The sequence below is a fragment of the Aotus nancymaae genome, unplaced genomic scaffold, assembly GCF_030222135.1.
Source record: "Aotus nancymaae isolate 86718 unplaced genomic scaffold, 86718_ANA_hifiasm-v0.15.2.pri h1tg000004l, whole genome shotgun sequence".
NCBI lineage: Eukaryota > Metazoa > Chordata > Mammalia > Primates > Aotidae > Aotus > Aotus nancymaae.
This window is the reverse complement of record NW_026988415.1, coordinates 14543776-14596662: the sequence shown is the minus strand read 5'-3', so window position 1 is coordinate 14596662 and position 52887 is coordinate 14543776. Positions and strand designations below refer to the sequence as shown.

General features: G+C 40.2%; 1 protein-coding gene across 9 annotated transcripts; it reads left to right on the top strand.

Annotated features, from left to right (window-relative positions):
• Nucleotides 1–937: 937 nt before the first annotated feature.
• PABIR3 (PABIR family member 3) lies at nt 938–52250 on the top strand. Of its 9 annotated transcripts, none has more exons than XM_064384298.1 (11): nt 938–1028; nt 1398–1509; nt 7885–7963; nt 26711–26767; nt 42078–42121; nt 42220–42274; nt 44231–44323; nt 44722–44810; nt 45687–45748; nt 50427–50523; nt 52019–52229. In XM_064384298.1, exons 2-11 carry the CDS (start codon nt 1400–1402, stop codon nt 52143–52145), a joined length of 813 nt encoding a protein of 270 aa, XP_064240368.1. In that variant the 5' UTR covers nt 938–1028; nt 1398–1399; the 3' UTR covers nt 52146–52229. The 9 variants fall into 9 exon arrangements, with proteins under 9 accessions (XP_064240368.1, XP_064240363.1, XP_064240402.1 ...); XM_064384293.1 differs by having other exon boundaries at nt 960–1028; nt 1339–1509; XM_064384332.1 differs by having other exon boundaries at nt 960–1111; nt 1339–1509.
• The last annotated feature ends 637 nt before the right edge of the window (nt 52251–52887 follow it).

The window sequence follows — 52887 nt, the reverse complement described above, 5'->3', positions numbered from 1 at the left end:
TGGGATTACAGGCTTGAGCCACCGTGTCTGGCCAATATTTGTTTTAAGAAAAGTCTTACTGCTTTAACTCAAATCTTGTAAATTAGCTGAGGTCTTTGTTTTTTATATGAATAGATGTGAGGAGCCAGATTATATATAATGTAAAAATACACACGGTGGCTGGTCACGGTGGCTCACGCCTGTAATCCCAGCACTTTGGGAGGCGGAGGTGGGCGGATCACCTGAGGTCAGGAGTTTGAGACCAGCCTGGCCAACATGGTGAAACCCTGTCTCTAATAAAAATACAAAAATTAGCTGGATGTGGTGGTGGGTGCCTGTGATCCCAGCTACTCGGGAGGCTGAGGCAAGAGAATCACGTGAGCCAAGACCACGGCCACTGCACTCCAGCCTGAGCAACAAGAGCGAAACTCCGTCTCAAAAAACAGCCCCCCAAAAACAAACAAAAAAACCCACACTGTACAATTATGGTTAAAAAAAAGAAAGAAACCACACTGAAAACAGTAATTAGTTTGCCAAATGAGCTCAATTAGGTTAGCACCTCACCTCTTTGGGACCAAGTGGCCTCTAAGCACCTAGGTAGTAGTATCTTTTCTTTTCCTTTTCAGACTTTTGCTTTTGTAAAATTACAAAGGTGTAGTGTGTCTGCTGTTACAGGATGGAAAAATGCATCATAGGAGGTTAGAAGCTTGTTGGCCTCCCTCATAAAGGGATGATGAGAAAACTGAGTCCCAGGCATAGAGCAAAAAGGAACTCACTCCTCCCAACGCTTTCATTTCTAAATAATGCTTAGGGAAACCATGCAAGGGTTAGCAAAAGAAAAGAGGCACAACCACGGCGGGTGGGCTTTGGGGAAAGAGGAAAGAGGGCGGGACATGGGGAAGAAAGCGACTTCTTTGCGCGTGCGCCACTGGGAAAGCCGGCAAAGGCGCGTAAAGTGACGTCATTGTGCGTCACAACCCTTGTGGTCTCGCTGGAAGAGTGGCGCCGGCTCCCAGGGGCGGGACCCAGCTGATTGTCAAAGGCGGCAGGTTGTAGTATTTGTTTTGTCCCGAAAGGCTTACCATGAATTGCCAGGGCTGAGAGAGTTGAGGAGGATTTCCGGCGGTGACAGGTTAAATTCCCCAATTACATTATAGAGTTGGAGGTGGGGGGCCTTCTCATTGTTAGAGACCCGGATCATGGGAGATAGGCGGTTCGGAGCCAGTCCTGCCTAACTTTGTGTTCACTGATATTAGGCATGCTAGAGCTGCAAAGGTGGGCACCCCTACTCATCTAAGAGCTTTCTCTCCTCTTCTCTTTTTCGCCTTTGCCTCTCTTCTTACATTATCTGCCACTAAGTCGGCTTTCCTTGTGTGAACTGGAGCCGGAAAACCTTGAGAACTTATTCTTCTACCCAGACATGGCGCAGGACAAAGTGGAACTAGATTTCGAGCCGCCGCCGACTTCCACCACCTCAGACAGCAACATTTTGAGAAGAGTCAGCAGTGTCCCTTTGATCAATGGACTTGGGTGAGCCGGGTTGGGATACTGGAGGAGGCAAGCGGGTGGGGAGGAGGTGCTCGGGAAAGTGATTTCCTATAGAATTCCCATCCCTTTATTTGTTGAGGTTCTGCAGGTATCTCCCTTGTTCCTGGTGTCCAGAAATCCCACCCTCAACCTTGGGTGGGGATAGTGGGATGGGCTGACCTGAGGGAGAGTTCGCACCCACCCTGAGGTTGACAAACATCTAAACCTGAATGCCCTCTCCTGGCAGTCCACCCGGACCCAAAAGCAGCAGCCAATTGGTGTGGAGCAGGACTTTTTTCTAACTTCACCCCATTTCTTACCCACTTCTTTGAAGAAATTTAGCATCCTCCCCCATTCACCTCCAGATCTGCCACGACTCTAATTTGTCATTTCAGCTGCTTTGTCACCTCTGACCTTCACCTCCAGCCTCTCGAATGAAAATGGTTGTCAAGCAAATAAGCTTTGGACTTTTTTACACACACACACACACACACACACACACACACACACACACATATATATATGTATATATATATATATTTATATGTATTTTGAGACAGAGTCTTGCTCTGTCACCTAGTCTGGAGTGCAGTGGCACGATCTCAGCTTACTGTAATCGCCACCTCCCAGGTTCAAGCAATTCTCGTGCCTCAGCCTCCCTAGTAGCTGGAATTACAGGAGCCCACCACCACACCTGGCTAATTTTTTGTATTTTTAGTAGAGACGGGGTTTTGTCATGTTGGCCGGGCTGGTCTGGAACTCCTGGCCTCAGGTGATCTGCCTGCCTCGGCCTCCCAAAATGCTGGGATTACAGATGTGAACCACCGGGCCCTGCCTACAGCTATTTTTTATTGGAGCAAAAAGTTTTGATAACACAGAAGCTTGATCTCCTAAATTACACATTCATGCTGGGTGGTAACTCCCCAAGGGGGGAGAAAATAGTTATTGGGGGAGTGTGAAAAATTTTTGCTCTTTTTATGTATACAGATATACATACAGTGCATACACATATATAGTACATATGCGTTATTAAAATTTGATGGGGGAGCAATTGGGGAAAATGTCTAAAGAGACTTTTTAGAGGGTCAATAATGGAAAAAGGATTTTAAAACACTGCACTAAGTGATGGTTAACTGTATTTCTGAAGGTCTAGCATTACTAAATCTTATTTCTTAAACTAGAGTTTTAAAATGGGATTTTGGATCTCACATTTCAGTATATAAGATTTTCTAGATATTGTAAAAATATCTGAAAAAATGCATTCATTACATACGTTACTAACTTTGCTCCTCACCTTTTGTGGCATCATACTAATTGATAGTTGTAATTCACAATACCATAGACTATCAGGAAGGGAGTCAGAGACCAGCTTTACCCTCCTCGTTTAACGTATGAGCAAACTGAGGCCCATAAAGCTCCAAAATGACATGTTTAGCGGCAGAGCCAGTATTAGGAACCTCTGTTTCCTTAGTCCTAAACGACTGTTCTGTCCACTGCTAACCAATATCTAAGCTGATTAACTCTAAATAAATGCTGCTTTTGGGTCATTTGAAGTAGGAGAAAATATATTGTTTACAAAGTGAAAAGCAAACGAAGATTGACCGAAGGAAAATACATTACCTTTTTAAAATAGGCTGGCAGAAAAACATAGAACGGGGACTCTGCATGTTGTGCTGAGAACAAGAACATTTTATACACTCAGGATTTTGCTGTAATCCTGTTGTGGCAATAAAGGAATTAAGGGACCCATTCTACTAGGAGAAGAGAGCAGTAGGGAGAATGCTGGCTTTATTGAAGACAATGTAAAAAGAAGAAATAGGTTGCAAATAGATGATGGAGGATGTTGACTTGAAAGAACCTTTAGATCCTATTTAATGTATTAAATACGCCAGAGGAGGCGTGGGCTGGGCCCCTTCCCTAATCCTCAAAGTCCTGGAAACAGATCTCAGTTATCCCTTCATACCTTGTTTTGTTCTGCAAGAGATTTGTTTTTTGTGTTTGGTTTTTTTTTTTTCTTTTATCATATTAGAGCATAGCTACAATGTTGGATTCCATAGCTTAAGATCCTAATGTGTGAAGTAAAATTTGTACAGAATGATGAGGGTCACTAGCATATTTCTTTACTAGGAGTTTAAAGATATAGAAGCCACAAAGTGCACAGAGTCCAGGGACTCTAGTCCATCAGAAAGAAGTAACATAGGAATGATGTGTGACGTGCCTGAGGTCAGGGAACTTGCCCAAGTGATCTAAGGGCATTTTTTGTGCTGTTGTAGAAAATAGTAGGGTGTGGTCAGAGAAGTTATTCTGAAGCAAGAAAAATTTAGGATTACACTGAGCCTTAGTTGAATTCATTTTTACCTCAGTTCTCATTTGCGTATGTATACTGCTCACTTTTCTCTTTTTTTTTCCTTCCTTGGCCCTCTAATACTTGTGTACTCCCTCTTTCTAATCTATACCTGGTAGTAAAGCATTATTTTCAGAAACGTGAGAGTCACTAGCATATTTCTTTAGTAGGAGTTAAAGATATAGAAACCGCAAAGTGGATGGAGTCCAGGGACTCTAGTCCATCAGAAAGAAGTAACAGGAATGATGTGGCATGCCTGAGGTCACCGAACTTACCCAAATAATCTGAGGGCACGTTTTGTGCTGTTGTAGAAAAGTTTAGCTTGCTAAACATTATTGCACCTCTTTCAAGTAGTTTTTGAACTTTGCTTGATGTTTCTTCTATATAAGGACCCTCTTGCACCAGTGTTTGCAGAATTAAATTCCTTAATTTGTTTCTTTCACGTCAACTCTTTTCAGTACAGTATTACTGTTTCGAAGAAGTTTCTGCACTGTTTTGTGTATATCTTGTACTAATAATTCCAATGTCAAAAGTTTTGAACCTCTTGGTTCTTTATACTCTTTATCTCTGTAGGTGACTGACTTTATTACTGGTGTGTAACTATATTTAAAGCTAGGAGTTTTTTTTTACTTCTCTTTCTCTGACCATTATTCAAAGACTCAGAGATCAGGTTCTTGTATTCCTGCCAGTGTCTCCCTACCTTAAAAACCTCTACCTTGACCCTGCATTTAAACTGTTACTTCCTCAATTCTTTTTTTTTTTTTTCTGAGATGGAGTCTTGTTCTGTTGCCCAGGCAGGAGTGCAGTGGCGCAATCTCGGCTCACTGCAACCTGTGCCTCCCGGGTTCAAGCAGTTCTGCCTGAGCCTCCCGAGTAGCTGGAACTACAGGTGTGCACCACCATGCCCAGCTAATTTTTATATTTTTATTAGAGACAGGTTTTCACCATGTTGGCCAGGCTGGTCTCGAACTCCTGACCTGGTGATCTGCCTGCCTTGGCCTCCCAAAGTGCTGGGAGTGTAGGCATGAGCCACCGCACCTGGCCCTCAATTCTATTTGAAAGGCAAATTACTGCCCCAAAGCCAAATCCAGCCCATCACCTGACTTTGCAAATAAAATTTTATTAGAATGGAACCATGCCCATTTATTTACTTATTATCTATGGCTACTTTCCCATTGCAGTGGCAGAACTGAGGAGTTGCAACAGATACTATATGGCCCGCAAAGCCTAAAATGTTTACTCTCTGGCCCTTTGCAGAAAAAGTTTGCCCATCCTCTGGTTTATTGAACTCCTAGGAACGTGGAAGAATAGCAGCCATGAAAAATTATTGCTTTGCGAATATTATGACATAAATCTATTATAGTTTAGACAGAGATGTTTATTGATTGTTTGCTGTGGAATGTTGAACATCCATCCAGTTATATACTACCTCTGCTTTTTCCAAGTTAGAAGTAGCACTTAGCTCAGTTCAGATGTCACCTATAAATTCATGTTGAATGATGCATACCAGTTGAAGTATATGCTGCCTGAATTCTTTCTTTCAGTTATAGTCTTACTAAAATTGGCAAACAAATTTAGGGGAGAATATATCATTGCCAGCCCTAAGAATTAGGCCCCCTACACACATACACAAAAGAGAGTGGAAAGAAATAGCCCATTACTGTCCCTCCAGTTTTCTTATAAGTGACTGCTAGAACATATTCCTATTCTCACAAAGAAAATGACTGGGAAAGAAGTAAAATTAGAAACATCCATATACCTTCTCATTCACAAAATATTGAATTATGATCTATTGTATGCAAATTATCATGTTGCAAAGATGTATCTCAGGGCTCAATAAGCTTTAATAGGGAATATAAATACTCAAAGGACTTAAATGTATGGTAGAGTCAGACAAGTGCTTAGGGAGCTAAAGAAAGTGCTAGGGGAATTCAAAGAAGGGAGGGAGAAGGAGAAGGTGGCATTTGAGATGGGCCTTCATGGATTGATAGGATACACCCTGGAAGAGAGGGGGCCAATGGTTGGGATAGCATTTTAAGTGTTACATATACAACAGACTTGAAGGCAGAAAAGCATAGATGTATTCCAGAGAACTGAATGGTCTACTTTGCCTGAACCCCTGACTCCCAAATGTTCATGTGCTGATCAGTGCTGATCTCAGATGAAGTTTTTACCAATCCATGCTTTTAGAGAAGTTAAGTACGGCATAATTAAAGATGTCATTAGGTAGTTGTTAATTGTCCTTCCTGGGCAGGGCTGTACTGTACTCTGAGACTGTTATTCTCTTATTTTTTAAATACCAAAATGTCCTTTTATGAATGAAATGATGCTGTTGGTCGTGGTGGGATTTTTTTTCTTTTTTCTTTTTTTTTTAAGACAGTCTCACTCTGTCACCCAGCTGGAGTCCAGTGGCACCATCTTTGCTCACTGCAACCTCCGCCTCCCAGGTTCAAGCGATTCTCCCGCCTCAGCCTCCTGAGTTGCTGGGATTACAGGCGCGTGCCACCACGCCCAGCTAATTTTTGTATTTTTAGTAGAGATGGGGTTTCACCATGTTGGCCAGGATGGTCTCAATCTCTTGACCTCGTGATCCACCTGCCTCAGCTTCCCAAAGTGTTGAGATTACAGCTGTGAGCCACTGCGCCCGGCCAATGGTGGAATTTTTTTTTTTTAAATGACGTGGCAAAAGAAAAAGGTGGCAGCTGTATGTTTCTGCCTACATTTTGTTTTGAAATTGTACTTGTCCATGAAATTGAAGAGTCTGGAGCCAAACTGTGTAGGGCTTTGGATGTCATAGTAAAGAACATGACTGAATTTGACAGGCACTGAAGAGAGTCACTGAAAGTTGTGAGCAAACTGTTCTTTAAGAAGGTGCCCCCGGTAGTCTGTTAGATAGCCTGGAGAAGGGAAAGAAGAGAGGCAAGGAGCCCAATTAGACTGTGGCAGTCTGCAGAAAAGGAAAAAGGCCTTGAATTGGTTTTTGGCAAGGAGCCTGAAAAGAATCAGGTGGATATCAGAGAGAGCGAGTATAGAGGTAAGATCTAAAATACTGGCAGTTGATTGGCTATAGGCAGCTAAAACAAAAAAGGGTTACAGATGATTTCTCATATAGGAGGAACCTGGATGCAGGGTGCATGCGAACCATCTGTATTCTTTTTACAACTTCTTGTGAGTCTCAAATCATTTCAAAATAAAAAGTTATAATAAAAAGGAAAAGATGCCAGGCACAGCTGGGATCTGTGGTCCTGGCTACTTGAGAGGCTGAGGCAGGAGCATTGTTGAGCCTAGGAGTTTGAGGGCAGCCTGGGGAATATATAGCAGGACCACGTCTCTGAAAAAAAAAAAAATGACATGATGATTTCCTCAGGATTACAAGGTCAAATAGGATTCACTTGGGTGGGCAACCATCAAATCTGAGGACACAGATCCATCTGCAGTGGGCTGCAGCTGCACAACTTCAGTCCATTGTTATCATGGGAATGCGGCCCAGTGTTGCAAAATCTTGCAACTTTTCAATGGAAGCCAGAAAGTTGGAATCTGGGTTTTTTCTTAATGTGAAATCTCACAGTGTACAAAACAAATTCAAAAACATTTTTAACACTGTGTAGGCCAAACAAAACACATCTGTGAAAAATCTCAGTTCCATCAACCCCTGCTATTGGTTATTCCTCTTTTTCATGTGACGCTTTGGGAGTTGAGGGAATTGGTATTTGCACATTGTTGCTCTGACCATAAATTTAAATCATTTACAGGTTTACACTGAAAATGATGTATTTCCAAGGTCACAATAAATTATACTTATTCTCTGTAGCATGATTAGAAGTAAAGTAGTGTGCTAGAGAATTCCTTACCTTATATGGAGACTTGTTTAGGCTCAGCCAACTAAGGCCGTGTGTGTGTGTGTGTGTGTGTGTGTGTGTGTGTGAATTTCTACCTTTGCACAGCTTGCCTTTACCCTTGCTGTTTAAGTATTTGAAATCTGCTTTAAAAGAATTTTGTAATGGATTTTATATAACAAATGTTTTTCTTTTTAGTTTTAATTCACAGGTGTTGCAAGCTGACACATTAAGAGTTAGGAGAAACAGAAAAACGTTTGGGAATCAACATTATCTGGTAAGAAAATGCTTATAGTGGCCTCCCTGTCCAAGACTGGTGCTTATTGGTCTTAACTAATGGTCTTCAAACATTAGCATTCACAGGGAGGGCTTACTAAAACACAGATGGCCAGCGGGAGTCTCACCCCCAGGGTTTCTGATTAAGTAGATCAGGGGTGGAGCTTGAGAATCTGCGTTTCTAACGAGTTCCCACTTTGAGAAACACTGCTCTAAACATTACTGAAGGAAAAGTAAACACACTGACTACAGTTATGATTGCTGCAGCTGCAACAGAATTAATTTTTAAATCCCATATGGATTTAACATTGAGATTTTATGTATAAGACCATCTGGTTTCCAATTTTTTTAAAGAAAATTCTAACTTTGAGAGGAAAATTTGCAGACTCTCCTAAAAGTAGTTTTCAGGCTTTTAGTTAGACTTTTATCTCACATTTATCTTGAATTGTAAATAAAATTTGCTTTTCATGGTGTTATAATGTAATCTCTAAATTATAACTCTTTTCTACTAATTATCCTGTAAACATAGGGAATATACTTGTAGATCAGTAAGCCAAAGTGAATACATGATTCATTATATGATTTTTTTTTTTGAGATGGAGTCTCTCTCTGTTGCCCAGGCTGGAGTGCAGTGGCTAGATCTTGGCTTGCTGCAACCTCTGCCTCCCAGGTTCAAGCAATTCTCCTGCCTCAGCCTTCTGAGTTGCTGGAATTACAGGTGCCCACCACCACACCTGGCTAATTTTTTGTATTTTTTTAGTAGACACGAGGTTTCACCATCTTGGCCCAGCTGGTCTTGAACTCCTGACCTCAGGTGATCCACCCACCTCAGCCTCCCAAAGTGCTGGGATTACAGGTGTGAGCCACTGCACCTGGCTGATTTTTTTTATTGAGATGAAATCCACATAACATTCAATTAACTATTTTAAAGTATACAATTCAATGGCATTTGGTGCATTCACAATGTTGTTCACCTACCACCTCTCTCTGGTTTCTAAAGCGCATATCCTTGTCTTGTTCCTCATCCAAGGGGGGAAGCTTTCAGTCCTTCACCATTGAATGTGATATTAGCTATGAGTTTTTAGTAACTGCCCTTTATCATGTTAAGGAAGTTTCCTTTTACTTGCTGAGTATTTTTACTTTTCCTTTCCTTCCTTTTTTTTTTTGAGACAGTTTCACTCTGTTGCCCAGGCTAGAGTGCAATGGCACAATCTTGGCTCACTGCAACCTCTGCCTCCCAAGTTCAAGCGATTCTGTCACCTCAGCCTCCCAAGTAGCTGCGATTACAAGCATCCACCACCCTGCCCAGCTAGTTTTGTTTGTTTGTTTTTTGTTTGTGTGTTTTTTAGTAGAGACGGGATTTCATCACGTTGGCCAGGTTGGTCTCAAACTCTTGAACTTAGGTAATCCGCCCGCCTCGGCCTTCACAGTGCAGGAATTACAGGCATGAGCCACCGCACACGGCCTAGTGTTGATTCTTTAAATATTTGGTGGAGTTCAGCATTGAAACCATCTGACATTTCTTTGTTGGGAGGTTTTTAATTACCAATTCTATCTCTTGTTATAGGTCTGTTGAGATTTTCTATTTCTTCTTGATTTTCTATTTTTTCTTGAATCAGTTTGGTAATTTATATGTTATGTGTTATATATTATAGATTTCTCTTATAATACGATTTTTTAGTGTGATAAAATCTATCGAATAAATTTTAGTGAAATATTATAGCTTGATACCAATTTAAAAATATTGCTCACTAATCATAAACTAAACATTTTCCTCTTCATAGATTTTGATACTCAATATTATTCCCATAAATGCGTTAATGTTATAGTGGGAGAAATTAGAACTGTTCATTAAGTGAATCTTTCTTCTTTCCACTTAGTCATTTACTCATTCATTCAAAAATATTTGTTGATCACCTGCTTACCTCTCAAAGCCTTCCATACCTATCCAGTCTTTTTTTTTTTTTTTTTTGAGATGGAGTCTGGCTTTGTTGCCAGACTGGAGTGCAGTGTCACCATCTCGGCTTATTGCAACCTCCACCTCCCGGGCTCAAGCAATTCTCCCCCTGTCTCAGCCTCCCGAGCAGCTGGGACTACAGGTGCCCACCACCACGCCCGGCTAATTTTTATATTTTTAGTAGAGATGGGGTTTCACCATGTTGGCCAGGCTGGTCTCAAACTCCTGACCTCGTGATCCACCCACCTCGGCCTCCCAAAGTGCTGGGACTACACGCGTGAGCCACCAAGCCTGGCCAAATTTTTATATTTGAAAACACTTTCAGTTGAAGGAGGAGTGGGGTGAGATGAAGCCAGATTTGATTGGGTTGAAGAATGACAGAGAGGCGAGGACCTATAAATGGCACTGTACGGCCGGGTGCAGTAGCTTGCACCTGTAATCCCAGCACTTTTGGAGGCTGAGGTGGGCAGATTACCTGAGGTCAGGAGTTTGAGACCAGCCTGCCCAACATGGCAAAACCCCATGTCTAAAAATACAAGAATTAACCAGACGTGGTGGTGGGCACCTGTAATCCCAGCTACTCAGGAGGGTGAGGCAGGAGGATCGCTTGAACCCGGGAGGCAGAGGTTGCAGTGAGCCAAGATTGCACCACTGCACTCCAGCCTGGGCGACAGAGCAAGACTCAGTCTCAAAAGAAAAAATGGCACTGTACATCCAAGCTCAGTTATTTGGGGGGAAATTCCTCATCTGTAAAATGGGAATGTAAAAGTAACTGCTTTATAGGTTTGTTGTGGATTACCTTGATCAATATAAAGCACTCAGCACAGCACTGGCACATACTAAATGCTCAATAAATATTACGTGTTTTTATCAGTGATACTACATATAGTTAGCAACCAGTATACTTGGCTTTTTAAAAATTATTATTTTTAAATCTGTTTTTCTAGTACCAAACACTTAAAAGGATACTAGGCATTTTAAAAATGCATAACATTCCTTAGGAATTCTAGGCTCTTAATTTGCATAACATTCCGTTTAATATAATGTATATTTAAAATAAACCATCTTATATAACATTGTGTTTGGCAGAATGGAAGTCATTTTAACTTATTGGATGATGGGGATTTCAAAGCTTGTTGGTTTAGCTTGCTATAACAATACTATGCACATGCCTTTATTGTGTCAAAGTATCACTTCATTATTATTATAATACATTTGTAAGTATGTACTTACCTGTAGTATAGAACTGCTGAATTATCTAGGAAAATGACATGATGAGTTAGAATGCTTTTGGCAAAAGCAATCAAATCCAATTAGAAGAGACTTAAACAGGCTGGGCGCGGTGGCTCATGCCTGTAATCCCAGCACTTTGGGAGGCGGCAGAGTGGGTGGATCACCTGAGGTCGGGAGTTCGAGACCAGCCTGGCCAATATGGTGAAACCCCATCTCTCCTAAAGATACAAAAATTAGCCGGGTGTGGTGGCAAACGCCTGTAATCCCAGCTACTCGGGAGGCTGAGGCAGGAGAATCGCTTGAACCTGGTAGGTGGAGGTTGTAGTCGTGCCACAGCACTCTAGCCTGTGCAACAGAGAGAGACTCCATATGAGAAAAAAATGTGTGTGTTTGTGTGTGTGTGCGCGCGCGCGCGCGCGTCTCTACATATGTAGGTAAAGCAATGTTTTAGAAACAAATCACTGTGACAGAAGGCATTGAAGAATCATAGGTTTCATTCAACACAAAAATAAATAAAGATGCATATTTTCTAAGCATTGTTTAAAAAAAACTGTTCTCTCACAATTATTTTGTTTAATTAAGTGCAAATATTTTCTTCACTTCTCTCAGGAAATCACTCCACCCACTTCTGTTGAACAGAAGCCCGAAGACCTCTTCTGACATTGAGACTGCCTTCTCTCAAATCACCCTTTTGCTTTATCTCCTAACAACTCTGAAGTTGGCATGCCTGCGTCTTTCTCTCCCACCAGGGATTCTGGCACTTTTGCTCAATCTGCGTGTCACTGCCTCACTTCTCCATCCCCACCCCCTCCTCTTCCAAAGGAAGCAGGGGGAATGTCTCATCTTCCTAAGAAAAAAGGTTGTGCTTTTCTTGAGCAATTCATCTGTTCTAATTTTATGCCTACTGACATCTGTCTCATTAGATTTTCCTTTTCACATTGGCAATCACAAACCCCATATCTACTATATGGCCCACAAAGTCACAAGCATGTAGTACATTCCTGCCCTGCTTTGTGCCCTGTGCATCCAGCCCATGTTCAGTTGGTGTTAAGTAGCATTATAGGCCACCTTAAATCATTTCTGAAACTAGGCAGAGATGTTTATGAACATAGTGTACAACCCTTTGTTTAGGATTTTCTGAGCATTTTATCTCTAGTTACTGTAGTTCGAGATGGCTTAAAAACAGCAAACCTAGGAAAATGAAAAATAATTTTTAAAAACCTTAATGTCTTTACAATATTAGTTTATGGTGATCTCTCTTAAATGGAACTAAGTTTGGTTTTTCCTCCTATCTTAATTCCTTCACTGGAGATAATTGTTGGGAATTAGCTTCACCCAGAACCCTCCCTAACCTCCCCCTACTTCCACTCCCAGCCTGCTTCACACCATGACATTGTTCCTTGGTGCTGATACTCTTAGTTCCTTCCAAGGGCTTTTTACTCTCCTGGAGTGTGAGAGAAAGGCACAGTGGAAAATTTACACAAAAGATACCAGTGAGGTTTATTACACCTGAGGAAACTCATTATTTCTATTTTAATACTTTGTTTCATGCGGAAAAATTATCTAAGGTAATTCCTTTGTAAACGCCACTCGTAATACTTAATTTGGGGACAATTCTCTTCCAGAAGTCTTGTTTTCTACAATTAATTTCTCACATTATTACTAAAAGAATCGGCCAATACAATGTTTGATCCACATTTTGTCCAATTAAAAGGCCTTCTTGTGGCTTATGATTCTGTAGCTCAAGTTCAAATCCTACCTACCTCAGACATTTCACACTGTCTCCCTGCTGGTATCATCAATTTCAGTCAATCTTCTCACGATTTCCTGGATAAAGTTTTTCAGTTGGAAATCCTAAGCCTTTGTCTGAACCTAAACTGGTTCCTTCCCATCCCTTAGGTAGCCATTAAGAATAATCTCTTCTAGGAAATCTTTCATTATTTTATGAAGCAAATTTGCCATACCATGTTGTTCTCACTTATAAGTGGGAGCTAAATGATAAGAGCTTATGAACGCAAGGAAACAACAGACACCGAGGTCTACTTGAGAGGGGAGGGTGTGAGGAAGAAAGCAGAAAAGATAACTATTAGCTGGGCGCGGTGGCTCATGCCTGTAATCCCTGCACTTTGGGAGGCTGAGGCGGGCTGATCATGAGGTCAGGAGTTCGAGACCAGCCTGGCTAACACAGTGAAACCCTGTCTCTACTAAAAATACAAAAAAAAAAAAAAAATTGTGCGGTAACGCGACTGATCCCAGAGAATCCGGCGGGAGCCCTGGGGAGAGTTCTCTTTTCTTTGTGAAGGGCAGGGCACCCTGGAATGGGTTCACCCCGAGAGAGGGGCCCGTGCCTTGGAAAGTGTCGTGGTTCTGGCGGCATCCGGTGAGCTCTCGCTGGCCCTTGAAAATCCGGGGGAAAGGGACTAGAAGCATTCCCTTTGAAATCTGGCACTAGACAAGGATGCCCTCTCTCACCACTCCTATTCAATATAGTACTGGAAGTTCTAGCCAGAGCAATCAGGCAAGAAAAAGAAATAAAGGGTATTCGATTAGGAAAGGAGGAAGTCAAATTGTCTCTATTTGCAGACGACATGATTGTATATCTAGAAGACTGTATCACCTCAGCCCAAAATCTCCTGAAACTGATAAGCAACTTCAGCAAAGTCTCAGGATACAAAATCAATGTGCAAAAATCACAAGCATTCCTATACACCAATAACAGACTTAAAGAGAACCAAATCAAGAATGAACTGCCATTCACAGTTGCTACAAAGAGAATAAAATACCTAGGAATACAACTAACAAGGAATGTAAAGGACCTCTTCAAGGAGAACTACAAACCACTGCTCAACGAAATAAGAGAGGACACAAACAGATGGAGAAACATTCCATGTTCATGGTTAGGAAGAATCAATATCGTGAAAATGGCCATATTCCCCTAAGTAATTTACAGATTCAATGCTATCCCCATCAAGCTACTAATGACCTTCTTCACAGAACTTGAAAAAACAACCTTAAACTTCATATGGAACCAAAAGAGAGCCCACATAGCCAAGTTGATTCTAAGCAAAAAGAACAAAGCGGGAGGCATCACACTACCGGACTTCAAACTATACTACAAGGCTGCAGTAATCAAAACAGCATGGTACTGGTACCAAAACAGAGATATAGACCAATGAAACAGAACAGAGGCCTCGGAGGCAACACAACATATCTACAACCATCCAATCTATGACAAACCTGACAAAAACAAGCAATGGGGAAAGGATTCCCTGTTTAATAAATGGTGTTGGGAAAACTGGCTAGCCATGTGCAGAAAGCAGAAACTGGACCCCTTCCTGACACCTTACACTAAAATTAACTCCAGATGGATTAAATACTTAAACATAAGACCTAACACCATAAAAACCCTAGAAGAAAATCTAGGCAAAACCATTCAGGACATAGGCGTAGGCAAGGACTTCATGACCAAAACACCGAAAGCATTGACAACAAAAGCCAAAATAGACAAATGGGACCTGATCAAACTCCACAGCTTCTGCATGGCAAAAGAAACAGTCATTAGAGTGAATTGGCGACCAACAGAATGGGAAAAAATTTTTGCAGTTTACCCATCTGACAAAGGGCTGATATCCAGAATTTACCATGAACTAAAACAGATTTACAAGAAAAAAACAAGCCCATTTAAAAGTGGGCAAAGGAAATGAACAGACACTTTACAAAAGAAGACATACATGAGGCCAACAAACATATGAAAAAAATGCTCATCATCACTGGTCATTAGAGAAATGCAAATCAAAACTACATTGAGATACCATTTCATGCCAGTTAGAATGGTAATCATTAAAATATCTGGAGACAATGGATGCTGGAGAGGATGTGGAGAAATAGGAACACTTTTACACTGTTGGTGGGAGTGTAAATTAGTTCAACCATTGTGGAAGACAGTGTGGCAATTACTCAAGGACCTAGAAATAGAAATTCCATTTGACCCAGCAATCCCATTACTGGGTATATATCCAAAGGATTATAAATCGTTCTACTATAAGGACACGTGCACATGAATGTTCATTGCAGCACAGTTTACAATAGCAAAGACCTGGAACCAACCCAAATGCCCATTGATGATAGACTGGACAGGGAAAATGTGATATACACCATGGAATATTATGCAGCCATCAAAAACGATGAGTTTGTGTCCTTTGTAGGGACATGGATGAACCTGGAAACCATCATTCTCAGCAAACTGACACAAGAACACAAAATCAAACACCACATGTTCTCACTCATAGGCAGGTGTTGAACAATGAGAACACATGGACACAGGGAGGGGAGCACTACACACTGGGGTCTGTTGGGGGGAAATAGGGGAGGGGACAGCGGGGGGTGGGGAGTGGGGGAGAGATATCATGGGGAGAAATGCCAGATATAGGTGAAGGGGAAGAAGGCAGCAAATCACACTGCCACGTGTGTACCTATGCAACAATCTTGCATGTTCTTCACATGTACCCCAAAACCTAAAATACAATAAAAAAAAAAATATATATATATATATAAATTTACATAGCTACATGAGAAAAATTATTGATTCACTGAAATCAAATATTTATCAAGTACTGACCATATGCTAGATATTGTTTCTAGACTGGAGGCACAGAAATAAACAAAACATTACAATTCTGTCCTTAAGGAGGGAAAAAAAAAAATTAGCCAGGCATGGTGGCACTTGCCTGTAGTCTCAGCTACTCAGAAGGGTGAGGCAGGAGAATTGCTTGAACCTGGGAAGCAGAGGTTGCAGTGAGCCGAGATCATGCCACTGCACTCCAGCCTGGGCGACAGCGAGAATCTGTCTCAAACAAAACAACAACTATTAGGTACTGGGCTTAATACCTGGGTGATGAAATAGTATGTACAACAGGCCAGGTGCGGTGGCTCACACCTGTAATCCCAGCATTTTGGGAGGCCGAGGCAGGCAGATCACCAGAGGTCAGGAGTTTGAGACCAGCCTGGTCAACATGGTGAAACCACGTTTCTAGTAAAAATACAAAAAAATTAGCCAGGCATGATGGTACATGCCTGTAGTCTGAACTACTTAAGAGGCTGAGACAGGAGAATCGCTTGAACCTGGGAGGTGGAGGTTGCAGTGAGCCGAGATTACACCACTGCACTCCAGCCTGGGTGACAGAGCAAGGCTCCATCTCAAAAAACAAAACAAAACAAAAACAAAAAGAAAAATAATATGTACAACAAACTCTGGTGACACGTGTTTATCCATGTAACAAACCTTCACATATACTCCCAAACCTAAGATAAAAGTTAAATAAAAAATTAAAAAATAAAAAATAATTGTCTTATTTATGACATGTCATTGTAATACAGCCAGTGTCATAATTTCTATAGAAAGTATATGTATACATTTAAGTTCAGTTTAGCATATCTTTTTCCTTAGATTATGAACTTCACAAACCATAAAGTTTCATATTATATATTGTGAATTTTCTGTGCATTTAATTGATGAAGATGTGAACTTCAGTAGCATGAATTAAATGTATTAAAATTCTGCATCTTCATTGCTGGGTGCGGTGGCTCACGCCTGTAATCCCAGCACTTTGGGAGGCCGAGGCGGGCAGATCACCTGAGGCCCGGAGTTCCAGACCAGCCTGACCAACATGGAGAAACCCTGTCTCTACTAAAAATACATAACTAGCCAAGCGTGGTGGTACATGCCTGTAATCCCACCTACTTGGGAGGCTGAGGCAGGAGAATCACTTGAACCCAGAAGGCGGAGGTTGTGGTCAGACAAGATTGTGCCATTGCACTCCAGCCTGGGCCACAAGAGTGAAACTCTGTCTCAAAAAATAGTAATAATAATAAAATAATAAAATAAAATTCTGCTTCTTGAAAGGTGTGTTTGTGTATATATATGTATATTTGTATATGTGTATTCTGTGTACACATATATATACATGTATATGCATATACACACAAAATATACATGTACACATATATCCACGTGTATATGAGATTTTTTCAGGAAAAACTAAATTTTTCAGATTCTGTTCATGCTACTGCACAACTTCTCAATTAGTGCTACTGAAGGAAAATACTGGGGAAGAATCTCCAAAACTGTGTGTAAATCACAATGTTTTCTGCTTGCTTTGAAAATTTGATTATTTTTATAGTATGCCTTAAGAATGGGCATATAAATATTTTTTTAAATTAGCAATATCAGAGGTTCAAGGTAAAAAAGAAAAAAATCACAGTATCTAATGTTGAAAGGGTACAAGGAAGTAGGCATTCCAATACACTACTGGGAAGTAAATTTGTGTAAGTTATCTGGAGGCAGCTTGGCAATGTGTATCAACAACCTCCAACCCAGAAAGTCCAGGTCTATGAATGTATGCCAAGGAATTAAGGATGTACACAAACATTAGCTTAAAAGATATTATTACAACATTGTTTATATGAGCTAGCAAAAAATATTGCAACAGTCTGAATGTCTAACAATAGGGACTAGGTTAATCGACAGATTCTTCATTACCTGTATTTGAATTCCAGTTCTAGCAATGACTACATAACCCCTTGGGCAAGTTGCTAAGTCACTGTGGACCTCAGTTTTCCTGAGGCAAAATGAGGGTGAAAATAATGCCTACCTCATGGGGTTGCTGTGAGAATTGAGTGAGATAAGGCCAGGTGGGGTGGCTCATGCTTGTAATTCCAGCACTTTGGGAGGCTGAGGTGGATCACGAGATAAGGAGTTTGAGACCAGCCTGGCCAACACAGTGAAACCCCATCTCTACTAAAAATACAAAAATTAGTGGGGCGTGGTTGCGGGTGCCTGTAATCCCAGCTACTTGGGAGGCTGAGGCAGGAGAATCACTTGAACCCGGGAGGTGGAGGTTGCAGTGAGCTGAGATTGTGCCACTGCACTCCAGCCTGGGCAAAAAAGTTAGACTCCATCTCCAAAAAAAAGAATTGAGGTAAAACATATGTGGCATATAATAAAAGTGCTGCTCATTATTATGGTACATCCTTATAGTATAATATTCAGCACTTAAATGGTGTTGCACATGAATTTTAACATAGAAAGACTCAGAATGTATTATATATATTAAATATATATGCTTTATAATGAGACAAAATGTAAGTCAATTTCTGTTAAAAACAAAAAGATCACAGCCAGGCACGGTGACTCACGCCTGTAATCCCAGCACTTTGGGAGGCCAAGGCAAGGTGGATCACTTGAAGCCAGGAGTTCGAGATCAGCCTGACCAACATGGTGAAACCCTGTCTCTACTAAAAATACAAAAATTAGCTGGGCATGGTGGTGCACACCTGTAATCCCAGCTACTCGGGAGGCTGAGGCAGGAGAATCACTTGAACCCAGGAGGTAGAGGTTGCAGTGAGCCAAGATTTGACCACTGTACCGTAGCCTGGGTAACAGACTAAGACAGAAGAAGAAGGAGGAGGAGGAGGAGAAGGAGAAGAAGAGGAAGAAGAAGAGGAGGAGGAGGAGGAAGAGGAAGATTAAGAAGAGATCAGGATGAATAGGCAGAGCATAAAGGAACTTTAGGGCAGAGAAACTACTCTGTACCATACTGTAATGGTGGATGCATGTCATACATTTGTCCAAACCCTTAGCATGTCCAACACCAGGAGTGAACCTAAGTGTAAACTATGAACTTTGGGTGGCAATGATGTGCCAATGTAGATTCACTGGTTGTAACGAATGTACCATTCTAGTGAGGGATGTTGATAGTAGGAGAGGCTGCACATGTGTGAGGGCCAGGGGTATGTGGGAAATCTTCATAATTTCTGTTCAATTTTGCTGTGAACTGAAGAGCACTCTAAAAAATAAAATCTATTAAAAATAAATAAAAGATACAATAGAACAGGAAATACTAAAAACTGCTATGTAGCAGAGGACAGATAGCCTAGTTTTATAAATGTGCAGCATATAATCCAAGTTGTTTATGTATAATTAAATGATGAATTCTAGAGTATTTGATGATGGTAATAATAATGGTGGCAGTAGTTATAGTTATCGTTTATTTAGCACATACTATGTGCCAGATGCTGTGCTGAACACATTACATGCATTATCACCATTATCACATTTAATATAAATAGATGCTTGAAACAGCAACTGTTGTTCATAACACTGTTGCCTATAGCAACAAATTATATATCCAATGTATCCCTTTAATGTAAGTTTTATCCAGAAAAGATTTCTGACTTTTGTGAGAAGGGTCAGCTAGTAGCATTATTGATTTGAATTACAAATTTTCTTTTTTTTTTTTTTTAAGCATAGTAACCAATAGTTTTTCAACCTTCGTCCCCTCCTACCCTCCTTTGTCTAAATTTTTATGTGTATTATTACCATCTTTTTTTTTTTTGAGGAAAGAAAGAAAGAAAAAAGAAAGAATGAAGAAGAGGAAGAAAAAGGAAGAGAAAGAGAGAGAATGGGAGTATTGCTTTCTTGCCCAGGCTAGAATGCAGTTTAGTAATGGGTATTGAAAACCTCTTTTATACCAATAATTATACTTAATAATGTAGACAGGAAGGAATAAGGGAAGAAAATAACAAGCAGCCAACCAATATTTCATTTAAACCTATGAAATGCTATGTGATTACTGAGGAGTGATTTAATTCGAATTATGTAGTCACTTTTGGAATAGGTGTGAGGTGGTAATGTATGTTTTGTGTATTTGAAGTGGGGAGTTCTATAAATGTTTATTAAGTTTACTTGTTCCGAGTCTGAGTTCAAGTCTTGTATGTCCTTGTTAATTTTCTGTCTCGTTGATCTATAGAATCATTAGCTCTTCTTGTTACATTGATCCTTTTGCCATTATGTAATGTCCTTCTTTGCCTCTTTTGATCTTTGCTGCTTTAAAGTCTGCTTTATCAGAGGCGAGAATTGCATCTCCTGCTTTTTGTTTATTTGTTTATTTTTACTCTCTGTTTGGTTGGTAAATCTTCCTCCTCTTTGTTTTGAGTCTTTGTGTATCATTGCATGTGAGATGGGTCTGGATGCAGCGTACCGATGGGTTTTGGCTTTTTATCCAATTTGAATATATATGAGTTTAATACTGCCATTTGATGCTAGCTGGCTGTTTTGCCCATTAGTTGGTGTAAATTTTTCATTGTGTTGATGCTCTTTGCTTTTTGATATATTTTTGGAAAGGCTGATATTGGTTGTTCCTTTATATGTATAGTGCTTCTTTCAGAAGCTCTTGTAAAGCAGGCCTGGTGGTGGTGAAGTCTCTAAGTACTTATTTGTTTGCAAAAGATTTAATTTTTCCTTTGCTTGTAAAGCTTAGTTTGGTTGGATATGAAATTCTGGGTTGAAAGTTCTTTTCTTTAAGGATGTTAAATATTGGTCCCCACTCTTTTCTAGCTTGTAGGGTTTCTGCTGAGAGATCTGCTGTAAGTCTGATAGGTTTCCCTTTGTGGGTAACCTGACCTTTCTCTCTGGCTGCCCTTAGTATTTTCTCCTTCATTTCAACCCTAATAAATCTGGCGATTATGTGCCTTGGGGTTGGTCTTCTTGAAGAATATCTTTGTGGTGTTCTTTGTATTACCTGGAGTTGAATATTACCCTGCCTTGCCAGGTTGGGAAAGTTTTCCTGAATGATATCCTGAAGAGTATTTTCCAACTTGGATTCATTCTCTTCGTCACATTCAGGTACACCTATCAAACGTAAATTAGGTCTTTTCACATAGTCCCATATTTCCTGGAGACTTTGCTCATTCCTCTTCATCCTTTTTTCTCCAATCTTGTCTTCTCGTTTCATTTCACTGAGCTGGTCCTCGACTTCCAATATCCTTTCTTCTGCTTGATCAATTCGACTGTTTAAACTTGTGCATACTTCACGAAGTTCTCGTGTTTTTCAGCTCCATCAATTCACTTATATTCCTCTCTAAATTGTCCATTCTCGTTAGCACTTCATCAAACCTTTTTTCAAGGTTCTTAGTTTCTTTGCATTGCGTTAGAACAAGTTCTTTTAATTCACAGAAGTTTCTTATCACCCACCTTTTGAAACCTGCTTCTGTTATTGGAACACACTCGTTCTCCATTAAGCCTTGTTCCGTTGCTGATGAGGAATTGCGATCCCCTGTAGAGGGAGAGGCATTCTGATTTTGAGTATTCTCTGCCTTTTTAGGCTGGTTTCTTCCCTTCATTATATATTTATCCCTCTGTCATCTTTGTAATTACCGACTTTCTAACTAAGTCTCTGAGCGGACGTCCAACTTGTTGATTCCCAGCGCCGAAATCTGAGCAATCCACTGCGCCGGCCAAAACAGCAGTGTTAAGATTGATGGTGCTTTTCTGCCTGGGAATCTCTGGACTCTGCACCAAGAACTGCCACGCTGAGGCGCCAGCAAAACTGCTGCGCCAGCCACAAGAGTCGCCCTGGCAACCCGTGGGGCTCCTCTGCTGGGAATCTCTTAGTCCGTGAGCAACAAAAATTCGTCTGAAACTGTGGCGTCCTCTCGTTCTCTGCGCTTTCACTGGGAGCTATGAGCCCGAGCTGCTAGTGATCAGCCATCTTGGATCTCTCTTACAAATTTTCTTAAACTATCAACCCTGGAACATGATTAGTACAGGCCAGTCTGAGTTACACACCAGTCAATAATCCACAGCTGTCAGACATTTTTTTTGTTGTTATTTTTTGAGTCAGAGTCTTGCTCTGTCGTCCAGGCTAGAGTGCAGTGGTGCAATCTGGCTCACTGCAACCTCCGCCTTCCAGGTTCAAGTGATTCTCCTGTGGCAGCCTCCAGAGTAGCTGGGATTATAGTCACCCGCCACCACACCTGGCTCTTTTTCCTTTTTGTATTTTTTTTGTAGAGACGGGGTTTCACCATGTTGGCCAGGCTGGTCTGGAACTCCTGACCTCAAGTGATTCACCCACCTTGGCCTCCCAAGGTGCTAGGATTACAGGCATGAGCCACCATGTCCAGCGTGACATGTTTATACCCATCCTCTGGATAGCAACAGAACCAGGATCAGGACTGATGATATCTGAGTATGTCTATTCCAAAGTTATGTAGATGGTGCCGTTAGGTGTAACCTGCTTTTCTCCTATATATACCAGAGTAGATTATTTTTTCACAGTTCAAATTCTTTGAGCAAGACATTTAAAGCTTTGTAGTATCTTCACACTTTTGGCCTCACAGTCCTTTCTCCCTCCATGAACTTTTGGCGTTCCACTCACACAGGGCCAATAACCTGTCCCAAAACGTGCCAAGCACCTTCACTTTTCTGTTGCTTATGCTGACAGACTCTTTGTCCTACAAGGTCTAACTGAAATACCACCTTAAGCCTTTCTTATTTGTCTCCCACCTCCCACCGCCTACACACACCCACTTCATCTTTGCTTTTGATTCCCACCCTGCTTTGTTTTCATTTAACGTGCACTTCCTTGTCTCTTATATAAAATCTGCTTCCAACACTGGTCTCTTCAGTGGATTGTAAGGTCTCTGAGGGTAATAACTACAGCTTATTAGTTGTTTTTCTTTAAAGAAAAAACTCTCATTCCCCTCTGAGCAGAAAAATAACTCATTAAACCTGGTAAGCATTCAAAAAATACTGACCTACTTAACAGCCATATTTTGACAATAGCGAATTATTACGGTGAAGTAGCTGTTGCTAATTGTCAAATAAAATTTATATGTAGTGAATTTTCAGTTACCCACGTACCAATTTTCTATAGTTCTTTTTGCAACCTTGGCTGTTTCTTCTACTTTCTAGCAAATAATTTGAAAAAACAAACAGATTTTAATACTTTTAAGCAACATATAATGAGTGAGGTAATGTATTCCTTAAAAAGTCATCTGATACATTTTAAAACCCAATAAAATTTCAGACTGTCTGCTTCATAGAAACATTTATTTATCCAACACATACTTTATTTTATTTATTTATTTAGAGACAGTGTCTTGCTCTGTTGCCCAGGCTGGAGTGCAGTGGCACGATCTCGCCTCACTGCAAGCTCTGCCTAAGGTTCAATTGCTGAGGCAATTCTCCTGCCTCAGCCTCCTGAGTAGCTGGGATTATAGGTGCCTGCCACCATGCCTGGCTAATTTTTGTATTTTTAGGAGAGACAGGGTTTCACTCTGTTGCCCAGGCTGGTCTCGAACTCCTGACCTCAGGTGATCTGCCCATCTCGGCCTCCCAAAGTGCTGGGATAACAGGCGTGAGCCACCACACCTGGCCCAACACATACTTTTTGAACACTCATCTTCTCACCACTCACTAACTCACTCCTCTTACTGCCTTTCATGGCCACACTCCATCTATTGGTTTCCACTGGGAACCTTAGCAACCTCTTTGCCCTCCTTTTGGTCATTTCTCCAATCTACCTCCTTCTCTTCACCCTCCCTTTTTCATTTAGACCCTCACCATCTGTGACCTGACCCATGACCCTGCTTCTAGTCCCTCTTCCATCCACCATCAATGTGTTCTGCATGATGCTGCTAGGGTTACCTTTCTAAAGCAGATATGATCTTGTTTAAAAGAACCTTTGAGGTTTGAGAACTCAGAGGAATCTATGCTCTGGGTTTCCTACTGTGCTCAAAGGCTAAAGTCCAAAAACTACAATCTGGTTTTAGCCTAATTTCCCTGAATTTGTTTCCTGCTGCACCCTCTCAGATACTAAGTTTCAGCCACCCTGAACCTCCCTGTTCCCTGAACATTCCTCTCTGCCTGTTTCCTCTCACTCCTTGAAATGTCCTCCCTCCTCTTCTCTAATGAATTGCTACTCCTCTACGAAGTCTTCTCCAAGACCCCACACAGAGTTCTCTGTGCTTTGAACTCAAATCATAACTCTGTTCTGCCATTTGACTGTGACCTAGTTTCCCCTAACTAGACTTGGACTTGCTCAAGGACAGGAAAATCTCTTATTTATCTTTGGATCCTCAGGGCCTAGCTCAGTACTCATTATATGCATTTGTTTGTAGAGGTGGGTTTTTGCCATCTTGCTCAAGCTGGTCTTTTATTCCTGGCCTCAAGTGATCCTCTCAAAGTGCCAGGATAATAGGCATGAGCCACCATGGTGGCTGGCCTCCAGGTCTTTTCTTTTCTTTTTTTTTTTAAATTCCAAGTAGCTGGGATTAGAGGCACGTGCCACGACGCTCAGCTAATTTATGTATTTTTAGTACAGACAGGGTTTTGTGATGTTGGGCAGGCTGGTCTTGAACTCCTGGCCTCAGGTGATCCACCTGCCTAGGCCTCCCAAAGTGCTGGGATTACAGGCATGAGCCAACGCACCCAGCCTCATTCAATATTTTGAATGTACAACTCAATGTGCTCTTTATAGAATTTGAAACTAAGATATGGTAAACACGTTATCTGGCATTTCAAGAAATAGGCACGGTACAGAACGAGTTTACAAATGAATTCTGAAGGTAATTTTCAAGCCTCATTTTCACACTTTGCTTTAAATCCCTCCATTCTTTCATTCCACTCTTGTGTGGGTCCTCATAAGCTTTGAGAAAAGACTGAAAAGGAAAAAGTAGCCCCGAAAAAGAGAAAGGACCTAGACAAGAAGTATCTTAGCAACCAAGAGTAAAATGTGCTAAATGACTTGAAAGTGACTACCTTAAAGTCATTCTATATTATGAAAGTTTGGTTTCCCCAGCTAGATTTCAGTTTCTTTGATGTCGTTATTCTGTTTATGATTTTTGGGCGGTATGCTTGGCAAGCAAGCTACCGATTCAATGACCGTTTCAGCTTTTTTTTTTTTTTTTCCGGGTAATACTTCTCATTCAGCTTTAATGATGGGCTGAAACTGGCAAGAGAAATGAGGCAATTTTAAGATCTAGTGCCTTAGGAAAGAAAAGGTAGAGATGAACAAAATCCTCTGTTGATGTTCTGCTCTATATTTCTTATGATAACAGTTATTTTGTTCTGTTTTGAAAAGTGTTGATTTTTGATCAGTATAATTTTCAGTCAAGATCCAGATGGATCTTTTTTTAACTTTGAACTTAACTGATACTGTTGCTGGCATGCATAAGGCACTAAATAAATATTTTAGGTAATTCAACATTGACTTAAGGTTTATTTATTTATTTATTTATTTTTTCCTTTTTTTTTTTATTGCATTTTAGGTTTTGGGGTACATGTGAAAAACATGCAAAGTTGTTGCATAGGTGCATTCATGGCAGTGTGATTTGCTGCCTCCCTCCCCCTCACCCATATCTGGCATTTCTCCCCATGCTATCCCTCCCCAACTCCCCCCCCCGCTGTCCCCCCCCACTCCCCCGCAACAGACCACCGTGTATAGTGCTCCCCTCCCTGTGTCCATGTGTTCTCCTTGTTCAACACCCTCCTATGAGTGAGAACATGTGGTGTTTGGTTTTGTGTTCTTGTGTCAGTTTGCTGAGAATGATGGTTTCCAGGTTCATCCACGTCCCTACAAAGGACGCGAACTCCTCATTTTTAATGGCTGCATAATATTCCATGGTGTATATGTGCCACATTTTTCCTGTCCAGTCTATCATCGATGGGCATTTGGGTTAGTTCCAGGTCTTTGCTATTGTAAACTGTGCTGCAATGAACATTTGTGTGCATGTGTCCTTATAGTAGAACGATTTATAATCCTTTGGATATATGCCCAGTAATGGGATTGCTGGGTCAAATGGAATTTCTATTTCTAGGTCCTTGAGGAATCGCCACACTGTTTTCCACAGTGGTTGAACTAATTTACACTCCCACCAACAGTATAAAAGTGTTCCTATTTCTCCACATCCTCTCCAGCATCTGTTGTCTCCAGATTTTTTAATGATCGCCATTCTAACTGGCGTGAGATGGTATCTCAATGTAGTTTTGATTTGCATTTCTCTAATGACCAGTGATGATGAGCATTTTTTCATATGTTTGTTGGCCTCTTGTATGTCTTCTTTTGTAAAGTATCTGTTCATATCCTTTGCCCATTTTTGAATGGGCTTGTTTGTTTTTTTCTTGTAAATCTTTTTTAGCTCGTTGTAAATTCTGGATATCAGCCCTTTGTCAGATGGGTAGGCTGCAAAAATTTTTTCCCATTCTGTTGGTTGCCGATTCACTCTATTGACTGTTTCTTTTGCCGTGCAGAAGCTGTGGAGTTTGATTAGGTCCCATTTGTCTATTTTGGCATTTGTTGCCAATGCTTTTGGTGTTTTGGTCATAAAGTCCTTGCCTACGCCTATGTCCTGAATGGTTTTGCCTAGGTTTCCTTCTAGTGTTTTTATGGTATTAGGCCTTATGTTTAAGTCTTTAATCCATCTGGAGTCAATTTTAGTGTAAGGTGTCAGGAAGGGGTCGAGTTTCTGCTTTCTGCATATGGTTAGCCAGTTTTCCCAACACCACTTATTGAACAGGGAATCTTTTCCCCATTGCTTGTTTTTATCAGGTTTGTCAAAGATCAGATGGTTGTAGATATGTTGTGTCGCCTCCGACGCCTCTGTTCTGTTCCATTGGTCTATATCTCTGTTTTGGTACCAATGACAGAACTGGACTTAAGGTTTAGATATAATTAATCAGAAACACTAAAGCAAGCTTGACTTCTGCATTTTAAATTTCAGTTGTCGCCACCATCTGCCTTTCGTGGTTCCATCAGCCGCCTTCATCAAATCAAACAGGTAAGAAGACTTTCCAAATTGAGAGCTGTTCATTTTAAAAAGTAAGTGTTGTTTTTCTTTGTAAAAATACCTGTGTTTCAGTAATTCTAAGTGAGGTCACATGTAATTAAGTTTTTATTTCTAAGAATGATTTCTTAAAAAAAAGAAAACAAACTAAGAAGCCCTATATTTGGCTTATTCACTATTTTAATTAATTAATAATTTCTAGAAATACTGCAAATTTTTCTATCTTGAGCGTGACTTCTTTCTTCCAGGGATCTGAAAGTGGAATGCTATACATAAAAATTAATTTTCAGCTTCATAATAACCAAGTTATCATCATTTTTTTGACCCTCAGATGAGTTTTTTTGACAGATAAAATGGCCTTCATGCTATTGTTTTGTGTTCACTTCTTAGTGATTTCAGATCAGGGACACGTTGTACCTCACTGGTTAATATTTTGTGAATTTGTGCATGCGTGTGTGTGGCTGGGTGGGTGGATGTGGGTAGGTTGGTAGGTGTGCACTCATATGCACATGATGCTTAATAGCACAAGCCTAATACAGAATTCAACCTTTTAATTATCCAAGGATTAGCCACAGAACTCAAAAGATCAAATCACCACTCTGCCAGAGGTGTTATTTTTTTTTTTTGACCCAGCTACAAACAGACATTTTTCCCCCCCAAGGGAGGCTTAAATTGTTCACTTAGCACTAATAGGTACTTTACATCTGTGGCCTCATTTTATCTTGCAACAACTTTATAAGGTAAGAAACTAAAAAGGGGAGAAATTTAGCAATTTACCCAAAGTCCAAAGTTGGTGAGTGTCAGAACCAAGATTTGGCCCAAAATTACTGGATTATTTTCCAGCTCCCATTTCCCTGTTTCAGTGGCACAAAGCCCATAATACTGTCTTGTAATCCCAGTTATTAGTCCTCCAACTCTTGCTTCCTTTCCCTCTCTCCCTTTCACCCCGGTGCCATGCCTTCCTAAGGTCAGTTTATACACTACCAAGAAAGTATGGTAAAAACGGTTTTTCATACCTTTTTTTTTGAGACAGTCTCACTCTGTTGCCTTGCCCCTGCTGGAGTGCAGTGGTGCGATCTCGGCTCACTGCAACTTCCTCCTCCTGGGTTCAAGCGATTCTCCTGCCTCAGCCTCCCTAGTAGCTGGGATTACAGGCATCTGCCACCATGCCCAGCTAATTTTTGTATTTTTAGTAGAGACAGGGTTTCGTCATGTTGGCCAGGCTGGTCTCAAACTCCTGATCTCAGGTGATCCGCCCACCTCGGCCTCCCAAAGTGCTGGGATTATAGGCGTGAGCCACCGCACCAGGCCGGTTTTTTACTTTTTAGTAGGTAAAACTTCTTTTACTCCCGTTTTTGTATGTAGCTGTTTTAGAAATTCTTAAAGAATTCAGCAACTTCGGATGAGTACTTAAAGTGACCTCTGGTTTATCTGTGCAGTATGTTTCTTTGCTTCTCCTAAATTAAGCCAAGTATTTGAAGATGGGTTATGTGTTGCTATTTGCTGACGAAGCTTGATATGAATATTAATTTACATTGGTTAGGAATATAAGTTTAATGCAGTTTATTTCCATAGTGACATATATTATAAACATTTTAAATGAAACACAAGTAGAAAATGAGTAAGATGGGAAAATAGAAAAACATTAATTTTCAGTCTAGATACTGATTGAATGGAAAATTAAGACTTATTTTCAGCAGTTTAATGGTCTGATAGATATCTTAAGTTGTATAATTCTTTTTTTTTTTTTTTTTTTTTTTTCTGAGTTGGAGTCTCACTCTGTCGCCCAGGTGGGAGTGCAGTGGTGCGATCTCGGCTCACTACAACCTCTGCCTCCTGGGTTCAAGGGATTCTCCTGCCTCAGCCTCCTGAGTACCTGGGATCACAGGTGTGTGCCACCACACCCGGCTAATTTTTTTGTATTTTTAGTAGAGATGGGGTTTCACCATGTTGATCATGCTGGTCTCGAGCTCCTGACCTCAAGTTATCTGCCCGCCTCAGCCTCCCAAAGTGCTGAGATTACAGGCATGAGCCACTGTGCCTGGCACAAATTTCATATTTCTTTACATGCATTCTTTGACTGACTTCATTGTCCTTATTAAACTTAACATTTTAAGTGCAAAACAGAAATGTCTGGTTCTCTCCCCATTACATTCTGAACTTTCACTTTAACAACATTAATAAGGGCATTGATTTTATCAAAAAAGAGGAATAATATTGGCTATCTCATCGGATTGTTATGAGTATGAAAAGAATTACAACTGACCCTTTAACAACCTTGGTTTTTAAAAAGTAATTTAATTTTTACGGGTGCCATGGAGTACATGAGATACTTTGATATAGGCATGCAATGTGTAATAGTCACATCAGGGTAAATGGAGTATCCATCCCTTCAAGCATCCTTTGTGCTACAAACAATCCAATTATACTTTTAGTTATTTTTTAATGTACAATTAAATTATTGTCAACTATAGTCACCCTGTTGTGCTGGCAAATACTAAGTCTTATTTGTTCTTTCTAACTAAATTTTTGTACCCACTAACCATCCCACTTCCTCGCCACCCCTCATTTACCCTTTCCAGCCTCTGGTAATCATCCTTCTAATCTCTATCAGCAGGAGTTCAATTGTTTTCATTTTTACCTCCCACAAATAAGTGAGAACATGAGGCCGGGTGTGGTGGCTTATGCCTGTAATCCCAGCACTTTGGGAGACCAAGTTGGGCAGATCGGTTGAGGTCAGGAGTTCGAGACCAGCCTGGTCAACATGGTGAAACCCCGTCTCTACTAAAACTACAAAAATTAGCCAGGCATGGTGGTGGGTGCCTGTAATCTCAGCTACTCAGGAGGCTGAGGCAAGAGAATCACCTGAACCTAGGAGGAGGAGGTTGCAGTGAGCCGAGGTCACTCTACTGTACTCCAGCCTGGGCTACAGAGCAAGACTCCGTCTCAAAAAAGAAGAAGAAGAAGAAGAAGAAGAAGAAGAAAAGATAAAAGGAGATAAGTGAGAATATGCAATGTTTGTCTTTCTGTGCCTGGCTTATTTCACTTAACATGACCTCCAGTTTCCAGTTTCATCCATGTTGCTGCAAATGACTGGATCTCATTTTTTTTTTGAGTCATTCTCGCTCTATCACCCAGGCTGGAGTTCAGTGGCACCATCTTGGCTCACTGCAACATCTGCCTCACAGGTTCAAGCAATTCTCCTGCCTCAGCCTCCCGAGTAGCTCAGATTATAGGCCCGCACCACCACGCCCAGCTAATTTTTGTATTTTTTGTAGAGACGGGGTTTTGCCACGTTGGCCAGGCTGGTCTCGAACTCCTGACCTCAGGTGATCCCGCCTCGGCCTCCAAAAGTGCTGGGATTACAGACATGAGCCACTGCGCCTGGTGATCTCATTCTTTTTATGGCTGAATAGTACTCCTTGTTTATATGTATCACGTTTTCTTTATCCATTTATCTGTTGATGAACACTTAGGCTTCTTCCAAATCTTAGCTATTGTGAACAGTGCTGCAACAGACATGAGAGTGCAGACATCAATTCCATATACTGACTTCCTTTTTGGTGGGTTATATACCTTGGAGTGGGATTGCTGGATCATGTGGTAACTCTATTTTTTTGTTTTTTGAGGAACCTCCAAACTTGAACAACGTGGATTTGAATGGTGTGGGTGCACTTACACACAGATAATGCAGATAAAAAATACAGTATTCTTGGAATGCGAAACCCTCCTATATGTATGGCTGACTTTTTGTATCCTCAGGTTCCAGAGGGCCTACTGTGGACTTGAGTATGTGTGGATTTTGGTATATGTGGGGATGGTGGGTGCTGGAACCAATTCCCCACATAGACCAAGGGACGACTGTAAGTAATTATGCATGGTGCCTGGGTTACTTCATTAAAAAATCTTTTTAAATGGAAAATTGAAAACATATACACTATAGAATCTCCATGTACCTAACACCCAGCTTTAACAATTATCCACATTTTGTACATCCTTTTTCATCTATCCTCTTCTTTTTTAGGGGTAGGAAAGAGTACTTTAACATAAATCTCTGACATATCTTTTTATCCAAGTTTATGAGTATGAGAAGGACTTTTTCCCCCATAATCACAATGCCATCATTATACGTAACAAATGACTTTATTGCTTAATGTCATGTAAAGCCATGTTATACTTTTCCTAATTCTCAAAAATGCATTTTTAACTGATGTAAACACAATCCAAATATGACATTTAGTTGATATATATCTCTTAGATCTCTCTCTCTCTTTTTTTTTAGACGGAGTCTCACTTTTTTGCACAGGCTGTAATGAAGTGGCATGATCTTGGCTCACTGCAACCTCCGCCTCCCAGGTTCAAATGAATCTCTACCTCAGCCTCCTGAGTGGCTGGAATTACAGGTGCCTGCCACTACGCCTAGCTAATTTTTGTATTTTTAGTAGAGCTGGAGTTTCACCATCTTGGCCAGGCTGCTCTTGAACTCCTGACCTTGTGATCCACCCGCCTTGGCCTTCCAAAGTGCTGGGATTACAGGCGTGAGCCACCATGCCCGGCCTCTTAGATCTCTTTTATTTAAAACAGCATTTTTATTTTATTTTACTTAAGTTCCAGGATACATGTGCAGAATGTGTCGGTTTGTTACATAGGTATATGTGTGCCATGGTGGTTTGCTGTACCTATTGACCAGTCATCTAGTTTCCCTCCCCTCGCCACCCACCCCCTACAGGCCCCATGTGTGATGTTTCCCTCCCTGTGTTCATGTGTTCTCATTGTTCAACTTCCACTTATGAGTGAGAACATGCATTGTTTGGTTTTTCTGTTCCTGTGTTAGTTTGCTGAGGATGATGGCTTCCAGCTTCATCCATGTCCCTGCAAAGGACATGAATTCATCCTTTTTTATGGCTGCATAGTATTCCATGGTGTATATGTATCACATTTTCGTTATCCAGTTTCATTGATGGGCATTCGGGTTGGTTCTCCATGTCTCTGCTATTGTAAATAGTGCTGCAATAAACATACATATTCATGTGGGTTTTTTTTTTCATTTTTTTCTTACAGATTGCTACAAAGACATATCCAAGCATGTGTCTTTATAGTAGAATGATTTATATTCCTTGGGGTATATACTCAGTAATGGGATTGCTGGGTCAAATGGTATTTCTGGTTCTAGATCCTTGAGGAATCGCCACACTGTCTTCCACAATGGTTGGACTAATTTACATTCCCACCAACAGTGTAAAAGTGTTCCTATTTCTCCACAGCCTTGCAAGCATCTATTGTTTCTTTTTAGTAATTGTCATTCTGACTGGCATAAGATGGTATCTCATTGTGGTTTTGATTTGCATTTTTCTAATGCTCAGTGATGTTGAGCTTTTTTTCATATGTTTGTTGGCCACATAAATGTCTTCTTTTGAGAAGTATCTGTTCATATCCTTTGCCTACTTTTTGATGGAGTTGTTCTTTTTTTTCTTGTAAATTTAAGTTCCTTGTAGATTCTGAATATTAGACCTTTGTCATGTGGGTAGATTGCAAAACTTTTCTCCCATGCTGTATGTTGCCTGGTTCACTCTGATGATAGTTTCTTTTGCTGTGCAGAGGCTCTTTAGTTTAATTAGATCCCATTTGTCAATTTTGGCTTTTGTTGCAATTGCTTTTGGCGTTTTAGTCATGAAGTCTTTGCCCATGCCTATGTCCTGTATGGCATTGCCTAGGTTTTCTTCCAGGGTTTTTATGGTTTTGGGTTTTACATTTAAGTCTTTAATCCATCTTGAGTTAATTTTTGTGTAAAGTATAAGGAAGGGATCCAGTTTCAGCTTTCTGCATATGGCTAGCCAGTTTTCCCAACACCATTTATTGAATAGGAAATCCTTTCCCCATTGCTTGTTTTTGTCAGGTTTGTCAAAGAGCAGATGGTTGTAGATGTGTGGTGTTATTTCTGAGGTCTCTGTTCTGTTCCATTGGTCTATGTGTCTGTTTCGGTACCAGTACCATGCTATAAAACAGAATTTTCTGCCTGTTTTTTGTTCTGTGCCTCTTACTTATTGAAGAATCCAGGCCATTTGTCCTGTAAAATATCCCACATTTTGATTTTGCTTCCATGTGGTGTTAATATGTTCTTTTATCCTCTGTATTTCCTGTAAAAGAGTTTGTTTGGTTTTGTGGGTTTTTGTTTTGGTTTTTTTTTTGAGATGGAGTTTTGCTCTGTCATCCAGGCTGGAGTGCAGTAGCGCAATCTCAGCTTACTGCAACCTCTGCCTCCCAGGTTCAAGCAATTCTCTCACCTCAGCCTCCCAAGTAGCTGGGATTACAGGTGCCCACACCCCTCTGCCCCCACAGCTAATTTTTGTATTATTATTATTTTTTAATAGAGATGGGGTTTCACCATGTTGGCCAGGCTGGCCCTGAACTCTTGAACTCAGGTGATCCGCCTTCCTTGGCCTCTTAAAGTGCTGGGATTATAGGCGTGAGGCATGACACCCAGCCTCCTGTAAAATAGTTTGATGAAATTTACTTTTAATTTTAAATAATCATGCAGTCCCAAGTCAATGTTAGATTCCGGTTCAACATTTGCTTTATATTACAGCTTTCCTATTAGGCAGTTAATGGACAATTTCTTCTCAACTGTTGTTGTTAGCTGTTTTCTAAGTATTAAAGAGCTTGAGGACATCAAGCTGGAAGTCAATTTTCTGAAGAGTCATTATTCCTAAATAGAAATTATTTTTGTGTAATTTTCCTTTCCTAATAAAAATTTTATTTTATTTATTTATTTGTGAGACAGGATCTTGCTCTGTTGCCCAGGCTGGAGTGTAGTGGCATGATCATAGTTCACTGCAGCCTGAAATTCCTGGGCTAAAGTGATCCTCTTGCCTCAGCCTCCCAACCAGCTAGGACTATAGGGGCACACCACCATGCCTGGCTAATTTTTAAAATTTTTTGTAGAGATGAGGTCTCCTTGTGGTACCCAGGCTATTCCTGAACTCCTGGACTCAAGTGATATTCCTGCCTCAGTCTCCCAAAGTACTGGCATTGCAGGCATGAGCCACTACGTGTGGCCCCTAATACAAATTGAGCTTGTATTCCAAAAGATCTGAATGTATTCAGTCTATAGTTCCCTGTTTCCCAAAGCTCTAAACATACATAAGTGCCATAGAGAAACAGTTTGTATATTAGTTTGCTCAGGCTTCCATAACAAAGTATCACAAACCGGGTGGCTTAAACAACAGAAATATATTGTTTCACATTTCTTAGGGCTAGAAGTCTGAGATAAAGATGTCAGTAGGGTTGGTTCCTTCCTGAGGGCTGAGAAGGAGGATCTGCTCCAGGCGTCTGCCCTTGGCTTGCTGACAGCTATCTTCAAGTTCACATAGTGTTCTCCCTGCATATGTGTTTGTTTCTAAGTTTCTCCTTTTCATGAAGGACAGCAGTCATATTAGATTAGGGTCCACCCTAATGACCTCATCCTAACTTGCTTGCTTTTGCAAATATTCTGTCTCTTAATGAGGTCACATCCTGAGGCACTGGGAATTAGGACTTCAACATATGAATTTTGGGGGACACAATTCAACCCTTAACAGTTTCCTCACAGTTTTTTGTTATATAACTTTATATTTAATTCCTGATTTGTTAAACAGGATATGATTCATTGGCACCCAGTAAGAAAATGACTTTCTCTGTAGTGTCTTAAGTAAAACTCAATAAAAAGAAATTAAGCTGGGTGTGGTGGCTCATGCCTATAATTTCAGTAACTTGAAAGGTTGAAGCAGGAGGATCACTTGAGGCCAGTTCAACCACCCTGGGCAACATAGCGAGATTCCATCTCTAAAAAAAATTTTTTTTAAATTGGCTGGCCGGGTACAGTGGCTCATGCCTGTAATCTCAGCACTTTGGGAGGCGGAGGCGGGCAGATCACCTGAGTTCGGGAGTTCGAGACCAGCCTGACCAACATCGCGAAACCCCATCTCTACTAAAAATACAAAATTAGCCAGGCATGGTGGTACATGCCTGTAATCCTGGCTACTTTGGAGGCTGAGGCAGGAGAATCACTTGAACCTGGGAGGCGGAGGTTGCAGTGAGCCAAGATAGCACCACTGCACTCCAGCCTGAGCAACAAGAGCAAAACTCCATCTCAAAAAAAAAAAGAGAAAAAATTTTCTGGGCATGGTGGCACACATCTACAGTCTCAGCTACTCAAGAGGCTGAAACAGGAGGACCACTTAAGCCCAGGAGTTTGAGTCTGCAGTGAGCTATGATCTTGCCACTGCACTCCACTCTGGGTGAGACCCCATCTCTTAAAAAAGAAAAGAAGGCTGGGCGTGGTGGCTCACTCCTGTAATCCCAGCACTTTGGGAGGCCGAGGTGAGTGGATCACCTTAGGTCAGGAGTTCGAGAGCCACCTGGCCAACATGGTGAAATCCTGTCTACACTAAAAATACAAAAAAAAAAAAAAAAAATTAGCTGGGCATAGTGGTGGGTGCCTGTAGTCCCAGCTACTCAGGAGGCTGAGGCAGAAGAATCGCTTGAACTTGGGAGGCAGAGGTTTCAATGAGCTGAGATTGTGCCATTGCACTCCAGCCTGGGCAACTCCATCTCAAAAGAATGAAACTCCATCTCAAAAGAAAAGAAAAGAAGAAGAGGGGAGGGGAGAAGGGGAGAAGGGGAGAAGGGGGAGGGGGAAAGAAAAGAAAAGTCCCATGTGTTAGACTACAGCAGCTTGAATCTGTTACACCTCGGTTTTATCCTCATCTGTGCATGTTTAGGAGTTGCGATAGCCTGTGTAAATAGTCATGCTGCTTAGCGGAAATTTATTACAGAAAAACAACATTTTTCAGGGTTTTGTTTTTGTTTTTGTTTTTTTTGAGACAGAGTTTCGCTCTTGTTGCCCAGGCTGGAGTGCAGTGGCACAATCTCGGCTCACCGCAACCTCTGCCTCCCGGGTTCAAGCTATTCTCTTTCCTTGGCCTCCTGAGTAGCTGAGATTACAGGCATGAGCCACTACACCTGGCTAATTTTGCACTTTTAGTAGAGATGGGGTTTCTCCATGTTGGTCAGCCTGGTCTTAAAGTTTGGACCTCAGGTGATCTACCCACTTTGGCCTCCCAAAGTGCTGGGATTACAGGTGTGAGCCACCGCCCCGGCTATTTTCAGGTTTTTTTTTTTTGTGGGGGGGTAGGTTATTTTGTTTTCTGTTTTTTTTTTTTTTTCTTCTGAGATGGAGTCTTGCTCTGTTGCCCAGGCTGGAGTGCAGTGGCACGATCTCAGCTCACTGCAACCTCTGCCTCCTGGATTCAAGCAGTTCTCTGCCTCAGTCTCCCAAATAGCTGGGATTATAGGCACCGGTCACCACACCTGGCTTTTTTTTTTTTTTTTGGTATTTTTAGTAGAGACAGGGTTTCACCATCTTGGCCAAGCTGATCTTGAACTCCTGACTCCGTGATCCACCCTCCTCGGACTCCCAAAGTGCTGGGATTACAGGCATGAGCCACAGTGCCCAGCCTTTTCAGGGTATTTTTTAAAGCGTTGATGAATGTGAATACTTCATGTGAAATGTGAAAATGGTCTTCTGACATACTACCTCTGCATTTCTAGAATTCCTTGTATTCATATCTTCACAAATATAAACTTTAATAATACATATTACAGTTTTCATTTTATGTTAGCTGGATTGTACAAACTGAATTGAAGTTAGACACAAACATAGGGGAACTTTAGGAGATGAAGCCATTTAAAGCAGATTGCACTAGCTGGAGTACAGGTTATGATCATGACAGGCACAATTTGGATATCATCTGTGTCTGTAGGCTTTTTCTTCCGCTGACCAGGTTTTACAGTGTCTGTCTTAGAGACTTTGTCACCATTTTCTAGTCCAGTAAAGCAATGAAATTGTATTTTTCTGATATGTTTTTGAGTTTTCTTTGGAACCTACTAAGCACCTAGTCTCTTTTATGAAGAGAAGCTCTTTAAGGGAATAGCCTAACTTGTTTTAAAATAAATTTGGGCCAGGCACGGTGGCTCACGCCTGTAATCCCAGCACTTTGGGAGGCCAAGGCAGGTGAATCACTTGAGGTCAGGAGTTTGAGACTAGCCTGACCAACATGGTGAAACCCCATCTCTACTAAAAAATACAAAAATTAGCTGGGCATGGTGGCGCATGCCTGTAATCCCAGCTACTCGGGAGACTGAGGCAGGAGAATTGCTTGAACCTGGGAGCTGGAGGTTGCAGTGAGCTGAGATTGTACCACTGCACTCCAGCTTGGGTGACAAAGGCCAAGATGGTGAAAGCCTGTCTCTACTAAAAATGAAAAAAAAAGAAAAAATAGCCAGGCATGGTGGCCTGTGCCTGTAATCCCAGCTACTTGGGAGGCTAAAGCAGAGAACTGCTTGAACCTGGGAAGCAGAGGTTGCACAGTGAGCCGCGATCGTGCCACTGCACTCCAGCCTGGGTGACAGAGTGAGACTCCATCTCAAAAAAAAATTTTTTTTTTTTAAATTTGATCTTAGTTTACAGATTGTTTCCTTCTTTCAACAAGCCTTTATTGGGTACTGTGCAGGCACTCGGCAACTAAAATCTTTCAGGCATAGTCTCCCTCAGAGAGCAAAAGTTGGTGACTTATAGTTCTCATTTTTACCATGCATCCTAAAAAATGGAAAGCTAACTTTAGCATCCAAGTATAACAACTCTCCTTAAACTAGATTTCTAGTATACTGTACTCTGCTTCTTACAGTTATAATGCATGGCTCTTGACCTTTTATACTTATTTTAACAATCTTATTTTATTATAAGCCATCTCAAATCCATTTTGGAAATAGGCAAGACATAAATGAATAAGAGTCAACACTCCTCCTAACAACCTTCAATAGCTGATTTTGGCTAATGCTCCAACTTTCAGTGGAAGGACTATTAAGCAGAATTTGATCTCAATTTCACAAAACTACCTGCTCTTTACTTGTTGACCGAATGAACTACAAAATACTTTGAGCTTCACACTGGAGGAGAATATCTACATAATATTAAATCAAACAACTATGCTAACAATTACATTTTGCTGAATTTACTGTTATTCCATTGTTTTTAAAAGACTAATTATCTTCTTAAATTACCTTCTCCAATTCCCTCATTTTCTGTAATGGTATCAAAATAGTCCCAGTTTTAAGACTCAAAACTCTCTATTTATCTTCAGTTCTTCCTTATTTTTCTACTGTATCCAATTAGGCTTCTAATCCTACTAATTCTTCCTTGACAATATCCTCTTTGTTCTCACTGCCACTTCCTTCTTCTGTCCCTTGGGTTTAGATTACTGAAATAATATCCCAATAGATTTTCTGTCTCTCCCAGTTTAATCCAACTTCCACAATCAATACCAACATATTTTTTTTTTTTTGAGATGGAATCTTGCTCTGTTGCCCAGGCTGGAGTACAGTGGTGCAATCTCAGCTCACTTAAACCTCTGCCTCCCAGGTTCAAGCAATTCTCTGCCTCAGTCTCCTGAGTAGCTGGGACTACAGACACATGCCACCAGGCCCGGCTAATTTTTTTGTATTTTTAGTACGGACGGGGTTTCGCCATCTTGGCCAGGCTGGTCTTGAACTCCTGACCTCGTGATCCACCTGCCTCAGCCTCCCAAAGTGCTGGGATTACAGGCGTGCGCCACCGCACCCAGCCAACTTTTTTTAAACATCATTTTCACTTTCTTCCCCCCATACAAAATGTTACAATGGCTTCCCATTAACTATTGAATAATAATAAAAATAGCTAACATATGTTAAGCACTGAACTGTTTGCCAGGCACTGTGATGAGAACTGCGTAGCCACCTCATCATCCTCATTCTTATCATCATCTTCATATGGCTGAAGAAACTGACTGTCAGGTGATGTCTTCTGCCTAAGTTTGCACAGGTAGTAGGTTACAGAGCTAGGATTTGACTCATTTCTGTTTATCTCCAAAGCCTGTGGTTCTGACAGCTAAGTAATTCTGCCCAAATCCTTTAAATTCAAACTCTTTGATTATTTAGGAGCCTATAAATCTGGCCCTGTCTTACCTCTCCTGTTTTCTCTCTCACTACTTTGTAGCACAAACTCAGTTTCAAACAAGGTAGTCTCACTATCTCCAAATCTGCTGTATTTTTTCCCTCTTGTAAACTTTTTGTTCATATGGTTTCTTCTGCTTGGAATACTCTTCCCTCTACTCACTGCTTGTTCATATTTTATACATCTTTGAAGGACTAGGTCAAATTTTGATTGATTGGTTGATTGATTGATTGAGACAGGATCTCATGTTGTTGCCCAGGCCGGAGTGCAGTAGCACAGTTGTGGCTCACTGCAGCCTCAATCTCCCAGGCTCAAGAGATCCTCTCACTTCAGCCTTCTGAGTCCTAGGTCTACTGGCATGCATACCACATGCGCCCAGCTGATTTTTTTTTTTTCTTTTAGTGGTGATGAGTTCTTGCTATGTTACCCAGGCTGATCTTGAACTCCTGAGTTCAAGGAATCCTGCCTTGGCCTCCCAGGGTGCTGGGATTACAGGCATGAGCCACAGTATGTCGCCAAATTTTATTGCTTTCACACAACTCACACCCCTCTTCTATTATGGACTACCCCAAACATTTATTATTTATACTATATAGACAACAATCTTTAAACTCTTTCGATCACACATCACATCAGGAGAAAATGTTTGAGCACATGCCTCCAATGTAGGTATACTGCATTTACTTACACATTTTGGACATATACCACTGTGCTATTATATCATGTGAATCATAGAATATATATAAAGTAGAAATATAAAAAAGGATGAGATAAGGATGAAATGATGTTCTAGAAAATTTAGAAATTTGCCCATGTGCAGTGGCTCACCCCTGTAATCCCAGCACTTTGGGAGGCCGAGGTGGGTGGATCATCTGCGGTCAAGAGTTTGAGACCAGCCTGGCCAAATGGTGAAATGCCATCTCTACTAAAAATACAAAAATTAGGTGAATGTGGTGGCAGGCGCCTGTAATCCCAACTACTCAGGAGGCTGAGGCAGGAGAATCGCTTGAACCTGGGAGGCAGAGGTTGCAGTGAGCTGAGATTATGCCACTGTACTTCAGCCTGGGCAATACAGTGAGATTCTGTCTCAAAAAAAAAAAAAAAAAAATCCCAGCTACTCAGGAAGCTGAGACACGAGAATCACTTGAACCTGGGAGGTGGAGGTTGCAGTAAGCTGAGATTGCACCACTGCACTCCAGCCTGGGTGACAGAGTGAGATCCTGTCTCAAATAAATAAATGAACAAACAAACAAATAAATAAATAACTATCCTAATGGGGGTAAAGTGGCATCTCACTGTGGTTTTGGTTTGCATTTTCATAAGGACAAATGATGTTGAGCATCTTTTCAAGTACTGTTTGGTCATTTGTATGCATTATTTTGAGAAACATTTATTTAGTCTCTTCACCCATATTTTAATTTGGTTGTTTTTTGTTGTTGCTGAGTTGTAGGAGTTCTGTATATATTTTGGATATTCATTCCCTTTCAGATATATGATTTGCAAATATCATCTTCAATTCTCTGGTTGTCTTTTCACTCTCTTGATAGTGTCATATGATGCACAAAACTTTTTAATTTTCATGAAGACCAATTTATCTATTCTTTCTGTTGTTGCCTGTGCCACTGGTATCATATCCAAGAAATCATTGTGAAATCCAGTATCATGCAGATTTAGCCTTATGTTGTCTTCTAAGAGATTTAGATTTTTAGCTTTTAAGTTAAAGTCTTTAATCCATTTCTAGTGAATTTTTACAGAGAGTAAAAGAAAAGAGTTCAACTTCATTGTTTTGCATGTAGATCTCCAGTTTTCTCAATATCATTTGTTGAAAAGATTGTCCTTTCCCCATTGAATGGTTTGATATCCCTGTTAAAAATCATTTGAACATGGCTGATGCCCTTTTCGGCCTCAACCCGCCTGCACCCAGATGAAATTAAAAAAAAAATCATTTGAACATATATGTGAGGGTTTATTTCTGTGCTCTTCATTCTGTACCATTGTTATATGCACTTTTATTTTTTGAGACAGTGTGTTGCTCTCTCATTCAGGCTGGAGTGCAGTGGTGCAATCTCAGCTCACTGCAACCTCTGCCTTCAGGGTTCAAGCAATTCTTGTGCTTCAGCCTCCTGAGTTGCTGGGATTACAGGCATGTGCCACCACACCTGGCTAATTTCCTATTTTTGCTGGAGATGGTATTTCACCATGTTGGACAGGCTGGTCTCGAACTTTCAACCTCAGGTGATCCACCCTCCTCGGCTTCACAAAGTGCTGGGTATGCATCTGTTCTTATGCCAGAACTACACTGTTTTGATTATGTAGTTTTGTAGGAAGTTTTGAAATCAGGAAGTATGAGTCTTCCAGCTTTGTTCTTCTTTTCAAAGATTGTTTTGGCTATTTGGGGTCCTTTGATATTCCATATGAATTTTAAGATGGGTTTTTCTGTTTCTGTAAAAAAATGTGATTGGGATTTCAATAAGGACCGCATTGCATCTGTAGATCACTTTGGGTAGAACTGTCATCTAAATATTAAGTGTCACAATCCATAAACATGGATGTCTTTCTACAGGTGGATTATTTTTAAAAAACTACTTATGTGAAAATGGTACTTGCATATTAATAAAAAGTCAAATAATATAGTAATATACAAAGGAAGAAAGAACACATTACTCCAGATCTCACTACTCATTGATAACCACTGTTAACTTTCTGGTGGACATCTTTCTGAGCACCTCTCTTAGAATTTTACATATATAGGATCCATTTGTCTCCTATTTAATATGTAATACTTGTTTTTTGATGTCAATGACTAGATTTAAATTATGTTTGTCTCATCATTTACTTAAGCAAGCTCATCCTGATAGACATTTGTTGTCTGTGTACTGTGAATGATTTTTATGAATATTATAATATTAATGGCCATCCATAGCTGTTGTGGACTAGTTTCTTCTCTGTCCTAGTAGGCCTTTAAAAGGTTCAGAGAAAACTGTATAATTTTGAATGCTTAATGTTTTTGCTTTTGAATAAAGAAAGGTACAGAGTTTTTCGTCTAATCAGTTCTGCATATGTGATGTACTGTAATGCATAAGTAATAGATCTTTGGTGTGATAATTTGTGAAGCAATAAAGGGTAGAGAACCAGATACTTGTTCAGAGGTTTGTTTATTCTTTAGTTCTTCTATAGCCCAGTGAATAAAAATAATGGTGCATCCAAATGAAATCAAATTTTATAAAACCATAGGAACTTGGTATTCAGTTTATTCTCATTTTCCTACCTTTACAGGAAGAAGCCATGGGTTTAATAAATAGAGAAACAATGTATGAACAGTGAGTACTGTACTTTGAATTACTCTTCTGATAATTTGTATATTTAATTATATCTTTTCTTTCAGACAGGCAAACTGCAATTTTGATTTCTTTTGTAGGAAGGTACAAACTGAAATAAAGATGAGTCGATCTTGGGAAGAAAGCTTGAAACTGGTATGGTATTATAACTTCAGTTTTGTAGAAAATTTCAAATTTTTATTGACTTGCAGTGTTGGCCTATCTAGTTTTGTTGTAATTTCTAGAAATCTAAGCTCTAGTTTGAAACAAAAATTGTATCTGCTGCATGAATAATTTTTGATTGCTCTTTTTAATTGTTTTTTTGGAGACAAGGTCTCACTATGTTGTCCAGGCTGGTCTTGAACTCCTCAGCTCAAGGGATTCTCCTGCCTCAGCCTTCCAAAATGCTAGGATTATAGGCTTGAGCCATTGCACCTAGCCCTTGATTACTCTTAAGAAATACTTTATGATTTACTCATAAAAATAGCTATCATTGTTTGAAAGTGGGGTTCAAAGTAAACAGTTTTGTGACACAAAACCATAGCTGTTGTGGACCAGTTTCTTCTCTGTCCCAGCAGGCCTAAAAAAAGTTCAGTTGCACTAGCTAAAGTGCTTAGATAACAAAACAATAAATAATTTCACTCCCTTCTCCATAATTTATGAACTATATATTACAGTCTTAAACCACAGACAATAGACTTACTAGAAAAATATTGCATTTTCTTATGCCTGTGTATTAGTCCGTTCTCACATTGCTATAAGGAAATACCCGAGACTGGATAATGTATAAAGGAAAGAGGTTTAATTGACTCACAGTTCTGCATGGCTGGGGAGGCCTCAGGAAACTTACAATTATGGCAGAAAAAGGCACCTCTTCACAGGGTGGCAGGAGAGAAAATAAGTGCCAGCAGGGGAAATGCCAGATGCTTATAAAGCCATCAGATCTCGTGAGAACTCACTCACTATCATGAGAACAGCATTGGGGAATTCGCCCCCATGATTCAATTACCTCCCACTAGGTCCTTCCCACTACATGTGGGGATTATGGGGATTACGATTCAAGATGAGATTTGGGTGGGGACACAGCCAAGCCATATCAGCCTGTAACACATTCTCCCACTAACATTTTAATATAAAACTTTTAATTTAAACATTCTTCAAATTTAGTTTCATCTCTTGTTAATATTTTTAAATGTCTGGGTACACGTTGTGGTTAATGAATGATATTTAGTGTTCTTTTCCATGGAGATCCCAGATAGTGTCAAAACAAGAACTGAACTGAAATTTGAATAGGAGAGATTCTGACTAATGTCAATCTTCAGATATGGAAGTTATTCAATACAGAGATCGGTCATCAACAGAAGCAATGGCATCTTATTTTCCTTTGCGCCCTGAGTACCTTACATGAGCAGTTATCCCTGATTTTGGAGTAGGTCTGGGAGAATTAGTTGATAATCTCTGGAGCCTGTCACTATTCATGTTTTGGTGCTAATACAATTGATCGATACTGCTGGAGTCCTTTAACTGGCCCAATTCTAATTACTTTAGGTATTGGCATGGATGAGTAAGAGTATCTATGAGTGTGTTAGGAAGAGGAAGGCCACATGTAATACATACTTGTCTTGTTTTGGAAAGAAAAGGGCAGAATTTAAAATCCTGAATTATGAAGCACTGATTTTTGTCTATATAAAATCTAGAGATAGTTTTCATAAATGTAATTATTCCTGCTGTCTCATTTGCATCTTAGTTCTAGCCAAAACCTTTTTGGTCCTTTCCTGGATGTACCATTATAGTTTTCAATAACAAAGCACAGGTCAAAGCCAAAGAGCTTAAATTTAGTATTTGTGTTTATAGTATTGAGTACTCACATTCTAGATCTTTCTGGCATGCGGGGTAGCCCCTCAATCACCAAATAGCTCTCGTCCCCAAAAGGCAAAGGGTACCTTTGCTTATTGAAGTGAATCTTGGGTTCCCTGATTTCTTTAGGATGGTGAGAGCTCTTCACTATGGTGCAGCCAGTAGTAAGGACTCACTTCCCTGTGCAACAGGTATCTCAAGTATTTGATTAGTAAGCAATTGGTGCTACAATTGTACACTGCCTTCTGCTTACAGAGTGACAACAGCTTACAGAAATCATCCTCTCTAAAGTGCATTGATTTAACTCCAGTATCCTTAAAGGCTTCTTCCATCAGGAGGACTGGGAAGGTAAGAAAGGAGTACCTAAAAGTCTATGTCCCTTGAAATATTTAGGAAATATTTAGAAATATTAATGGTCACTCACTCAGATCTTTTGGGGAGTATATTTTGCTACAGTACATCTGATTCTAACTAACACAGTTTTTCACTTCTTCAAGTATTACTTATATATAATAAAATTCACCAACTTTAAAGTATAGGATTGATTAATATTGGTAATTGTGTACAATTCTGTAACCACAACCATAATCAAGATATCATAAAGTTCTCACACTCAATACAATTTCCTCATGATCTTTTGTACCCTCGTCTCCCTCTCCACCATCCCTGCCCCTCCCTAGGAAACCAATGATTTGCTTTGTGAAAAGAGTGGCAGTTTTAAAGCTTCTGTTCCAATTTTATTTTAGCAATATTTTTCTCCATCATTACAAACTTCCGTGAATTGCACTTGTTCGCCTTCAAGTCCTGTTCCCAGTCCTATACAACAATGCATCACGTAAGTTTATGTTGTATGAAAATACCAAATTGCTTATAAAGTAAGAATTATAGAAACTTGAAAGAAATTATAGCTCCAAGTTTTGTGCCAAAGAAGTGACTTTTTTTTTTTTTTTTTTTTTTTGAGAAGGAGTCTTGCTCTGTCGCCAGGCTGGAGTACAGTGGCTCGATCTCGATTCACTGTAACCTCTGCCTCCCAGGTTCGAGCAATTCCCCTGCCTCAGCGTCCCAAATAGCTGATACTACAGGCATGGGCCACCACACCCGGCTAATTTTTTTTGTACTTTAATAGAGATGGGGTTTCACCATGTTGGCCAAGATGGTTTCCATCTCATGACCTCGTGATCCGTCCACCTCGGCCTCCCAAAGTGTTGGCATTACAGGTGTGAGCCACCATGCCCAGCTAGAAGTGACTTCTTTTTAGTGACATTAAAATGTCATTGTTTCGATTTATCATTTTGTGTATCAAAAAAGTCAGGTGACTAAGAACATGTGAATAATTTAATAATTCCTTTACCCTACTTGTACATAATCTTTCTCTGACCAAGTTTCTTAATAAGGATCAGAGCTGTCTCTAGGACTTTAAACAACTTCATCCATGATTTTCACCTTGATTCAAGGGAAGTCCCAGCCAGGACTGTAGGTTTTTGTAGCCTATAGGATTCAAAATCCTGAATCCTTGTGAATTAGAAGATAGTTTGCTCCTACGGCATTCCTGTTTTTACCCATATGTAAAGAAAAGCAGTAAAATTATGTAATACCATGTCCTATACAGAGTCCTGTTTTTATATATGCCCTTAGATCTGTTATAATGAAATAGTCATTGCTGATTTTGTTAAAAATATTTCTTATAATGATCATGATGATTTTATTTTAGAAGAAGTCAAAATCCTACCAACATTATTAGACCAAGTATCCTTGGATCATTAAAAAGAAAAGGTACTTTTATATATGAGCAGAAATAAATATAACTTTATTTTATAAAATATCAAAAATCAACTGTTATACAATAATTTATTTTTAAAGGCTTTATTTAAAATATATTTGATAAGTTATTAGAGGCATTTCATTTTATGCAAGTAGAAATATGTATAAAGATATTTTGAAAACTCTAAAGTGCTATATAAATGTGAATTGAGAAATTTAATTCCAATTTACTTGATTATTAAGATTTTCAATATAATTCACCAAGCTAGCTATCTTCATTACTTTCTAAAACAAAGTAGAGAATAAATGAATGAATGAACACATAGAGTGAGTCAGTCAAGTATTTTGCTGAATGTCAACCCCTGCCTCACTGCCACACACTCATTGATATAATATGAATAAGTTCACACAAATTAGATCCACTTACAACACTAAAAATATATATGAAGGTATATGTTCTTTGATTAGTTTTTTTTTTTTTTTTTGAGGTGGAGTCTTGCTCTGTTGCCCAGGCTGGAGTGCAGTGGCGTGATCTCGGCTCCCTGCAACCTCTGACTCCCAGATTCAAGTGATTCTCCTGCCTCAGCCTCCTAAGTAGCTGTGATTACAGGAGCCCGCTACTGCGCCCAGCTAATTTTTGTATTTTTAGTAGAGATGGGATTTCACCATCTTGGCCAGGTGGGTCTTGAACTCCTGACCTCGTGACCCACCCTCCTCAACCTCCCAAAGTGCTGGGATTACAGGCCTGAGCCACCACACCCCATGATGTTTAGTTTCTGTATGGGAGTTATTTTTAGTTAAATATATGGAAAGTGACCCACCTACTCAGTAATAAAAGGGAAGTGGAAAGAACAGAAGTATTTTTTAAAAACTCCTACAATCCTGGATCCCACTTCTCAATGGTACCTCACCAAATTATCCTCTTTGCTTTTTTTTTTTTTTTTTTTTTTTTTTTTTACTTGAGATAGAGTCTTGCTCTGTCACCCAGGCTGGAGTAAAGTGGCACAATCTCGGCTCACTGCAACCTCCTCCTCCTGGGTTCAAGCGATTCTCCTGCCTCAGCCTCCTGAGTAGCTGTGGTTACAGGTGCTCGTCACTACACCTGGCTGATTTTTTTGTATTTTTAGTAGAGACAGGGTTTCACTATGTTAGCTGGGCTGGTCTCGAAATCCTGACCTCTGGTGATCCGCCAACCTCTGTCTCCCAAAGTGCTGGGATTACAGGTGTGAGCCAGGCCTCACTCTTCTTCCTTTTTAAGTACCACTATTGAATTTGTATATTTAGTACAATGTTTAATTACAATGGGGAGAAGAAATGGGTGAATAAGAAACGAGATTAAACTTAAAAATGTGTGTTGTGAAAAATGTATTAAGATAAGAAAGAGGAGGAAAAAGAATAAGAAGAAAAAAGGTACTGAAATATGCTTTAATGTTCTTTGTGTATTTTGGATTAATTAATGTTGGTCTTCCTAACAACATACCTAACTCAGCAGGTACTTTTTGTATTCTAAGATTAAGGGCTAAATTCTGGAAAACACTCTTTTCCAAAGTAAGCACATTGTTTTATGAAGATGCTTCAGTTACTAAGCTTAGGGGTCTTTTGCCTGTGCTGTGAAGTTTGGGCTAGTTTTGAAAAAATATTCAAATATTCAAATCAGCAGCTTAAGAGCTGTTAGAAGTCAAGGGTTAATTGAGTATTTAAAATAAAGTACACTTAAATTGAAGAATGTTTCACCAAATTAAAACATTTTTCCTTTTGAGACACGTATACATAAAATATGTTATTACATGAAAACTATCTGGAATTTTCTTAGAATTTTTTACTTAAAAATGAGTTTTACAGATCAATTTTGACATAAAAGACGTAGTTTCTAAACAAATATACAAAAAAAGAAGAAAGAAAAAAATACAAAAGATGTAGTTTCTGCCTAGTGTCTTCGGAGATGTGACCTGTTTCACACTTTGCTTTTAGGTACTCTGAAAGACAACTGCCATATTTCTTTGAGATGTCCCTAAGGGAACTCCAAACTGAATTATGAATATACCACCTACTCCATATTTTAAGTCATAGCCCACCCTCTCAAGCGTGTCCTATGCAAATGTACTGAAAATTCATTTGGTCATTTTTGGCTAGATATGATAACAGATAAACAGAAATTGAAATTTATTCATATATTTTGGAATATGCATATTCATTTGGGAAACAATAAATTATGTACTATTCAGACCCCATTAATACAAATGAAATGTGGGAGAAAGATAGCATCAAAATAAAAGAGAGGTCCTGAGGCAGGGGACAGGGGAGCTGAAAAGAATGAGGGTTCTGTGAAGTGAAGGAGAGTATGAGATCAAGATTAGAGTCTCCAAAGTCACATTTTATGGTAAGAAGCGGCAGTTACTTCCATTAGAAATAAGTGAGAGCATGGACCTGGTGCGGTGGCTCACGCCTGTAATCCCAGCAGTTTGAGAGGCCAAGGTGGTTGGATCACTTGAGGTCAGGAGTTCAAGACCAGCCTGGCCAACATGGCAAAACCCTGTCTCTACTAAAAATACAAAAATTAGCCAAGCATGGTGGTACGTGCCTGTAATCCCAGCTACTCAGGAGGCTGAGGCAGGAGAATTGCTTGAACCCGGGAGGCGGAGGTTGCAGTGAGCTGAGATCACACCACTGCACCCCAGCCTAGACAATAGAGTAAGACTCCATCTCAAAAAAATAAGAAAAGTAATAAGCAAGAGCAAATAAGCCTTCATGTTAGAATACCACAGAAATTGGGCACCTATAAATACCATTTGAGGCTGGGCGCAGTGTTTCACACCTGTAATCCCAGCACTTTGGGAGGCCAAGGTGGGCGGATCACCTGAGGTCAGGAGTTCCAGACCAGCTTGGCCAATGTGGTGAAACCCTGTCTGTACTAAAAATACAAAAAATTAGCTGGGTATGGTGGTGGGCGCCTGTAATCCCAACTACTCAGGAGGCTGAGGCAGAAGAATCGCTTGAACTCAGGAGGTGGAGGTTGCAGTGAGCTGAGACTGTGCCATTGCACTCCAGTCTGGGCGACAGAGCAAAACTTCGTCTCAAAAAAAAAAAAAAAAAATCATTTGATAAGTAATGCTGGTTTTAACAAAGAAAGATCTAATTTTCTTTTATGAGGAATTTGTTTTGATTTGTCATGTTTTCAATTTTAAACCAAAAAAGGAGAACTGAGTAGTTTTTCTATGGTGGCATAAGTGTAATCTGGCAAGGCACGGGATGCCAGACTTCTTTTGAACTTTGAGTCATGATTGCACTTCTGTGGAAGGTCTATGCAATATCTTAATGGTGACCTTAGTGTTTCCTCATTCAAATAGAAGTTATGGGTTTGAATGTCAGTTTTGCTCAGATCCAGAAATAGTTACCATATGAATGTGAAACATTGTGCAGGTTTTTATCTTTTTTTTTTTTTAATTTAGACCCGAATTGTATTATAACCCAATTTATATTTTTTTAATTGCATTTTAGGTTTTGTGCAGGTTTTAACATTTACTTCAAGGCAAAGATTACACAAATGCAGTTTTTCTTGAGATTAGATGTTCCTCCTTAATCTCTAAAGATCCACTTATTTTGTTCATTGTGTGCTGTAAAAGACCATATCTATTTAGTTCATTGTGTACGGTTAGCAAAATAAAGATAGCAACAACCTAAAGTTTTCAAATAAGGAATGAGATTAAACTTAAACAGCCTTACTACATAGCTATATAAAATCATCTTGCAGGGCCGGGCACGGTGGCTCACGCCTGTAATCTCAGGATTTTGGGAGACCGAGGTGGGTGGATCACCTGAGGTCAAGAGTTTGAGACCAGCCTGGTCAACATGGTGAAACCCCCATCTCTACTAAAAATACAAAAATTAGCCAGATGTGGTAATGTGCGCCCATAATCCCAGCTACTCAGGAGGCTGAGACAGGAGAATTGCTTGAACCTGGGAGGCGGAGGTTGCAGTGAACTGAGATTGCGTCACTGCACTCCAGCCTGGGAGACAGAGTGACTCCTTCTCAAAATGATAATAATAATAATAAAACAATAAAATACAATAATCTTGTAAAATTTAGTTAATAATATAAGAAAATTATAACCAGGCCAGGCACGGTAGCTCATGCCTGTAATCCCAGCACTTTGGGAGGCCGAGGCGGGCAGATTGCCTGAGGTCAGGAGTTCAAGACCAGTCTGGCCACCATGGTGAAACCCCGTCTCTACTAAAAATACAAAATAAATTAGCTGGGCATGGTGACAAGTGCCTGTAATCCCAGCTACTCCGGAGGCTGAGGCAGGGGAATTGCTTGAACCAGGGAGGTCGAGGTTGCAGTGAGCTGAAGTTGTGCCACTGCACTGCACTCCAGCCTGGGTGACAGACTCCATCTCAGAAAAAAAAAAAAGAAAGAAAAGAAAATAATAATCGTTGAAAACAAAAAGTAGATTTAAAAACATTATATACGGGACAAACCTATTTTTATTTTAAAAAATTGTGTATACAACATATTCAAAAATTACTGAAGAATGGTTATGCCTGCATAATGGTTGCTTAAAATGGTTTACTTTGTGCTTTTCTGTATTTTATAAATTAATTGCAGTGAACAAGCATTACTTTTGCAATTAAAATCATAATATACATGTTAAATAAAACATATCTACCGTGATCTGCTATATTGTCGTAGATGAAATGGCATTTCAATATCAGCCAAAGAAGATTTTCCAAGGCACAACCAACATGCTTTTTTCTGATACTTCCCAGCCATCAGAAAATAATGTGTGGTGAGTATTAACATGAGATTTTAAATATTCATTGACCATTTTTACTTGATTTTTAAGTCTACTTTGATTATTGTATGTATTCAGAAGTGTTGTACATTATTATTTTTTTCTTTTTTTTTTTTTTTTTTTTTTGAGATAGAGTCTCACTGTTGCCCAAGCTGGAGTGCAGTGGCATGATCTTGGCTCACCACAACCTCTGCCTCCCAGGTTCAAGCAATTCTCCTGCCTCAGCCTCCCAAATACCTGGGACTACAGGTGCATGCCACCATGCCCGGCTAATTTTTTTGCATTTTTAGTAGAGACAGGGTTTCACTATGTTGGCCAGGCTGGTCTCGAACTCCTGACCTCGTGATCCACCTGCCTCAGCCTCCCAGAGTGCTGGGATTACAGGCGTGAGCCACCAAGCCCAGCCCGTTATTAACTATTCTTAGGAGTTTTAAAACTGATATTCCAAATGGATACTATAAACTTGAGTTCTTTTATTTTCTATTTTTTTTTTCTTTTTCCGAGGAAAGTCTCATTCTGTCTCCCAGGCTGGGAGTGCAGTGGCACAATCTTGGCTCGCTGTAACCTCTGCCTCCCAGGCTCAAGCAGTCCTCCCACCTCCGCCCCTGAGTAGCTGGGACCACAGGTGTGCACCACCACGCCTGGCTAATTTTTGTATTTTTTTGTAGAAATGGAGTTTTGCCATGTTGCCCAGGCTGTTCTCAGACTTTTGAGCTCAAGCAATCCACCCACCTCGGCCTCCTAAAGTGCTGGGATTACAGGCGTGAGTCACGGCACCTGGCAGTTTTTTCTCATAAGGTGTGTGTGACACTAATATATGGTGGATACATTTTTAGAAGTGAGATTTTGGCATTAGATGAAGAGATATTAAAGAAATGCATAGAAATGCATCCTTGGAAAAAGGCATCTTCTGCTCATCTTTTCTTCCTTGGATTTTTGTCTGTTTTGTTGCGTTGAGAGTATTATTGAAATGCATGTCTAAGAAAGCGTGTTTTAGTGATAAAAATGGGAAATGCTGGAATGGATTTCTTTTTTTATTTTTTCTTTTTTTCTCTTGTCACCTAGGCTGGAGTGCAGAGGGGAGATCTTGGCTTACTGCAACCTCCACTGCCCAGGTTCAAGCGATTCTCCTGCCTCAGCCTCCCAAGTAGCTCAGACTACAGGCACAAGCCACCACACCTGGCTAATTTTTGTATTTTTAGTAGAGACCGGGTTTTGCCATACTGGTCAGGTTGGTCTTGAACTCCTGACCTCATGATTCGCCCGCCTCAGCCTCTCAAAGTGCTGGAATTACAGGAGTGAGCCACAGTGCCTGGCCATGGATTTCTAGTTATTGTTACTGGTGGTTTCTTATACAACTCTTACAAAACTTCATTTATGAGAAGTGCAGTTCTTGGTCATGTATTTTGCACTCGTATGTAGACAAAGCAGAGTACACAGAGAGATCTCTTGAGTTCTGTTATCAATGAGTGGCATTTTCTTCTTCTAGTCTACTTCCAGCTACTTTTGAAGGAAACAACAGCAACGCTGGATCCTCTGGTAATTCGTCAACTAAAATTAGCACGGTCACAAACTCTCCTGTATCACCTTCTGATACTGGTTCTCATTTGTTCTAGAAGAGGAACTTTCAACTAAATGATTCACCCATCCCAAGACTTTCAACCAATGGAGAAACACACACATCAAGCAAACCAAGTCAAAGCAACAAAAATTTTACTGTATAATATAAACTATCTCCTGTTTATCTTTTTTCTTCAATTTCTTAAAATTCTGTTTATCTACAGAACTTGCAGGTATTCATTGCAATAATATTTTCAAAGATGTTTTCCAAATAAGAATTATGTTAAGATTGAACAATGAGAACACATGGACACAGGGAGGGGAGCACTATACACTGGGGTCTGTTAGGGGGAAATAGGGGAAGGACAGCAGGAGGTGGGGAGTCGGGGAGAGGTGTCACCTTCTGATACTGGTTCTCATTTGTTCTAGAAGAGGAACTTTCAACTAAATGATTCACCCATCCCAAGACTTTCAACCAATGGAGAAACACACACATCAAGCAAACCAAGTCAAAGCAACAAAAATTTTACTGTATAATATAAACTATCTCCTGTTTATCTTTTTTCTTCAATTTCTTAAAATTCTGTTTATCTACAGAACTTGCAGGTATTCATTGCAATAATATTTTCAAAGATGTTTTCCAAATAAGAATTATGTTAAGATTGAACAATGAGAACACATGGACACAGGGAGGGGAGCACTATACACTGGGGTCTGTTGGGGGGAAATAGGGGAGGGACAGCGGGGGGTGGGGAGTTGGGGAGAGATAGCATGGGGAGAAATGCCAGATATAGGTGA

Coding starts and splice junctions, on each gene's coding strand:
- PABIR3 (XM_064384298.1), top strand. CDS start 1,400: ATGGCGCAGGACAAAGTGGAACTAGATTTCGAGCCGCCGCCGACTTCC. Junction 26,768..42,077: donor GCCTTCATCAAATCAAACAG/GTAAGAAGACTT, acceptor CTACCTTTACAG/GAAGAAGCCATGGGTTTAAT. Junction 50,524..52,018: donor CCATCAGAAAATAATGTGTG/GTGAGTATTAAC, acceptor TTCTTCTTCTAG/TCTACTTCCAGCTACTTTTG.